Source organism: Parasteatoda tepidariorum, chromosome 10, assembly GCF_982258835.1.
Source record: "Parasteatoda tepidariorum strain Cologne lab strain chromosome 10, Ptep-v5.0, whole genome shotgun sequence".
Classification (NCBI taxonomy): Eukaryota; Metazoa; Arthropoda; class Arachnida; order Araneae; family Theridiidae; genus Parasteatoda; species Parasteatoda tepidariorum.
In genome coordinates, this window is record NC_141764.1 from 12,517,203 (window position 1) to 12,589,291 (window position 72,089).

Consider the following 72,089-nt stretch of genomic DNA (forward strand, 5'->3'; position numbering starts at 1 on the left):
AGGTACATATGCACTAGTGCTAGACTATGATTCGTTTAAAATGGGCCAATAGAATGAAGGTTTCTATTAGAATATTTAAAACATTGTTCAGAATAGTTCAAGAAATTTTTTATTTTATTTTCTTGCAAGAGATTTTTTTAATAAAAAATGTAATAAAAATAATAATTTTTACACGAAATTTTAAAATTATATTTCCAAGTCTAAAGATAATAAAAAAATTCCCGCATATATTATCCAAGAAAATTCATAAAACTAGACAGTTTAAAAAATGAAATTTGGCACAACTAAAAATATTGCTAAATGAATTTTTAAAAATATTTATAATTCCAAATTTTGAAATATGGATCTTATATGAAATAATTTATTATAGAATTATATATTCAATAATATTGAAATTTCTGAATTATCCTAACAAGTAATTAAGTAAAATTGTTTTAGTTATGAAAAAAACAGCTTTCTAATATTTCTAAATTTATTTTTCTAAAATTTCCTGAAATGTCATATAATCTGGTTCTAATATTTTTACAATATATGAATCATTAAAAAAGATACTCTCATAAAAAAAGAAAATTAATAACATTATTGTCTATAAACAAAAGTATGTGTAGCTTAATGCAGTGAGCAGAAATCTAGCCACAATAATGCCTCCTAACTAAAACCTTAGTTTTAAGGATAATACTTCCTGTTTTTTCAATGATATTCAACTATCTGGGACAATGATTACTATTCATATATCAATATCGCTCTAATTTTTCGTATCGCAGTATTTTATAGGTGATAAAAATTTTGAATTATTCTACTTATTTAAATAACTTAGTTTCAATTCGAAAAATAAAATTTCGTCTATTGTTTCGAAATTCAACTTTCTCAAATTCTCATTAATGGCCTTTGTAGACGCATATGTTTTGGTACAAAGATCTCTCTAATTTATAAAACATTAAAGAAAATACACGCAGGAAAAGGTACTTTTCACTCATAACAGTAAATATGGAAGAGGAAAGTCCAAAAAAAATACTGACCTCTGCCAACTTTTTCGTGTTACTATTTTTTTAAACACTGGACAAAATGCATGTTCATAAAAAATAAGTATTAAAAAATGACGCTATGATTCTGTTACTTGTAACTGCCTAATAGTGTAATATTAACACTGTTATTAATGCACTTAACTTATTAACAGTTTAAGTAAAATAAAATTTAAAAAATATCAGTTGAATTCCCATGCGCCGTGTAGTAACCGAAAAGTACCATGAAAAATTCATGAAATAATATAATTAAACAAAAATATGCAACTCTACAACATCTAAAATATTAAAAAATGGATTAGTTGAAAATCATTTTATGTTGATAAAGGAATATAAATTCGTTTTCAGTTTTTTTTTTTATGAAAAGAACTGGATTAATTTAATTTCGGCGGCAACATTAAACCTAGGTTTTTGCCTGAACCAAATGTTTTTTCTTTTTTTTTCTTTTTAGTTAATTGATTGAAAAAAATGGAATAAGTGCTGTAACTCATACTAAAATATTAATTTAAGAACGCGTTTTAAATTTGGCTTTAATATTTCTCCTTAGTAGTAAATTACATAATTTGTTGTAAAGAATAATTTACAAGGATAAATAAAGTTTTTATCTTTATGGGCTGCATCTGCGTGCACCAACCACATAGAGGCCCGCTTAGCGAATTATTTATTTCTAAATTAAACCTGTTTATCTTATAATAATCCTGATGTGTTTGTAAATTTTAAATTAACATTCCGAAAAACAGTACTAAGTACAGTAACTAAGATCAATTTAAGAGTGGAAAAAGATTTCCTAAAAATTCGTCTGTCAATAAAATACATAAATCTGTATTGTGTTCGGCCCTCCTGTTTATCACAATATAAATAGCATTTTTTAAGCCTGTAGACTTAATCCGTATAAAAATTAAAAACTAAATCCAATTTTTTGTAATTTTTTAAATTTTTTTATCAACCTTGTTCAACTTATAACCACGCGTGATTTTATATTCGAAAGTGTTATAACCTAGCAAAGTAGAACTCATTCAATCAAATAGGCAATATATCCGCTGTCCTGACAGCAAAATTATCGCGACAATATTATTAAACACATCTTGTTTTATTACTTGAATAAAAATATGAGCCGTTTGAAAATATAAACTTGAATAAAAATATGAGCCATTTTATGAGCCGTCTACACATACATTAAGATGAAGGTTATTTAATATTAAGGTTATACAGAAAATAAGGTTAAGATAAATATAAAATTCTTACAGAATTATGAATGAAACCGATTTATGATTGCACGCAATTTTAAAATAAATCACCTCTGCTATTTTTTAAATTTTTCGTGGCTCTAAAAAATTGAACCTGATCTGAAATTTCTAATAAGTCAATTAATTTAGTTTTGTTATGGTTGAGATTGATGTTGCACAGTAAAATATGAATATCAAACAAATGCGAACAACTGAATAAATTTAAAGGAAATTCAAGAGAAACGTTCAAGTGTATTCAATGGAAACGATCGCCATTTTTAGGTTTGTTTTTAACTAGTAAAAATGTTTTGAAAGCAATTTAACGAAACTACAGTGTAAACTGTAAAATTATGATCAATCTAAAATCATTCAATGATTAATCTAAAATTAATTAACTTTATGAAAAATGTAAGCTATTGGAACTCTTGCTTCAAAATTCGGGAAAAAGCAATAAGTGATAAATAACAGAAAAATGCACTGCCATGCAAAATTTGGCAATCGCCTGTGTGAGGCAACTATCAACTAAAGGAAATTTAGTTTTTAAGATATATACTAATTTCCTGCATTAAAAACACCTACGCAATATTATATAAAGTCAAAAATTTATTCGTTAATTATTGTTTCGTTAGCATTGTGCTATTGCCAGATTTTTAGTACCAGTCTCTTTCATTACATATCGTCCCATCCTTTTCTATTTCCTCATCTTCACTAAATCTAATTTTTTAGAACCGTTGGAAAAGTTTATTTCATGAAGTTAAAACCAAAGTATGAACTTTGGAAATAACCATAAATGATAATGATAGGGATTGATATTGGTTGTTTACTCTCACAATAGCGATCGATGTCTATTTAATGTGCAGTTTTTATAAATAGAATGAAATAAAAGTTTGAGCCGACCGCAGTTATTTTTGTATTTATGAGGAATCTGCGTGAAACAGCTATTTAAATAAAATCAAATTCAAAAGTTACTTTAGGCAGAATTTGATAAAAAGTACTCGCTAATGGCAATTTTATAGATTTTTCAATTAATTGCATGAACATTTTCATAGATAAATAATAAATAACAAGCGGAACCATACTTCATAAATATCAGTAAAATTCTTTAGATATCTCTTTATATCATATAAATAAGCATCGTAAACTTAAATTAAATCATAATAGGGACCTGTATATTACATAATAATGACTGACCTCTTAAATTTTATATAAGTAATTTCTTATGTGTAATGTTTTTGAAATAAATAAAGCTTAACTTCTAATTTAGATAGATAATCGACATTTAAGTTACCCTTCAAGTACAAAGGTTTAAACTTTTCACTCATAATTTAATAAGTTCAATTTTTAAAAGAATTATTATTTTGATCTAGAATGATCTTAACTAAATTTTATTTTAAAATTACTTACATTTTCTTGATTGCTTTAAACATCGTTGAGTTTGGAATTGAATATTACTCAGAGCAAATACACACGAAATATTTCAAATAGAAATAATTTAATGCACTGTGGTAAAGTGTGATGTTTTTTTTTTTGGTACATATGCACTAGTGCTAGTCTATGAATCGTTTAAAATGGACCAATAGATGAAGGGTTCTATTTTAATATTCAATACCATTGTTCAAAACAAAAATTTGTAAAATTTGGGGAAAGAAAATTTGTGAAGGAACATTTTATTACCTGAACTTTTATATTACAAAAAAATAAGTAATTAAAGTAGAAGAAATTATAATTTCAAATTTACATTTCCCAATTATAAAAAGCACAACTGAAAATCATTAAGAAGGTGGAATTTAATAAAAATTTTAATATAGCTAAATTTATAAATTTAAAAATACGGGAATTTCATGGAAAACTCATAGAGGAATTTTAAATTCAAAAATAATATAAAAATTTTGAATTCTAACAACGTGTATTTTTATATTTGAAAATGTTATAACCTAGAAAAATAGAGCTCATTCCGTCAAATGTAGGCATTAAAAGTTATATTGCAGCCCTTGCGTAATCGAAAAAGCAGTATCCTCAGCCCCGGCAACAAAATGATTGCTGCAATGTCATTTTATAACTACTTTTTTTAACTCGCATCTGATTATATAACTGGAAAAAAAATCTGACCGATTAATTATAAATTTAATCAGAATTAAAATCTCAAAAAACTAATAAAATATAGATTAACCAATTGTCCTAAGTTTGTAAAATACAGTTTTAAAGTTAATACAGTTAATAGTTTATTTAAATACCAAATTATTTATAAACGTAATTAAAAATTTATTTTTTAAAATAAACTTTTACTAACAGAAAACACTTTTTATGAGCCGTCGACACTCAAATTAAGGTTACATTTTACATTAAGGTTAAGGTTATTTAACTATTTAGAAAAATACAAAAATCATAAGGAATTGGGAATAAAAACGTTTTATAATTGCATGCAATTTTAAAATAAATCACCTGTGCTATTTTTAAGATTTCTCGTGAATCTAAAATTTCAAAATTTTGATCTGAAAATTCTAAAATGTGAATTAATGTTTTGTTATGGGTGCGATTGACGTTGCACGGTAATAATATGAATATCAAGCAAATATTAACAACTGAATAAGCTTAAAGTTTGGTCAATGGATGAATTACCATTTTTAGCTACTGTGTAAATTATAAAATTATGACCAATCTAAAATTATTTAAAGATCAATCTTCATAATCAATCTAAAATGAATTAAGCTGTTAGAATTCTTGCTTCAATTGATAGCAAATAAGTGATAAATAACAGAAAAATGTAACGCCATGCACAATTTCGCTATCGCTAGTGTAAAGTAACATGGAAGTAATTTAAAAGAAATTTTATTTTTCAGATATATACTAATTATCTACATTAAAAACACCAATGTAATATTATATAAAGTCAAAAATTTATTAAATGATGCTTTTATTTAGTATTGAGCAATCGCCAAATTTTTAGTACCAGCTAATACCATTACGTAAAGTTCAATCCTTTTTTATTTCCTCATCTTCACTAAATCTAATTTTTTAGAACCGTTAGAAAAGCTTGTTTTATGAATTTAAAATCAAAATTTGAAGTTTGAAAACAATACGAAATTATAATGATAGGGATTGATATAGGTTGTTTACTCTCAAAATTGCGATCGATGTCAATTAAATATGCAATTTTAATAAATGAAATGAAAGTTTAAGCCAACCACAGTTATTTTTGTATTTATGATTAATCCACGAGAAATAAGAATTTAAATAAAATCAAATTCAAGCGTTACTTTAAGCAAAATTTAATATAAAGTAGTTTCAAACGACAATTTTAAAGATTTTTTAAGCAATTGCATGAATATTTTCGTAGATAAATAATAAATAACAAGCTAAAAATCATTCTTAATATTAGTTTAATTCTTGGAATACCTCTTTATATTATAGAAATAAGCAAAGTAAACTTACATTAAAACATAATAGATCTATCAATTACATAATAATGATGTCTTGCATTTTGAATAAATATTTTCTCATGTGTAATGTTTTTGAAATAAATCCAGACTTACCAAATTCATTTAGAGTGGTAATTTTCTTTTAACTTATTTTGGGAATGTAAAGGACTAAACTTTTCATTCGTAAGTAAATTAGTTTGATTTGGAAAACATATGTTTGATTATAATTTAGATTTTAATTTATCTGAACTAAATTTTATTTTAAAATTACTTACATTTTCCGTATCGCCTTGAACATCTATGATATAGAATTGTATATTACTCAAAGGAAATACACACTAAATATTTCACATAGAAATTATTTAATGCTCTGTGGTAAAGTATGATATGTTTTCCTTTTCGGTACATATGCACTAATGCTGGACTATGATTCGTTTAAAATGGACCAATAGAAGATAGGTTTCTATTATAGTATTTAATAGCATCGTTTAGAATAGTTGAAAGAATCGTTTTTTTTATATATATATTTTTTTAATAAAAAATATAGTACAAATAATAATTTTTATAAAAAAATTTTAAATTATATTTCCAAGTAAAGATGATAAAAAATTTTCAGTGTGTATTTATCCAAGAAAATTCATAAAACTGGACAGTTTAAAAAATAAAGTTTGGCACAACAAAAGAACTTGTTAAATAAATTTTTAAAAAATATTTAAATTTCCGAATTTCGAAACATGGAATTTATATGAAATATTTTATTATACATTTAATAACATTGAAATTATTGAATTATTTCTAAATTATTTTTCTGAAATTCCCTGAAATGTCATATATTCTGGTTCTAATATCTTTACACTATATGAAACATTAAAAAAGATACTCTCATAAAAAGAGGAAATTAATAAAGCAATAATCACCTCTGCCTACTTTTTTGTGTTACTATTTTTTTTTAAACGTGACAACATAGATATTCATAAAAAAAACTAAATAAGTATTAAAGAAATGGTGCTATAACAGTGTTACTTGTAACTTCCAGACAGTGTAATAATAACACTGCTAGTGCACATAACTTATTAACAGTTAAAGTAAAATAAAACGAAAAAGAGAAATCAGTTGAATTTCCATGCGCTTAGCTAACCGAAAAGTACCGTAACAAATTCATGAATTAATATAATTAAGTAAACATATGCAACTCTACAACATCCAAAATACTCTAAAATGGATTAGTTAGAACTCATTTTATGTTGATAAAGAAACATAAATTCTTTTATTTTTGTTTTTTAAGAAAAAAACTGGAATAATTTCTTTTTAGTATCAACATTAAACTTAATTTTCTTCCAGAATGAATTTTCTTTATATTTTTTTATTCAGTTATTGATTGAAAAAAAACTAGAATAAACACTGCAACTCATTTTAAAATATAAATTTATGCGCGCTTACTAAAATTCGATTTAATATTTCTCCTTTGCGTTGAATTCGTAGTAAATATAAAGAGTAATTTACAAGGATAAAGTAATTATCGTTATAGACTGCATCTTAGTTCACCAGCCGCATAAAAGCCCGCTCAGTCAGGGAATAATTTATTTATAAATTAAACATGTTTCTCATATATTTCACCTAATGTGTTTGTAAATTTTAAATTAACATTCCGAAAAATAACAAATTAAAATGCTTTAAAAAAGAGAGAAAATTGCATCTTCCACGTTTTCAAAAACAAACAGTGGTCCTCTACAGTTATAAAGATCAGTTTATGAGTGGAAAAAGTTTCCCTAAATCTTCGTCAGTCATTAAAATACATAAATCTATATTGTACCTTCTGTTTCTCACAATATAAATATTATTTTTCAAGCTTGTAGACTTAACCCGTATGAAAATTAAAAACTAAATCCTATTTTTTTTCTTGTTTTATTATTATCCAAATTATTAGACGCACTATAAGATTCTATGTAAAATTTTTATTCTGGTGATACTATACAGTTTTAGTGTTTTTATGCGACCGAAACCGGTTTGCACTTGTTTACGTTTGTGTATAAATTTGTGAAATTAGGCGATATATAATATAAATTCGTCCATTGGATACATTAGACGATATATTATATAAATGTAGAATATTTATTATATCAGATATTATGTTAGTATATTATAAAAATTAGACCAAATCATTAGACCCACTGTAGTGTTTTAATATGTGCATGTTTTGCACGAGTGCAATTTAATATTCAATAGGGGAGAGTGGGGTCAATTGTAACAGGGTACGATTGCAACAGAGCAAATATTTCGAGTGTCGGGTTCTAGATTTGGTTCTTAGGTGGCGCTCAAGGTGTATTTAATAAATCTACATATACCCCCCTGCTGGCAACCATTTTTACGTACTTCTGAAAGAGTTACATCCAGGATTCGCCAAGTGAGCCCACTTTGAAAAAACCCGCCCGGGTTTTATTGGTTGGGCCCACCTTGAAAAAACCCACTTGGAACAATAAGTGGGTTTTTTCAACAATTTTTTTTTCTTTTTTATTAAAGCTTATTGATGAACATTTAATTTTATATAATTTGTTGTAAGTATAAATTTGTCAAATAGAGTTGCTTGATTTATATGATTACGTTTTTAATATTTGTAAAGTAAAAAAACTCTAATCTATGATTTCATAATACTATTGAAAACTTTAAGTGGGTTTTTTCAAAAAGTAATATTTTAATGAAATTACATGAGATAGAAATTCAAATAATATAGTCTGTAAAGATAAATTTTTCAAATGTAGTTGCATGCTTTATATGATTAATAAACAGGTTTATAATAAAGGAAGATGGAGACATTATTTTCCACCCATTATAGCACTAAACAGGTTTTTTCAAATAATATTTTTAATAAAAAAATATTATAACACATTAAATAATTTAAGATGCAGACATAAATTTTTAAAATACAGTTCAATGTTATGCATGATATACAAATTTAAACAGAAAACAAGTTTTTATAGATATAAAGAGACACTGAATTCGTATGATTTTTTAGTATAATTGCTCTTTTTTCTTGCTTAAACTTAAACTTTAATCAGACTAAGATAGGAACTTAAAATTAACTTCATTAAACATGAATAGTTTTTTTCCCCAATTGCTACCAATGGATATCATTTTTAATTCATAAAAGCATTTTTAGTAAAAATATTTTTTAAGCATAAAAATATCCTTTATGTAAGAAACAAAATTAAGTAAAGAAAGGGGGTTCCCCCTTGCTTTACTTAAATCAAATTTGGTCATGTCTAGGCAGTTAAAGTATAGTTTTGGTTTTGATGCTGACATTGTGGTCTGCTTACAGTCCAAATCTAAATATCTGATATTAGTGAGTCTTCTTTCATAGTGAATTTGAATATAGTTTAGGATTGATTTTAAAGCTTTTTATTTTCAAAAAATGCGATTTTCGATAAATCCAACCAATCTGAAATTGCTTTAATACAAGATTCCTTAACAAGTAGTGAAATTTCTTCAATAACTAGCTCTGTACCAAGCACTTCTTCTTGTAATACCTACCAAAGTGATATTTCTGATTTTCTTTGCTAAACAACAGCTGTGCAAAAGAAAGAACTGGACAAAGCTGTATCAACTTTTTTTATGCAGGAAATATACCTTTCTATGTTGCTGAACTTGATTATTTTAAGCAAATGATTGAAAAATTAAAGCCAGGCTATAAACCACCATCTGCTAAAGATATTGAAGGAAATCTTTTAAATGAGGCTGCAATGGAAGTCGATCAACAACTTATAGAAGTGGTCCAAAACTGTAGTTTAACACTAACATTTGACGGTTGGTCCAGTGCGATCCTATTCAAGCAGTTACCATTCATACAGGAACCAGCAGCCAGCTTTTGAAAGTATATGATGCAGGCTCGGTAAGGAAGACAATACACATCAGTTGTGGAAGCTGCTATTAAAGAATGTCAAGAGAAATTAAACAGCACGCTATAGTAACCGATAATGAAAATAAAATGGGGAAGATGTGGGAAATTTTAAAAGAAACACATCCAAAACAACCTATGGATGCTCTGCCCATCTTTTGAATTTGGTTGAAAAAGAAGTATCTCCTAATACTGTTATTGGACACATCGTGGAAGTTAACAAATATTTTAGAAATGGGCATCAAGCACATGGATGGGCAAATGAAAAAAACTGCTTAATGCCCCAATTACCAAATGATACTAGGTGGAGTTCATATTGTGACTGCGTGAAAACTTTTGTCAATAATTACCATAAATATCGTGAGATTGCTCTTGAACATCAGAATGAATTCAATAAAAATGTATCAAACATATTAAATAAAGTTGGACTTTACCAAGAAGCTATTAATTTAGAAAAGCAGTTGTTAATTGTTTCTGAAGCTTTAAATAAGCATCAATCAGAAAATACCTCAATTTCAGAAGCTGTTGAAATATGGATAAACTTAATATCGTGTGAAGAATTAGAACCTCATAAACAACATTTTGCAAAAAGATTTCCTCAGGCTGTTCAGCCACCTCATTTATTAGCTTATATTATGGATCCCAAAACGAGAGGACAACTTCTAAATCATGATCAAGGACAATTAGCAGAAGACTGCCTTTCTACGCATCACCCAGAATTTCTGCCAGGTGTTATGGCATCCAAAATTTCTGTTCCTGAGTATTTTCCAAATTCAATGATGCATGACACTGTTATTCAATAGTTTTCACCTCAAAAATGGTGGAAAAGTATGTCAAAAAAAGTGAAAAAAATCCCAAGCTTCCACAAAATTTCTGCAAATTCTTTTTTTCTTTACACTCAGAACCAGCATCCTCTCCCTCCATCGAAAGGCACTTTTCAACCTTCGGTTCGGTGTGGAGTAAACTACGAAACAGATTAGGAATAGATAAAGCTACAAAACTAGTAGAAAGGGAGAAATGTGGACACTTTGAATCTGGTGTATAATAATAATAAATAAATAAAATTGGATCTTTTTTTAAAATTAACTCTTTACTTTTGCTGACAATTTTTAACTGTTTGGAGAAAGTTTCTAATCATCAAAACAAAATAAGTCGTTACCCTTTTTAAATATTATTTTTACGATTTCACTTGAATATAATTTATTCTGTTCCTTTTAACCATATCTTTAAAAAAAATTGTAAAGAAACAAAAAAGAAATTATTTTACTAAGTGATACATTAACTAATTTAAAGAGTTTTATATTCTGCTTTAAAAAAAATAAACTGAAACTTTTTATACATTCTTTTTTTATAATTTTTCATATTAATATGTTTTTTGAAATTAAAAGTATAAAGTTAAAATTATTTATCTAAAAATGAAGCCTTTTTTCTAAGGTTAAATATTTGGGAAAAAAATGGGACTACTAATACTCTTTATAATTATACGTCATTTTAATGTCACTTTCTATTAATCTTATTATAAATATATGGAAGACCATCAAATATTTATATCTGTTTTATTAAAGTTTTATTTTATTTTAGTTTTTACTGATTATAAATATTTACTGATAATAAATTTATAATAGGTAATATTTTTATATGCTTATTAAATATAGTAAATAAACGTGTGTGGAAACGAAAAAATTAATAAACTTGTTCCTTTTATATTACTGTTGCGTTTATATTTTATAATGCTTGAGTTAAAATTTGTGAAATGTTATGTAAAAGAAGATTCAAATATGTATTAGTGACAATGCGTTCCTTAAACTTATTTTAATTTTGTTATATGTATTTTATATTAACTTTTTGGATTTATTTCTATTTTTAAGCTTATACAATACTATTTAATAATTAAAAATATTTACGTAGTAAAACTTTTCAGGATCATGTTTACTAAATGAAAAAACCCAATTTCCCCCGGGTTTTTTCGCATAAAACCCAATTTTCACCGGGTTTTTTCAATAAAACCCATGCGGGTTGGGTTTTTTCAAACCCTGGTTACATCACAAAAGATATTTTCATGCTACGTAAGTACTTTTTTGGTATTAGAATATTATATTGTAACAAAGTAATTTTGTTTAAACAAATAAAAATTATTAACCGAATATGTAAGTGGACACCTTAATTAACATTTCCAAAAAAAAGATTAGTTTTGTTAATTAACTAGCATTGTTTTTAACAAATGAAGCTGAAATGGCGTCTTGGGGACGATTGTAACAATAAGTAATGGGATGATTGTAACAGCTGAAAATAAATAATCTTATGTTTACAAACCATTACTTAACTCTTTAAGAACAACCAATAGTTTCCTATATCTTTATATTATGTTGCATGTGCATTATTTTATTTGTCACCTTTCACAGCACAAATTAAAATTTTTAACCCTTTAAAGTTAAAAGTTTAAAACTTTAGGCCTCTGCTCATTATTATTTTTACTCCTAAAATATCACTACTATTTTGATCAATTAGAAAATATATCACAACTATGATAATATGTATAATTAACTATGTTTCAGTTTAATTTATGAACTGTTACAATTGACCCCGTAAGTGGGGACAATTGTAACAAGTGCACGACTGTCAAAAATTGTTAATAACTAATATAATAACATTTAAAATAAGGTATTTATTTTTTTCTAGTAGAGGATAGTCTACTTTACTCGTCTGTCAATTAATACTAATAATATATTGGAATTTTTGTTAGTTAAAAATAGTTAAGTAAAAAATGTTACAATTGACCCCACTCTCCCCTACTCTAATATTTAAACATAAATATAGAGGGTTTTTTATATATGTCATATTTGAATATATTTTTAGCGTATTTCATTACAATATTAACCAATACACGAACATAAACAAGTGCAAACCGGTTTCAGTCGCGCAAAAACATTAGGGCTGTGTAGTATCACCTCATAATTAAGACTTTACGTAGAATCTTACAGTGCGTCGAATAATTTGACCTGGGACTGTAAAACCTTAAAAAGTAGAGCTTATTCTGTCAGTATAAGCATTAAAACTTTTTTTTAGCCCTTGTATATTCAAATAGGCAGTATCCTCAGTCCCGGGAACAAAATAATTGCTGCAAATTTACTAAACCCTTCCGGTCTTATAGCTCGAATAAAAATATGACTACTCGGATTAAAATTTCAAGAAACTAATAAAAAGGTTTATTAACCAGTTCTCCTAAATATTGAAGATATAGTTGATTTAAAAACCAAATTATTTATAAATTGAACTAAAATTTAATTTTTTAAATAATCTTTTGATAATAGAAAGCCACTTTTTATGAACCGTATAGACAAACATTAAGGTTAAGGTTGTTTGAATACATGTAGGTTTTACATAAGAAAAATGTAAAAATCTTACGGAATTATGAAGGAAAACGTTTTGTAATTGCATGCAATTTTAAAATTAATCACCTATGCTATTTTTCATATTTTTCGTGCTTTAATATTGAAAGTGATCTAAAATTTCTTAAGAGTCAATTAATTTAGTTTTGTTATGAGTGCGGTTGACGTTGCCCATTAATAATATAAATATCAAACAAATGCAAACAACTGAATAAACGAAATATAAATTCAAGTGAAACGTTTAAGTTTTGTCTATGGAAATGATCACAATTTTTAGCTATATTTTTTCTCTATTAAAATTTTTAGTTTTTTTAAATTTCTTTCAGAAATTTAACAAAACTGTTAAACTATGATGAATCTAATATCATTCAATTAACAATCTAAACTAAATTAAATTTATAAGAAATGTAAGCTATTAGAATTGTTGCTTCAAAAATCGGGAGAAAGCAATAAGTGAACAGAAATAACAGAAAAATTTAACGTCATTCAAAATTTCGCAATCGCTTGTGTGAGGCAACGATAAACTAATTTAAAGGATATTTCATTTTTGAGATATATACGAATGACCTACATTAAAAACACCAATGTAATGTTATATCAAGTCAAAAATGTATTAAATAATGTTTTCCTCTAGTATTCAGAAGTCGCCAAATTTTTAGTACCAGTCACTTCCATTACATATTGTCCAATCCTGTTTTATTTCCTCATCTTCACTCAATCTGATTTCTTTAAAACCGTTGGAAAAGTTATTTTTATGAAGTCAAAATCAAAATATGAACTTTATATTCAACAAGAAATTATAATAATGGGGATTGATATTGGTTGTTTACTCTCACATTAATGACTGATGCCAATTTAATATGCAGTTTCAATAAATGGGATGAAAATGAAATGAAAGTTTAAGTCAACCACAGTTATTTATGTATTTATGAGGAATCCACGAGAAATAAGAATTAAAATAAAATTCAAGTATTATTATAAGCAGAATTTAATATAAAGTAGTTTCAAATGGCAATTTATAAAATTTTTCAAGCAATTGCATGAACATTTTCTTAGGTAAATAATAAATGTTATCATACTTTATAAATATCAGCAAAATTCTTTAAATATCTCCTTATATTATGTAAATAAACACCTTTTAACTTAAATTAAATCATAATAGGGACCTATATATTACATAATAATGACTAACCTCTTAAATTTTATATAAGTAATTTCTTATGTGCAATGTTTTTGAAATAAATGAAGCTTAACTTTTAATTTAGAAAGCTGAAGGGCTTAATTTTCACTTCTAATTAAATAAGTTCAATTTTAAAAGCATTGTAATTCAGATTTTAATTTACCTTAATTAAGTTTTATTTGAAAATTACTTACACTTTCTTGATTGCTTTAAACATCGTTGATTTTAGAATCGAATATTACTCAGAGCAAATGCACACGAAATATTTCAAATAGAAATGATTTAATGCACTGTGGTAAAGTATGATGTTTTCCTTTTCGGTACATATGCACTAAGGCTAGGGTATGATTCGCTTAAAATGGACCAATAGAAGATAGGTTTCTATTATAAAATTTATTGCATTATTTAGAATAATTGAAGGAACTGTGTTTTTGTACGAGATTTTTTTTAATAAAAAGTATGGTTGAAATAATAATTTTTACTCGAAATTTTAAATTCAAAATTAAATTCTACGTATAAAGATAATAAAAATTTTCCAGCATGTATTTATCCAAGAAAATTCATAAAACTAGACAGCTTAAAAAATAAGTTTGGCTCCACTAAGAAACTTGTTAAATGAATTTTTAAAAATATTTACATTTCCAAAATTAAAAACATGGAATTTATATGAAATAATTTTCCATAGAATTATATATTTTATAATATTAAAATGTCTAATTATTTCAGTAACTTTAAATAAAATGGTTTTAGTGATGAAAAAACAGCTTCCTACTATTTCTAAATTTATTTTCTGAAACGTTATTCAATAGATATATATTTTTGATGACACTTTGATGTTTTAATAACTACTCCTATTACCAATGTCAGTCATGAATTTCATTGAATGCTTTACTTCAATGGATTGAAATTAATGGAATGAAATTTCAGAAATTCGACTGAAGTACATTATTTAAATTAACCCATATTATTTTTATAAGATTTATGCAATGTTTTTGTTATACAATTTTTCTTTACCTTTGATAGTTCAGTTGTTTTTATACCATTTAATTTTACTATCATTACGAATCACATTGCCTTTTTTAAGCTTTTTTTTCTTTCATTGAGTAAGTTTAAATTGTTTATAGTAAGTGAATAAAACCGATCGTGAAATTTAACACACAAATTTCTAGCAATTTGTTAAATTTGGTAATATTGCAATTTCAATTGGAACGTTACCTTTTAAAATGATTGAAATAAAATATTGTAATTCAATGGGATTACTTAGAATATTGTTACTCAAAATGATTTATTTAAAAAAAAGTGAAATTAAATCTGCGTCACCCATCACTGCGGACGCGATGGGGGTTGATAAGGTCATTTTAAATTAAAACGTTTGTAGCCAATAGTTATAGTTAAAAACTAGCCTTTACTTTTTACCAAAATTTTATTTGAAATTTTTTGCACTGTGCATTTAGAAATGGACGGATTTGATATAAAATGTCAGAATACTATGTTAAATAAGAGTACCATTAACCTTGTGACGTAACAAAAAATAATAATACGATGCAGTGAAAATTTAATTTTTCTTTTTATAGCAATGATGTATTTCGATGATAATAGTAAACCTATTTTATTATTTTCTAGAACAGTGAAATATGAATAAAATGGTATTCAGCCACTCGGTATTAATGGTACTTTCTTCTTATTACGAAAGCATTTTCATTTTTAATTATTTCTACACTTTTTATTTCACAAAAGTAATATTTCGCTTATGACTATTATTTTTTCAGCGTTGAAATGAAAAATCGTTGCTCATATACTGTACGTAAAAATAAACCCATATCTCCTCTTAAATATTGACCTATAACTCTCAAACTCGACCAGATATTATATTATGATATACTATACTACAGTAACAAGGGAAATAATTATACAGAAATTAAGGAGTCCACAATGAGTTAAAATATGGTGCCAAAAAAAGAGCTTGTTATAAGTCAGGCAGCCAGGTATGGTGTAGCTGTTTAAACTAAATGATTGGAAGCGAAAAAATTGCTAGTCCTGAGAATTCAGGATTCAAATCCCAGTCATGGTCAATATTGAAAAAATATTTTTAATAACAATAAATATTTTTTTTTATTTATTTCACAATATTGTAAAGTAAATAAAATAATTCTTATCTTATAATTATTATTTCTCTTCTTTCTGAGTGCGAATAATAGCGTAGTAATGGGGAAATCGTTGATCGTATACTGTGCATAAAAATTGCCTCGTACCTCTCTTAAATATCAATCTATAATTTTCAAACTCGATCCGATATTTTAATGTAATATATTTTACTTCCTTATTAAAGGAAACAATTATAAACTAATTAAAGGTCTCAATGTGGAACAATACAGCCATAGAAGAAGCGCTGGAAATTACTTAATGCTTGTTTAAGTAGACAGTCAGATTTGATGTGGACGTTAAGTCTAAATTATTAAAATCAAGAAATTGTTTTTCTTGGGGATCCGGGGTTCGAAACCCGATCATGCTCGATGCTTGAAAATTAAATTGAATAAAAATAAAAGTTTATTTATTTTAAGTAATGTAACATAAATAAAATATTCTTTTTCTTGAATCCTTTGTTTTTCTTTCTATAAGTGCGATTAATAACGCTGAAATTGGGAAATTGTTGGTCACATATAAATGTGCGTAGTAAATTTACATGTAAATGCCCCAAATCTTTTCTTAATTTTAATCTATAATTTTCACTCTCTACCAGATATTATATAGATATTTGAAACGTTTTAAAACAAAAAAACTTATACTCGCATCCCCAGCTTATTCAATTATTTATTTATAACACTTTATTGTTTTATAGCTTTATTTTATCCTATGGATTCCTTAAACATTTATAAATTCTTTCTTTTACCTTATAAAACAAAAACAACGATAATGTAGAGAGGAAAAAAAAAGTTCAAATTGATTCCAGAAATCCTGGGTATGTGATGCAATATGAATGATCGACTGAAAAAATGGTTCTATGAATTCCTATTCAGAGGAGGGGAGGAAACCTGTCTAATTGGTTTTTATGATTTTTACATTTAGAAAAAACCGCAAATAACTACGATATAGCAAATAAATTGAACATTTTGAATTAGTTGTGTTGCCTCCAGTTAAAATTTGAGCATATAGACTAGTCAAGAAGTGGCGGAAGTTTTAATTTCAAGAATTTTCTTTTCTTTTTTTGTAGAGTAATAGTTCTTACGCTTAAATTCGAGGTTAGATTTTCTGTTAACTATCATGTGTCTAATATAAATACTGGAAATAAAAAGGAATTAATTCTTTATTTTTATTATTATTATTATTTTTAAAAAACACTATGCATAGAAAAAAAAATACTTTTTTAAAGAACAAGCGCTAACACTCTTGCAAAGTTTTAATGATTTTATGCCAGTGTTTCCCAATTAATAAGTATTGTAGGAAATGTGAAATATTGTAGGTATTTGTTAAACATTGTAGGTAGTTCTTAAATATTATAGGTAGTTGCTAAATATTGTTGGAATCTGCCACTTTCGCCCCAGTAATTACCTAAACATCGCATGTGCATTCATTTAGTTCCTTGAAAACTCTTGGTAACAAAACTATTCGAAAACTAACATATAAAAATGTAACACAGTTTTTCCTCGTCGCCAAAACAGAAAAATTTGAATTGATAAAATGTCAGAAATATTCTATTTGTCATCTCTAACCCCATGTAAACACTCCTTAACATGTTTCAAATCTACATTTTTGTTAAATTTACTCGCAAAATACCACGCGAATCATTTTACTTATGCTTAGATAATTATTTAAGATCTATAAATATTTTTTATTGCTGTGTTTCGATGCTTTGATTATTACATTCATTGTTATTTTAATTGCAAATTATTATTTAATTAGACATAAGAGCTTGGCTTTTCGTAATCTAATTGGCACTCGAAATTCTTCATGTGTTGAAGGGCAAGGAGGAAATATATATAAACTCGAGTTTAATAGACAGTGGAAAAGACTTTGATATACTTATATTTGCGGTTAATGAAGCACAACTTAAATAAAGCAATTTCGAGATCGATGTTGTCGAAAGACAATTAATATTTAATGACTGTAGTAGCAAGTCAATAAATATTAATTTATACAATAAATATTAATCTCATCATTTTATATAAAGATCTAAGCTATTTGGAAATTTAGTACAAGAATGGAGAGAATGTTGTATGACATAAATTACCGAGAATTGTTTCACAATTCTAAATTTCGCGATTGCTTGTGTTAGGTAATGGCGTATGAATTTAATAAAACTTAGAGGTTTAATTTCTAGTAAGGTTTAATTTCTAGTATTGATTAAATAAGGTTTAATTTCTAGTATTGAGCTGTCGCCAAATTTCAGTCCCGTTACTTATCGCATATTTCTTTCTTTTATCAGCAATTATATAAAATCTTATTAACATTACAAACTTCCAAGAACATTAATGATAAAAATGGATGCGTTTTGTTTATTCCACAATGTTAATGTATATAAATTAAATATGCAGCTTTAATAGATTAAACAAAAGTTAAATGCAGGTTTAAGCCAACCTAATTTTTTCAAAGCTATCACACTCCGCGCGAAATATTAATTTAAATAAAATCTAAATAGGGCATTCATTTAAGCATAGTCAAATTTATCAAAGTATTTTTAAACATGGACTCAAATTATTTTTTTTGTTTACAAGCACATCATAAATTCAAGATAAATATATTTCATTTTAAATGAGGGTTATATTTTAAATTACGGTACTAAAGTAAACTCAAATCAACGAATTCGGCTTATGAAATTGTTCTAGTTCACTTTATCATCTGCATTTGGAATGAAATACATTATTGTATCTATTTAAATTTTAAACTTTTAAATAAATTTTTAACTTATGTATAATGTGTTTTGAATAGATTTTAACTATTTTTAATTTAGAATAATGATTTTTTACACTCTCTGTGTGTGAAAGTTCAAACTTATTACTCAAAATTAACAAAAGTTAAAAAGTTTGATTTGTTTAATTGAAAATGGTATTAAATACATTTTATTAAAAAATTGCTTACATTTTCTTGATCGCTTTAAACATCGTTGATTTAGAATTGAATGTTACTCAGAGCAGATACACACAAAATATTTCTAATAGAAATGATTTAATGCACTCTTTAAACTGGTGTAATTTCTTTTTAAGTACATACGCACTAGTGCTAGACTATGATTCGTTTAAAATGGACCAATGGAAGAAGGGTTCCATTTCAATATTCAGTACCATTGTTAGAATAAAATAGGGGGAAAGAAATGTTTGAGAGAACATAGTTTAATGAAAAAAATTTATATTGTAAAAAAATAAATGAATAAACCAGGCAAATTTTTAATTTTGAATTTACATTTCCCAATTATAAAAAGCGCAACTGAAAATCATTAAAAAGGAGGAAGTTTAGAAAAACATTAATGTAGTTAAATTTGCATATTTAAAAATACGGGATTTTCATGGAAAATTCACTGCGGATTTTTAAATCAAATTATATAAAAATTTTGATTTATTTTACTTCTAGTTTAAATAGCAAGGTTTTAATTTGGAACAAAAAACGCTGCCTAGTGTTTCGAAATTGAATTTTCTCAAATTCTCATTAATGTCCTTTGATGACGCAGATGTTTCTGTACTAAGATCTCTTAAATTTATAAAATATTATCGAAAATACAGTCAGCATGACTGAAAAACTTAATGTTCACTTATAACAGTAAGGGTGCAAGGGGAAAGTCGAAAAAAATATAGACCTCTGCAAACTTTTTTGTGTTACTAATTTTTTTATTTAATTAATTTTTTAAACACTGGACAAAATAGATGTTCATCAGAAAATAAATAAGTATTGAAAAATGAAGCTATAGCAGTATAGTACTAACGCTGTTAGTGCACATAACTTATAAGCAGTTTAAGAAAATAAAATTTTAAAAAAATCAGTTGAATTTCAATGCGCCTAGCTAATCGAAATATACCGTAAAAAAATCATGAAGTAATATAATCAAGCAAACATATGCAACTCAACAATATCCGAAATACTCTGAAATGGAAGAATTAAAACTCGTTTACTGTTGACTAAAAAACATAAATTCTTTTTTAGGTTTTTAAGAAAATAACTGAAATAATTCGAGTTCAGTGGCAACATTAAACTTAATTTTCTTCCAGAACGAAATTTTTTTACAATTTTTTCTTATTAGTTATTGATTTAAAAAAAATTGAAATAAACACTTCAACTCATACTAAAATATAAATTTATGAATTCTTTTTTTAAATTTGTTTTAATATTTCTTCCTAAAATTAAAAATTAAATCTAATTTTATTTCGTTTTTTAAATTTTTTTATTAGTCAAATTTAACTTCTAACAACGTGTGTTTTTATATTCGATGACCTAGAAAAGTAGAGCTTATACCGGCAGTGTAGGCATTAAAAGTTATATTTAAGTTCTTATGTAATGAAATAGGCAGTATCCTCATCACCAGCAACAAAATGATTACTGTAATTTTACTAAACACATATGGTTTTATAACTCGAATAAAAATATGACCAATCAAATTAAAATTTCAAAAAACGAATAAAATATAGATTAACCAAATTTCAAAAATTTATAAAATATAGTTTTAAAGGGATAGTTGATTTAAAATAAACAAATTATTTATGAATTAAAAATTAATTTTTTTAACTAACAGAAACCACTTTATTTGAGCCGTCTACACACATTAAAGTTTCATTAAGGTTAAGGTTATATAACTACATTAAGGTTATACATAAGAAAGATGCAGAAAATCTTACGGAATTAGGAATTAAAACGTTCTTTAATTTCATGCTATTTTTTTAATTTTTCGTGGTTCTGAAATGTTGTTATCCGAATTTTCTAAAACTTCAATTAATTTAATTTTTTTTTATTTTTGCGCTTGACGTTGCACAGTAAAATAAGTATAAGAAACAAATATTAACAACTGAATTAGCTTAAAGTAAATTCAAGCGAATCGTTTAAGTTTGGTCAATGGATGGATCACCATTTTTAGCTACAGTGTAAACTATAAAATTATGACCAATCTCAAATTATTAAATGATTGATCTTTATAATCAATCTAAAACGAATTAAGCTGTTAGAATTCTTGCTTCAATAGTAATAAATTTGTACTCTAAAGAAACTTGGATACCCAAATAAACATGACTCAGGAGAAACGAACACAACGTTTATTTCATATGGACAGCACAAGAGGGAATAAAAATATAACAAATATGAGAAAGTAAATAATTGGCACAGCGCCATCTATTGATATTAATTTTAAACATAAATTTTAGATATAATTTAACACTCCCCACCATGCATCCATTTATTGGATGCATCAAATATTTATTGCACTTCCAGATTATACAGTCTTTCAATAGGTCTTTTAACAACATTGTTTTCCAATTGAATCTCACATGATCTAATTTTTCCATCTCTACCTGTAAACAAACTTTTTATCCTTCCTAACTTCCAATTATGACGCTTAACATTATCTTCTCTCACGAGAACAACATCATCAACTTTATAAGTATTCACATTTTTTGATTGTTTAGAAAACATAACAGATCTTAACTCTAATAAATATTCCTTAAAAAATCTTTTCCAAAAATGATCCAACAATAGTAATCTATATTTCCACTTTTTAGTTAATTCCACTTTATTTGACATTAAATTCAGATTATTTGGAGAAGGTAAAGTAGTTAAACGTGACCCAACAGTAAAATGTGAAGGAGTTAAGGGGTCAGGCTCATGTAAATCATTATAAACATAAGTTAATGGTCTGGAGTTAATAACCGATTCTACCTCAGTTAATACAGTAATTAATTCTTCATAACAAAGAGAAGTTTTACCCAAAACTTTAAGCAATTTTTAACAGATCGCACAAGCCTTTCCCAAAAGCCTCCCCACCATGCATGGGGCACCTTCTACAATGAATTTCCATTCTAATTGATGTTTCTCTAAGAAGTTACACACTAAGAAGTTACACACATCATTTTTACACATTTTATACAAATATTTAAGTTCTTTATCGGCAGACTTAAAAGTTTTAGCATTATCAGAGTATATAACTTTACTAATACCCCTACGAGCAAAAAATCGTCTTAATGATAGCAAAAAACATTCAGTGCTTAAATTAGATATTAATTCTAAATGAATATTACGAGTAACAGCACATGTAAATAAACTTATATACACTTTAGTATTATCTTTTAAATACAATGGCCCTGCAAAATCAATACCTGTAATCTCAAATGGTTGAGATTTCTCTACTCTATCAATAGGTAAAGGTGAAATAATTTCTTTACCCCCTTTAGCTGTAAATTTTTTACAAATTCTACAATTATACAAAATAGATTTAACAAATTGCCTCCCTTTTAAAATCCAAAACTTACTTCTTACCTGAATTAAAGTTTCATTAACACCATTATGTAATACTTTTTCATGACAATCATAAACAATTAATTTTGCAAAATAATCCTTAGAAAGAACAATTGGACATTTTTCATACACATCTAAAGATGAATTAATTAATCTAGTTTTAACTCTTAGAATACCTTTATCATCCAGAATAAGATTAACATTAGCTAATTTACAATTTTTATCTACACTTTTATTTTGTTTAAGATTTTGGATTTCTGAATAAAAACTCTGTGCTTGGGACATTTTAATCCAGTATTCCCAAGATTTTTCAGTTTCCAGTACAGAAATCGGACCTGTGCACTTTTGCTTTGTCTTCAGAATATTAATAAATTTGAAAACGTAGGATGTCACACGCACTAATTTTCGAATTTTACTGAACTTTGAAATGCACAAAATAGGTTGAATTTCACAATTTTTAACAACAGGTGGTGTCATATCACATCTTTCTTCATCACAAGAAGAAAGTAATGCGATTTCAGAAGAATTTTTATCAGGCCAGTTTTCTTCTGATTCGGATAACCAAGAAGGACCATAGGCCCACACACTGTCACACACTAAATCTTTGATTTTTACACCACGGGTTATCTTGTCAGCCGGATTATCACTACCTGGACAGTGATACCACATTTCTGGAGATGTACTTTCTTTTATTTCACTGACACGATTTTTCACAAAAGTTTTCCAACGATATGCTGATCCTCTAATCCAGTTTAGCACAATTGAGCTGTCAGTCCATAGACGAGCTTTTGCATCAGGAAATTGCTCCTGCACAACTTTCAACAAACACACTCCAATAACTGCAGCCATGAGCTCCAACCGAGGCAAAGTCATTTTCTTTAAAGGAGCTACCTTTCCTTTGGCTATAACAAACGCTGTTCGAATTTCACTAGAAACTGTGAATCTCAAATAGATAACAGTTCCATATGCAGTTTGCGAAGAATCACAAAATACATGTATTTCTAAACTCTGTGGAGTCTCTCTCGATCGAAAATACCAACGTGGTATATTGACTTCACATAATCCTTGTAGTTGGTTGTACCAGCAGTTCCAATTGGCTTTTATTTCTTCTGGCACCGGTTGATCCCAATCAATGCCATCTAGCTAGAGTCTTTGAAACATAATTTTTGCTTGAATGGAAAATGGCGACAGGTAGCCCAAGGGGTCGAACAGTCTCGATGAAATCTGAAGAATAGTTCTTTTGGTCAGTTTCTTTTCTGAAGGAGTATCCACAACATCATCTGGTGAGAATGTAAAACAATCATCTGTTGAAGAGTATTTCAGTCCAAGCACCTTTGATGTAGCTTCAGGCATATTTAATTTTAAAGTTTTACTTTCTGGGAAAAATTCTTTCTTTAATTCTTCCGAATTAGTGTTCCATTTGGTTAAATTCATTGATGCTTCCTTCATAATTGTTTTAGCTTCATAATAGACTTGGCGAGCCTCGTCTTCTGAGTCTACTCCAGTGATGAAATCATCGACATATAAGGAATTGTCTAGTAGTTGAACTGTCTTAGGATAAATATCTTGAAATTTCTTCAGATGATGCTTAATACATGCAGCAAGCAAAAATGGACTTGGCTTGGCTCCAAAAATTAGTCTACAAAATCGGTACACTGCAATTTTAGGATTTTGTAAATCCGACTCATCATCAAGCCAAAGAAAACGCATGGCATCTCTGTCCTCTGGAGAAATAGAAATTTGATGAAAAGCCTTTTCTATATCCGATGTCATAACTATTCGATATTTTCTGAAGTTCAGGAGAATTTTTAGTAAATCCGGTAACAAGTTCGGTCCATCTAAAAGGCAGTCATTGAGAGAAAGTTCTTTTTCTTTTGATGAAGCATCATACACAATCCTTAATTTTGTAGTTACGTGTTCAGGTCTTATCACTGCATGATGAGGAATATAGTATATTACGTCACTGGATTTTGAATCATCACCAATTTTTTCAATTATTTTTTCCTTTAATTGTCTTTGAATAACTTCTTTATATTCTTCAAATAATTCTAAGTTCTTTCTAAATGTTTGCAACAATTTGAAAAAACGAAATTTTGCATTTTTATAATTATCTTTAAGTTTTATTTTTTCTTCCTTCCACAGTAATTTAATTTCATATCTCTTCTCCTTCTGAGTGATTGATGAAGAAAATAATTCCAAAGCTTTTTCTGTTTCTTTTTCTTCGCAGATATTTTTTATTCCAAATGATTCGGTTTCCCAAAACATTTTCAAGGACTCGCTTATACTCATATTTTCTTCCAGGGTCAGATTAGTCATAACATTCGTCAATTCATTACAGTCTGAGGAGGGAAATTTCCCTTGCACACACCATCCAAATATAGTTTCAAGTGCAACCGCAGAATAATTTATTCTTTTGATTCGTTCATTACTAATAGACCACAATATGTCGGCGCCAAACAAAATCGAAACATTTTCACCCATAAATCTAGAATCACTCCACTTAGGCTCTAATAACGTTATTCCAAGGCTCTTCAGTTTATTTTTTATTTGATTACTTGGCATTTTTATGTTCGCTGATGTAATCACTGAAACTTCGATGAAATCAAAAGTGATACTTTTCTCAGGGTCATTAATATTTCTTGAAGTTAATTCTACAATTTTGTTTTTATATTTTTTCGGGTGATTTTCATCAAAGGTATGAATTTGCATTTCTTTTTCTCCTTTAACTTTTAAATTTAATTTTCTGGATAATTCTTTAGTAATAACCGAAATTTGAGAACCTCCGTCAATTAAACATCTTACAAAACAATGATTTTGAGGTCCTTCTGCTATAGTATTTACAGTTTGTAAAACTATTGTGCCGAATTAATTTGCACAAGGCGCTTTGGCGCACATTCCAATGTAAAAGGAGCGAAGTAAGCAGCTACCGGCTGCCTCCCCTAAGTTTGTTGTAATACAGTAGTTGTAGTCGTGATTGTCATGTAAAAGGATTGCTTGCGGTCTTCCGCAGCTTGTGTGAACTTACCTCTGTTATGTAAATAAATGTTATTATTATTATAGTTCATCGTAGTTCAATTCGTCGTAATCGTGCACAAATTTGGTGCACATGGCCGGGAAATGGCCTAAGAAACCACCGATTTATCATATTAGTTTTCGTCGTCGTTTTCGTTCGTCGTTTCGCTGCATGATTGGGGTAAGTTCGTTGCGTTTTCTTTTGGAATAGTTAGAAATGTTAAATTTCTTCATTGAATAATTTAGTCGTATATTTGAAGGTATTCGTTGAATAAGGTAATTTTGAATTATGGTGTAGTTTGAGAATTTTGAAATGCAATTCGTATAGTTAGTATGTGTTTAAATTTTCGTTAAGAATAGGAATTTGTTATATTATTGGAGATATTTGAATTATTGTATATATTGCTTTCGATTTGTTTTAGATAAATAATTTAGTTGGATATTTTGAATGAATAGTGCTTGAATAAGGTTATTTCGAAATAAGGCATGGTTAGAGTATTTGGAATGTAATTCGTATTGGTTTTGATTTTCGATTTCATTTCAGAAAAGAAATTTGTTAGAATGTAATATTATAGAAGTGTTATTTAATGGTTGTTGGTTACACTTTCGATTTAGGATTATGAATTTCAGTGTTTATTATTTGTATTTTTGTTTTGAATGCGTTTTATTGCATTTATTGTTGTTCTTAGAGTGAATTGAGGTTGTGACTGTTATTTGAGTATTTGTTTTGTAATTGAAATAATAAGTTTAAAATGGATGCGGCAAAAAAGGCTTTGTTAGAAAGAACAATTAAAGCTAGGTCTGTTTCAAGATCGTTAGTAACGAAGCAAATTAAAAAACTTGAAGCAGAAATAGATAATAGTTCCGATAAAATAATTGTTAACGAAACATTTTTACAATTAGTTGCTAAATTTGAAGAGATGTGTAAACTTGATAAGGAAGTTCAGGATTTAATTGATATTGATAAGTTAGAAGAAGAAATTGAGAGTCGCGAAGATTATCGTGATAAATTTGTGTTGTGGAAATCTCGCGCTGAGCGTTATTTAGCTGCAAACCAGAATACAGCTCCTCAAAATCTGGCGGAAACTCAACCATTAACTACAATTCCTCAAACTAGCCCGGTTTTAATAAACCAACCCCGTTTGCCCAAGCTTACTTTGGAATCATTTTCGGGTAAGAATATTAGTAGTTTTCCTAGTTTTTGGGCTAGATTTAAATCTGCAGTGCATGAGAATTCGAGTTTAAATGATATAGATAAATTTTCATATTTAAAATCGGTTGTTACAGATGATGCGGAATTAGCAATACAAGGTTTAACATTAACTTCAGAAAATTATGTAAAAGCGGTTGAAATTTTGGAAAAAAGATTCGGACGCAAAGAACTTATAATTGATTATCACATGAATTGTTTATTAAATCTGACCCCTGTCCGGAACTCGTTTGATGTTATTTCATTGCGTAAATTGTATGATCAGTTAGAAGTCAACATTCGAGGATTAGAATCCCTTGGAATCTCACCCGATTCTTATAGTTGTCTTTTGTTTCCGATAATTATGAAGGTTATCCCTTCTAGTTTAGCTTTAGAGTATAATCGAAAATTTGAAAAGGGGGATTCTAAGATCACTAATTTAACTCAATATCTCAGACAGGAAATAGAAAGTAGAGAAAGAACTACCGCATTGTTAAAGAATCGAAATGAGTCACAAATAAAAAGTTCGCCTTCATTTTCTAATAAATATTTCAATACGGCGCCACGCAGATACGCGAATATGAAACCTAAGTATCATTCGGAATTTCATCCCCCCTCTAATCATAACAGGCAGGCTGGGAGAGTATCGGCGCCTGAATTAATGACATCTGCGGTTTTTAATTGTTTATTTTGTTCGGAAAAGAACCACTCTTCTGATTGTTGCGAGAATTTAAATGTTCAACAAAAAAGAGACAAATTAATTAAGGAAAGGAGATGTTTTTTATGCTGTAATATTTCTTGCAATGTAAAAATGTGTAAGAAAAATAATTGTTCGTTTTGTCAAGGGCGTCATGCACGTGCGATTTGTTTTAAATTAGAGAATTCTAAAAAACAAAATTTATGTTTAGATTCGAAAGAAAAGGGAGTTGATGTTAAAACTACCTGTTCAAATTCTGTGGTAAATAATAATAAAGGTGGGGTTTTGCTGCAATGCGTGAAGGCAGAGATTATTGGTAGCTCTTCGTCAGATAAAATATTTTGTTTATTTGATAATGGAAGTGAAAAAACATTTATTAAGAAAAACTTGTCTCGTAGATTGGGATTAAGGGTGTTAGGCTCAGAAAGGTTAAAAATATATTCATTCGGATCTAAAGTGCCTAAAAAACAAACTTGTAGTAAGGTAGAAATTAGGTTGAGGAATTTATTGAATGGAGATGAGGCGATGATTGAGGCAGTGGAAATCGAAGAAATTTCTAGAGCTAATATTACCCTTCCAAATCCGGATACATGGAAGGAAATGGAGTCAATGGGAATTAGATTGACATTTAGTAATGATGAATTGTTTGAAAATTGTGAAGTTTCATTGTTAATTGGTCAGGATTTTTATTGGTCTTTAACAAAACAAATTAAAAGATTGGATTCCTCACTGGTTGCTATTGATACCAGTCTTGGTTGGTCTCTTCAGGGTAAATGTGATGAGCAGAGTGTTTGTACGTCTGTAAATTTGGTTATTAATGAAAATGAATTAATTTCGGCTGAATTAAGGAAATTTTGGGAGTTAGAAAATTTAGGAATATTTGACAAGGATTCGGTGAATTTAGGTAACAGAGATGAAGAGGTGCTTTGTGAGTTTGATAATTCAGTTAGTTTTGTAGATGGTAGATACCGTGTAAGCTTGCCTTGGAGACCAGGAATGAGAGAAGTGTTGAAAAATAATGAAAATATTGCTCGTAAGCGTTTTGAAAGGTTATGTTGTAGGTTTGGGATGGATCCAGAGTTGCATTGTGAATATAGGGATGTAATCGATGGTTACATTAAGGAAGGTATAGTTGAGCATACTTCATGTGATTCTTTGAGGGATAGTACGGGATTTTTTCTGCCCCATCATGCAGTGATACGCAATGACAAATCTACCAGTAGACTGCGTATTGTATTCGATGGATCTAGCCATGAAGATGGGTATGCCTCGTTAAATCAAAGCTTATTTACTGGTCCAAACTTACATCCTGATATTCTGGAACTTCTTCTACGTTTTCGGAAAAATCCTATAGCGTTTACAGCAGATGTAAAATCTGCATTTCTTCAAATTGAACTTGATATTCCTGATAGAAACTTTACTCGCTTTTACTGGGCAGATAGCTTGAATGGTAATCCCTACATTTTGAATTTTACCAGAGTTCTATTTGGCCTTAGACCTAGTCCATACCTTCTTGCAGCGACTTTGAAACACCATTTTAGAAAATACAAGGAACAGTTTCCAGAGACATTTGAGTTATTAAATAGCTCGATTTACGTCGATGATCTAATTTTGGGACAAAATAATATTGAAGACGCTTTAAGTACTTCCAAGGAGTGCTTGCAAATATTTAGTGATGCGGGTATGTTGTTACACAAATGGACCACTAATTCGAAAAATCTTGCTTTGTTATGGAAACAGGAAAGTATTGAAACACAGCACTCTAAAAACACGCTGGCTGATTCCAAACCTTCAATTAAAGTTTTGGGACTATCGTGGGATGCCGAAAATGATCTAATATATTTTGATCCGAAGGACCTTTTAAAATTTCTGTCTCGTAAAATAGAATCAAAAAGATCAATTTTGCGTGTAGTCGGACGAATCTTCGATCCTCTCGGTATACTAGGTCCATTCGTCATTAGATTAAAATGCCTTCTGCAGGAACTTTGGTCTGCAGGACTTGATTGGGACTCGGATCTTCCCCCTGAGCTACACCGCAAGTGGCAGAAGTGGAGTAGTGAGGCGGATGATTTGACTTATATTAAGATACCACGTTATTATTTGGGTGAACCGAATAAAAAATTAATGAATTTGGAAATGCATTGCTTTTCCGATGCAAGCAAAATAGCTTATGGAACAGTTCTTTATTTGCGCTTTGTTTCTTCAGGTAATAGCATAGAAACTAGTTTTATTTGTTCGAAAAGTCGTGTAGCACCATTGAAATCACTAACACTGCCACGATTAGAGTTGACAGCAGCCCTATTATCAGCCAGGTTAGCCAAACAAGTATCGTCTTGTCTTAAATTTGAAAGCAATATATATTTTTGGACTGACTCACATATTTCGTATTATTGGATACGTGGTGATTCTTCAACCTTTAAACCATATGTCAAAAATCGCGTTGAAGAAATTCAGACACTTTCTAATCCAAATCAATGGGGGCATTGTCCAGGAAGGGACAACCCAGCTGATATTATTTCACGAGGTACATCCGCTACCAAACTATTGCATAGTGAATTGTGGTGGAATGGGCCAGCATGGCTCAAACAACCACCAGATCAATGGCCCAACCTCCAACCCAATTTTGATTTGGACTTAAGTTCAAAAGAACTGGAACATCGCTCCAATGTCCATGTGGCTGTTACCAAGCAGAGAGAACCATTTGTCGACATAAATCGATTCAGCAGTTTAAAAAGACTCTTAAGGGTAACTGCTTGGGTGTTACGATTTGTGAACAATGCTCGAAATATTAATAAATCTACAAACTCGTGTCTCACGGCGGATGAGATACAAAATGCAGAAAAATTTTGGATAAAAAGTATTCAAAACGAATTTTATCCAGAGGAGATATCGACTTTAAAAGACAATAAGCAACTTCGAAATAATTCTGAAATAAAAACTTTAGTGCCATACTTAGATGAGGACAATATATTGCGAATTACCAGTCGATTAAATGAAGCAGATTTGTACTTGGGTGAAAAGCATCCAATAATTCTTCCTCGGCGTAGTAAATTTGCCGAGTTGCTTGTGATTAGGGAACATGAACGTATTGCTCATTGTGGTGTATCGGCAACTTTGACTCAAATTCGAAAAAATTATTGGATACCTAAATGTCGTCAGCTAGCAAAATCAATCATTCGGCTTTGTCTCATTTGTAAAAAATATAATGCCAAACCAGCTGACCAATTAAGTGGACAGCTGCCTCAGGACAGAATTTCTCAATCTCCCCCTTTCCAAATTGTGGGAATCGACTTTACAGGAGCAATACTTGTAAAGGACAGACAAGACTTTCATAAGTCTTACGTCGCACTGTTTACGTGTGCAGTCACGCGTGCTGTTCACTTAGAACTTGTATCAGATATGTCAACTAAGTGTTTTCTCCTTGCGTTCCGGAGATTCCTCTCCCGTAGAGGAAACTGCAAGATTATATATTCGGATAATGCGCGTACGTTTAAGGCTGCTCAGAAGGAGTTAGCGTATTTCACCAATATTTTGAAGGACAGTGAATTTCGACACTTCATCGCAGACAAGGGTATCCACTGGAAATTCATTGTTGAACGTGCCCCTTGGTGGGGTGGATTCTATGAACGACTAGTTAAAACCATAAAAGAACCCTTGAGAAAAATACTAGGCAAGGCTCTACTAACATTCGAAGAACTTTCGACCGTACTCGCAGAGATCGAATTAATTGTTAATAATCGACCTCTTACATATGTCGAAAATAGTCCAGGAGAGCCTGAACCTCTCACTCCGGCTCATTTCCTCGAATTAGGATATGGACAATCAAAATATCCCCTCCATTTCATAGAACTATTAGATCCTACTACTGCAAGGGATTCCTACAGCAAAAGAAAAACTTACCAATCTCTCCTTGTTAAACAATTATGGAAACGATGGAAAGAACAATATTTACTTCAATTAAAAACTAATAACCAATTTAAAACTTCATCTATTCATAAAAATTTGAAGGTTAATGATATTGTTCTTATTGAAGGAAATGTTAAGTCAAAATTGTTGTGGGAATTGGGGATCATTCAGGAAGTATTTTTAGGTAGAGACAATTATGTCAGATCTTGCTTAGTTAAAACTTCTAAAGGCAGTTTTAAAAAACCTATACAGCTTCTTTATCCTTTAGAAATTGATTGATAAATTTTACTAATTTTGTTTCTATTTTGCAGATAAGAGTAACTTAAATAATTCACTTCTTTTTTTAACCAGTTTGAAAGCCTTAAGTATGTATACACGTTTAAAAATATTTTGCTCTTTGTAATTTAGTAGAATTTTTCTTATATATTCATTTTGCATCGTAATGTATGTTTATTGTATCTGTAATAATTTTGTAATTGTTTGTGAATAGTCTCATTATGATAACAGTTTTAGTCATATCTTTGTTTTGATAAATGGTAAATGTTTAAATGGTATTAATTAGGTGAACATTCTGTTCACCGGTGGGGTGTGTGCCGAATTAATTTGCACAAGGCGCTTTGGCGCACATTCCAATGTAAAAGGAGCGAAGTAAGCAGCTACCGGCTGCCTCCCCTAAGTTTGTTGTAATACAGTAGTTGTAGTCGTGATTGTCATGTAAAAGGATTGCTTGCGGTCTTCCGCAGCTTGTGTGAACTTACCTCTGTTATGTAAATAAATGTTATTATTATTATAGTTCATCGTAGTTCAATTCGTCGTAATCGTGCACATTTGATTAGATCCAAATTTAGATGAAGAATTTTGACTTACTTCTAATGGTTTTGGTTCCTTATCTTCTTCTTTGTCATTCAAGTCCGATTTTAAACAAATTGATTCATGATGTTTTCCTCTGCATTTCTTACACTAAAATTTATTTCTGCATTGAGTGGACATATGATTTCTTCCGAAACATAAAAAACACCTTCCTTTTCTTCTTAGGAATTCTAGCTTCTTTTCAATATCAAAAACATTACAGTTATACTTTGAATGATTTTCACAGTCACAAAAAATGCATCGATAATTTATTGTTGACAAGGCTGATGCAGTTCCAGGTTTATTCTGATAAAAGTTAGATTTTCCCTTCTGCTCAAATCTGGATAAATCTTGGCTATAATTATTTTTCGTGTGACTAACTAAGCTTGCCGCTTCACGACAGTTAATTTCTTTTTTCAAAAAACTTAAAAGTTCTTGTATATCAAATTCTTTTTCTGATTTTCGACATCGATTGAATTCAAAATTTAATTCTTCTGGAAGTTTCTGCTGAATAATTGGGCATAGTAAATTTCCATAACTTCCTGCAGTTACATTCAATGATGACAGGCTTCTTATTTGTATTTCACATTCATCATATAGTCTTCTTAGAGCTTTTAAGTTAGAAACATTTCGAATAGGTTCAATAGCTAGAAGTTTCGTCATATGAGAGCTTATCACAATGTCCGTTCTTCCAAAACGCTCTTTTAGAATCTCGATAGAGGAATCATAATTCTGATCACTAATGGCAAATCCAGATATCGATGCGAGAGCGCTTCCTCCAAGCAAGGATTTCAGATATGCAAATTTTTCAGTCTTTCGTAATTCGTTATTGTTATGAATAGCTGTTTCAAATTGATTATAAAAATCCAACCACTTGGTAGAATCTCCGTAAAATGTTCCTATTTGCAGACGAGGTAGATTCATTATTTTCGATTCAGTTTTAACAACAACAGTTTCGTTTCTATCGCTTTCGATATTAATTTTAGAAATAGAAGAACATCGATTTAAAAATCTCTGAATCCTACCTTTCCATGTCACTATTTTTTCTTGATATTCTTGGCAGGTGGTTATTTCGTTTTCGAACTCCTGTTCAGCAACAGTGTATTCCAGTTTTTCATCCAATTGTTTTAATTCCATCATTTTTGCATTTAGTTGCTCACTTAAATCCAATAAAAGTTCTGCTTTTTCAGCATCCTGTGATTCATCTGCAAAACTCGCTTCAATTTTCGATATCAATTTAGTAGTTAGCTGTCTTACCACAGTTCGTTTCATTTTTTGATTCCCTATCACTTCTTTCGTAGCCATCGTTCTAAATTAATTTATCCAAGTATTCTTCCAAAAATTTTCAATTCCATAAAAAGTCCCCTATTCCAGGGATTTCGGCACCATAATAAATTTGTACTCTAAAGAAACTTGGATACCCAAATAAACATGACTCAGGAGAAACGAACACAACGTTTATTTCATATGGACAGCACAAGAGGGAATAAAAATATAACAAATATGAGAAAGTAAATAATTGGCACAGCGCCATCTATTGATATTAATTTTAAACATAAATTTTAGATATAATTTAACAAATAGATAGCAATATGTGATAAATAACAGAAAAATTTAACCGCATGCAAAATTTCGCTATCGCTAGTGTAAAGTAACGTGGAAATAATTTAAAAGAAATTTTATTTCTCAGATCTATACAAGTTATCTACCTTAAAAAAACCAATGTAATATTATATAAAGTCAAAAATTTATTAAATAATTTTTTATTTAGTATTGAGCAATCGCCAAATTTTTAGTACCAGCCAGTTCCATAACGCAAAGTTCATTCCTTCTTTATTTCCTCATCTTTACTAAATCTAATTTTTGTAGAACCGTCAGAAAAGTTTATTTTATGAATTTGAAATCAAAATTTGAAGTTATAATGACAACACGAAATTATAATGATAGGGATTGATATAGGTTGTTTACTCTCAAAATTGTGATCGATGTCAATTTAATATGCAATTTTAATAAATGACATGAAAGTTTAAGCTAACCACAGTTATTTTTGCACTTATGATTAATCCGCGTAAAACAATTATTTAAATAAAATTAAATTCTAACCTTACTTTAAGCAGAATTTAATATAAAGTAGTTTGAAACGACAGTTTTAAAGATTTTTCAAGTAATTGCATAAACATTTTCGTAGATAAAAAATAAATAACAAGCGAAATCATTCATAATATTAGTATAATTCTTGAAATAGCTCTTTATATTATAGAAATAAGCAAAGTAAACTTAAATTGAAATATAATAGACCTATCAATTACATAAAAATGATGTCTTACATTTTTAATAAATAATTTTTTATGTGTAATGTTTTTGAAATAAATGGAGACTTAACATTTAATTTAGAGTGATAATCTTCTTTTAAGTTACCTTGTAAACATAAGGGACTAAACTCTTCATTCGTAAGTAAATAAGTTTGATTTGTAAAAGCATTATAATTTTGATTTTATTTTATCTTAACTAAATTTTATTTGAAAATTACTTACATTTTCTTGATCACTTTAAACATCGTTGATTTTGAATAGAATATTACTCAGTGCAAATACACACAAAATATTTCTAATAGAAATGAATTAATGCACTGTTGTAAAGTATGATATGTTTTCCTTTTAGGAACATATGCACTAATGCTAGGCTATGATTCGCTTAAAATGGACCAATAGAATGAAGGTTTCTATTATAATATTTAAATGCATTATTTAAAATTGTTCAAGAATTTTTTTTTTGCGTGAGATTTTTTTAATAAAAAATATAACTAAAATACTAATTTTTACACGAAATTTCAAAATTGTATTTCCAAGTATAAAGATGATAAAAATTTTCTCGCATGTATTATCCAAGAAAATTCATAAAACTAGACAATTTAAGGAATAAAATTTGGCGCAACTAAAAATATTGCTAAATGAATTTTTAAAAAAATTTATAATTCCAAATTTTGAAATATGGAATTTATATGAAATAATTTATCATCGAATTATATATTCAATAATATTGAAATTTCTGCATTATCCTAACAAGTGATTCAGTAAAATGGTTTTAGTTATGAAAAAAAAACAGCTTTCTGATATTTCGTATTTTTCTGAAATTTCCTGAAATATCATATATTCTGGTTGTAATATATTTATAATATATATATAATATATATTTATAATATGTTGCAATATATTCTAATATTTTTACAATATATGAAACATTAAATAAGATACACTCTTAAAAAGAGAAAATTAATAAAATAATTATCTATAATCAAAAGTATGTGTAGTTTAAAAAAATCTGAATGAAAAATCTCAAAATGTTTTATTCCCTCGATTATTTCTTTACGTTAAGGCTCAATTTTCAGTCGCCAATCAAAGCACTCATCTTTTTAGTGCTCAAAGGCTAGCCACAATAATGCTTTCTATCTAAAACCTTAGTTTTAAGTATAATACTCAATTTTTTTTCAATGATATTCAACTATCTGGGACAATGAGTACTATTCATATATCAATATTGCTCTAATTTTTCGTATCGCAGTATTTTATTGGTGATAAAAATTTTGAATTATTCTACTTATTTAAAAAACATAGTTTCAATTCCAAAAATAAAACTTCACTGAGTGTTTCGAAACTCTATTTTCTCAAATTCTCATTAATGTCCTTTGATGGCTCGTATGATTTGGTACTAAGATCTCTTTAATTTATAAAATATTAAAGGAAATACACTCAGGAAAAGGTACTTTTCCCTTATAATAGTGAATTGGAAGAGGAAAATCGAAAAAAAAAATACTGAACTTTGCCAACTTTTTCGTGTCACTATTTTTTTTAATTTTTTAAACACTGGACGAAATGCATACTCATAAAAAATAAGTATTAAAAAAATGACGCTATGATTCTGATACTTGTAACTTCCTAACAGTGTATTATTAACACTGTTATTTAATGCACATAAATTATTAACAGTTTAAGTAAAATAAAATTTTAAAAAAATCAGTTGAATTCCCATGCTCCAAACTAACCGAAAAGTACCGTAAAAATTTAATGAAATAATATAATTAAACAAAACTATGCAACTCTACAACATCTAAAATACTCAAGAATGGATTAGTTAAAACTCATTTGATGTTGATAAAGGAATATAAGTTCGTTTTTTGTTTTTTTTTTATGAAAAGAACTGGATTAATTTCATTTCAGTGACAACATTAAACCTAGGTTTTTGCCTGAATGAAATTTTTTTTTAACATTTCTTTTCTTTTTAGTTATTGATTTTGAAAAAAGTAGAATAAGTGCTGTAACTCATAAAAAAATATTAATTTAAGAACGCTTTTTAAATTTGGCTTTAATATTTCTCCTTAGTAATAAATTACATAATCGTTGTAAAGAGTAATTTACATGGATAAATAAAGTTTTTATCTTTATAGACTGCATCTGCGTGCACCGGTCACATAGACGCCCGCTTAGCGAATTATTTATTTCTAAATTAAACATGTTTCTCTTATAATGAACCTGATGTGCTTGTAAACTTTAAATTAACATTCCTAAAACAGTACTAAGTACGATAACGTACAGTAACTAAGATCAATTTATAAGTGGAAAAAGATTCCCTTAACATTCGTCAGTCAGTGAAATACAAAAATCTGTATTGTGTTCGGCCCTCCTGTTTATCACAATATAAATAGCATTTTTGAAGCCTGTAGACTTAATCCGTATAAAAATAATCCGTATAAAACAAAATAAAAAATTTTTTTAAAGTTTTTTATCAACTTTATTCAACTTATAACCACGCGTGTTTTTATATTCGAAAGTGTAATAACCTAGCAAAATAGAACTCATTCCGGCAGTATAGGCATAAAAACTTATATTCTAGCCGTTGTGTAATCAAACAAGCAATATATCCGCTGTCCCGGCAGCAAAACTATTGCGACAATATTCTTTTTCTTTCATTGAGTGTTTTTAAATTATTGATAGCAAGTGAATAAAACCGAAAGTGTTACTTCACACATATTTTTCTAGCGAATAGCAAAACGTTGCAATAGTACATTTTAAAATGGTTGAATTGGAATAGCGCCTTCAAAATGATTGAAAAATAATATCGTAATTCATTGGGATTGCTTAAAATATTGTAATTCAAAATGATTTTATTTATGAAAAGTGAAATGAAAACTACGTCGCCCATGAACTGCAAACTCGATGGGGGTTAAGGCAGATAAGGCTAAACGATGAATTTTATGATGATATTTACAGGGTAGCCACCCACCTGGAAAACCTTGAAAACCTGGAATTATCAGGGAATTTTTTTTATACTGGAAAAAACCTTGAAAAATCAGGAAAATATTGATAAAAACCTGGAAAACCTGGAAATTTTAAAGAAAAGCTGGAAATTTTTTCTTATATATTTTTTTAATTTCACTACTTCAAATTATTTGCTAATTTTCTTAATTTAAATTGTTTCATCCATTATACACACATTTTTTTAGACGGAAATGTATCTCCAAACAGTTAAAATATCATCAACCTACTTTGCTTTCATCAAAATTTGCTCCATTATAACCCTGTTAAACTAGAATACAACATAAAATTCTCCCATGGTTGCTAAGCAAATGTCTTTGATCTCTATGCAGACTATGGGACTGTGCAATTTAGGAAAGGCAAAGATTCTGGTGGATGTGGAAGACGGGGTTAGGATTCGGTTTTTAAATTCTGTCCGTGTTCACACAATGATTCAAGTTTGTTCACAATTGAGAGTGATAATTTTTTTCTATTTTGACAAAATGTTTTTGTATTTTTAACCTTATTAAATTCTCTAAAAATTAGTTGTTTATAATTTAATAATAATAGATTTTATATTGCACTCTTTTTCTGAAAGCTTTTGAACTCCCATTCAAAGAAATCTGTAAATTATTTTTTCTCAGCAAGCCAACCAATCACGCATTTCCCCCCATCACTAACAACAATGTTTGTCGACAAATTGTTACAATTCTTGCATTAATGCTAATTTTTTCTATTTAATTTTAACCTTTTATAGTATATTTTTATTTTGAAAAAAGTTTTTTTTATAACTAACTATATATTAATATCACATTTTACGGTTTTGTTGGTAAATATTAGTTTTTTGATTCAAAATTCGAATTGTATAGTTATCACAATATCAAAAGTTCGTAAATGTTGTTTGCATTCCAGAGATGATATTTCAAAACTATTCCTCTTTTTACTTAATAATGCTGACAATGACTAAGGAATATATAGGAAACATATTAAATGATGTATATACATAAAATATAATTTTTTTTTATTCATATGTGTTTAGTCAGGAGAAGGAAAACGAAACTTAGTGTTTAAATTCTGCAGTGTACAAGATTCCAGTTGTGCAAACAAAAACAATTAACTATGCTAATCTAAAAATCTGTGTGTTTAGATTGGAATTCTTTAAATGTTTTAATTTCAAATAAGAAAAAAATCAAGAAAGTATAAATTTTAAGGAATTTTATCTATTTTTTTTCTTTTATTGAGTATAGAACTAAAAATCGGACAATTTTAAATTCTGACATTTATTTTTTTATACTGAATCTCTTAAAATAAAAATGCTATTTCAAAATGACATTATTTAAAAATTTGACTTGAGGTATTGGTTTAAGGAAAATATGATCAGTGAATTTTATAAAAAGCACTGGTAAGATGAAATACAGTATACAGTACAGCTTTATATTGAAATGTAATTACAGTGATTTACAAAAGTGCTGATACACTTATGACTTTCAATGAAATAAGACTATCCATTAAATAAAATAAATGTTTCAGAATGTATATTTAATTATAAAAAATGTGTTCTAATCTTAACAAAACTGAAATATTTTAAATGACAATATGAAATATTTTAAAAACAAAGGAAAAGTTTATTTTTAAGGAATCTATCATCAAAAAGTGACATAAACTTTTTCCCACAAAAGTCATCATACACTTTTAAAGAAAAAGTTCTTCTAAGAAAAAGTTCTATTAGTAAATCTAATTTTTCATTAAATTAACATTTAGTGGAGTTTCCTTTAGCATCTAAAATAGCTTTTAAAGGTTGAAAATACGTGTAACTAGTCTTTTTTTTTGTCAGGTGAAATTCGTGCAGAATATTTTTTTAAAATTTTTACAGAAACTATTACAACACTCAGTTGCAATTTTATGAATTTTTCCACCAAATTTATAATTTTAATCTCTGATATGAAGTCCTTCTTTCAAGCATTTTATCACATATTGCACAGTTCAATTGAATATAGTAAACTAATTTAACATATTCATTACTGATTTACCTCTTGTGAAGACAAATAATCAAATTTGGTCTATTTTATTACGACCACAAGTCGTTTTTAAGTGACAAAATAAAATATTACGGAGTTAGCGAGCAAAAATAAAAATATAATTTTACTATTGTAGGTTTGATACTAAATTGCTAATAAAGAAATAAAAAATTAAATGAAAAATAATTAAATAAAAAAGCAATTGAAGATAATTTTAATTCTGAGATCCAAAACATTTAAATGTACGATGACTTTTGCGGGGTAACATTTTTGTTACTATTTAATTAAAAAATTAACTTTTGCTTTGTTTTTGAAATATTCCGTGCAGTTTTGCTAAGATTAGATTATACATCTTATTATCAAGTACCCATTGTGAAATATTCATTTTAATTATTGAATTTTTATTTCTTATTTCAATATAAGTTATAAGTGAGTGAGCACTTTTGGGAGCCACTGTAATTATTAAAAATTATTGATATATAATCACCTGAAACGGTTTTCTTTTCCTTAATGAAAATATATTAAACAATACTTATCCAAGGCTTTATTGGTTATTCTGATTTTGTCATTTTGTAGGTACACTTTGAGCAAATACTACTTAAAGTAACACACTAAATTCAATAAAAACAATTAAAATTATTCAATAAAAACAATATATTCTGCAAGCTAAACATATTATTTTCTCCACGTTTTAATTTTTCTAAAAATTAATGTTGTACCAGAACATTAAAAAATAATAAAAAAATATCTTGTAAAAGAGTTTTTTTTTCAAGATATGTTTAAAAAAATGACATTTTGAATAAGATATTTTATGATACAGAGACTTTTCTTGTACACATCCTACACTTTCTAAGAAAAAAGGAAAAAAGCACAAACCTGGAAATTTTAAGATTTTTATCTGGAAAACATGGAAAAATCAGGGAAATTTGAAATCTGTTTTGAGTGGCCACCCTGATTTAAGATCTATGATTATTTTGATTGTTGTGGTAGCTGCACTTAAGTCTTAAATAAAAAATTGTAAAAAATTTTTGCAGCGAAGAATTGAGTTTTCCCCTCACGAAATAGACTTTACATTTTCATTCAATTATGATGCTAATCCGTAATAATGCTCTCACTTTAAAAAAGAAACATATTATCAGAGAAAAAAATGCTTGAAAACTACAATTAGAACATACAAAAGTTTAGTTTTTTTTAGCTGAGTGTACAGCTAATCAAAAAGGCGATATCAATTTTTTATAGGAAAAAAGCGCTTTTTTTTATGACGATTGAAATTTTGATTTAGTATAAAAATTATATAATAATATTTTTCTAATTAATAATAAAAATATTTAGCATGAAAATACTCTAAATTATGACGAAAAGGAAAGTATACCTAAAAATAGTTTCAAATTTGCGAATGACCTTGCCAACGAAAAAATCATTTCGACAATATGACGAAGTCCATAAATGACTTTGTCAATAAAACGAACCTGTCGACGAAACGATATTATAGACGAAATGACCTAGTCAATGAAATGACTCTGTCGATACAATTTTCCTATCGATGAAATGACCCTGTCGATGAATTGAACCTGTCGATTAAATAGTCGGTCGATAAAGTGGTGTCGATGAAATTGGATGTCGATGAAGTGATTGTCGCTAAAATGAGCTTTCTACTATTTACTGCTGTAAAGCAGTGTTCCCAAACCCCCGGTCCGTGGATACAATGGTTCCGGGCATCCGATTTCATTGAAACTTAATTTAAATTTCTAGGTTTATACTCCAAATTAAAAATAATTTTGCTTCATTAATATTTTATTTTTCTAATGAAAAAGGAGCCCCCGAAGGTAGTGACGTAAATTTTTTTTAATGATTTAAAAAGTGAATAAAAAGAAAAGAGAAAAAAAAAACACAGCTACTATTTTCTTTTTCAATTGGTTTTGATGAAAAAAGAAAATCAATCAGCATAACTGTAAAATCAGCATAACTGTAAAAACTTTACATTAGAACTAATGAAGTCTTCTCTCTCGATCGTGACTCATTGATTTAACGTTCTAGCAAGTTAAAATGTTAAATCACTTTATATTTATTTTTTGGTGTAACTGTATTTTATTTTGGAGCCATGTTTAAATACAATTAAATTAAAATTAATAAATCAAAATAATTTAAAATATAAACAATGAAGGCCCCCCCCATAGGCCGCTGTAAACTTATCAAACGTTGACAGGTTCAAGGTGTTAAAAAGGTTGGGGAACACTGCTGTAAGACATGTATCTTATCTCATAAAAATACATAGATTGTGTATCATTGCTTCCTTTTGGTGTGATAATTTCTTGCATGTCATCCTTAAATTAGAGTGAAGCATTTTTGGAGTTGGAACTATGAGTTTCTTTTGTACCCATCACTGTTTATGCATTTTTTGCCTTATATACAATTAGTTGCTTAGTTGCTATTCCACTGCTAGATATAACCTCTTAGCCACTACAGTTGAAGAGATTTCAACAATTCTCTTTTTGCAACTGCAGCGTTGCCCAGGGAACGCCAATCGAGGAGGCGAGGTTATTTAACACATGACTTTTCAACATTAAAAATAAAAGACTTATGTTTATTATAAACAAAATAATTGAAACAGTAATATCTGCTCAAAAGTTTTAGCATAAAGTAATTTTTTTAATCTTATAATTTTATTCATCAATTGATTTCCTTTCAATGCTTGTTCGAATACATCTTCTTTTTTTACATTTGTCATTCAAAATGCAAAAATAGAAAATTGATTTAAGTTATATAATACGAAGGAAAATATTATATTCAATACAAGGAGGGAATAATTAAAGTAATTTAAATTTTTAAATGAGTTATCTTTACTGCATACAGCCATTAATTATTGAAAAGTCTGTGTAGTTCCCCGAAGGGGCTGCGATTATATTTTTCTTCCCGGTTTTTGACATTCTCAGCAGCCCCCCGAGGAGTAGAAAAAATCAGAAACCCAGCGTATCTCAAGAAAACATTTTACATTGAATTAAGAATCAAACATTTTGTAAATAGAAAAGCTGAACAGGGTGACAACATTCATGCAACGACTTAAGACTTGATTTTGAAACACAACAAGCCGCGCATATTATAAACAGAATGGGTGAAAGTTTCTTTACTTTCTTTTTTTTTTATCTTAAATAATCAATTTAGAAAGGTCCAAATTCAAAATTGTAAAGACATAATCATAATATAAAGGGCAAAAAAGAGAATAATATAAATGAATCCTAACTAACTTAAACGGAATCTGTTGTTTAAATTTCGAAAAAAGCTCTCAAAATTGTAAGCAGCTTTTCTATTAAGGAAGAGTTTAAATTAATAACTTCTTTGAAAATGATTCCGTGAAAAAAGCAAGAGTTTCTGATCATTTTTTTCTACTCCCCGTACACTCATACCATTGGGTGGAAAAGCAAAGCCTTCTGACCTGTGTCTCACTATCTGCATGTTTTTTTCAAATAAAAACAAGCAGAATTAATTTTTTTGTGCTTGCACAATCTGCAATGTAAACACTTCACAGTCCTAACATTCCCGTTGTTTAAAAATTGAGTTCAACAGCATTTAAAAAAAGTAAATCTCGCTTAAACACGGTGCAACTCGTTTAAACAATCCCAAGCCTACCCTCTCAATAGCAATATTTTGGGTTTCTTTAAGGATCCCGAGCCTTCACTGTCCATAGGTATACTTTTTGGGTTTAATTAAGGATTCCGAGCCTTCACTGCCCATAGTTTTTTTTTGGGTTTCTTTAAGAATCCCGAGCCTTCACTGACAATAAGTTACTTTTTGGGTTTCTTTAAGGATCCCGAGCCTTCACTGACAATAAGTTACTTTTTGGGTTTCTTTAAGGATCCCCAGCCTTCACTGACCATAAGTTGCTTTTTGGGTTTCTTTAAGGATCCCAAGCTTTCACTGGCCATAGTTTTTTTGGGTTTCTTTAAGGATCCCGAGCCGTCACTGACCATATTTTTTTGGGTTTCTTTAAGGATCCCGAGCCTTCACTGACCATATTTTTTTGGGTTTCTTTAAGGATCCCGAGCCTTCACTGACCATATTTTTTTGGGTTTCTTTAAGGATCCCGAGCCTTCACTGACCATAAGTGACTTTTTGGGTTTCTTTAAGGATCCCGATCCTTCACTGACCATAAGTGACTTTTTGGGTTTCTTTAAGGATCCCGATCCTTCACTGACCATAAGTTAATTTTTGGGTTTCTTTAAGGATCCCGAGCCTTTACTGACCAAGGGTTACTTTTTGGATTTCTTTAAGGATCCCGAGCCTTCACTGACCATAAGTTACTTTTTGGGTTTGTTTAAGGATCCCGAGCCTTCACTGACAATAAGTTACTTTTTGGGTTTCTTTAAGGATCCCGAGCCTTCACTGACAATAAGTTACTTTTTGGGTTTCTTTAAGCATCCCCAGCCTTCACTGACCATAAGTTACTTTTTGGGTTTCTTTAAGGATCCCGAGCCTTCACTGACAATAAGTTACTTTTTGGGTTTCTTTAAGGATCCCGAGCCTTCACTGACCATAAGTTACTTTTTGGATTTCTTTAAGGAACCCGAGCCTTCACTGACCATAAGTTACTTTTTGGGTTTCTTTAAGGATCCCAAGCCTTCACTGACCATAAGTTACTTTTTGGGTTTCTTTAAGGAACCCGAGCCTTCACTGACCATAGTTTTTTTTGGGTTTCTTTAAGGATCCCGAGCCTTCACTGCCCATAGTTTTTTTTGGGTTTCTTTAAGGATCCCGAGCCTTCACTGACCATAAGTTACTTTTTGGGTTTCTTTAAGGATCCCGAGCCTTCACTGACCATAAGTTACTTTTTGGGTATCTTTAAGGAACCCGAGCCTTCACTGACCATAGTTTTTTTTTGGGGTTTCTTTAAGGATCCCGAGCCTTCACTGACCATAAGTTACTTTTTGGGTTTCTTTAAGGATCCCGAGCCTTCACTGACCATAAGTTACTTTTTGGGTTTCTTTAAGGATCCCGAGCCTTCACTGACCATAAGTTACTTTTTGGGTTTCTTTAAGGATCCCGAGCCTTTACTGACCATAAGCTACTTTTTGGGTTTCTTTATGGATTCCGAGCCTTCACTGACCATAAGCTACTTCATGGTTCCTCGAGTTAGGAATTTTTTTTGCGACCTCACAATTATAACTTAGAAACCAGTATTTATATTTACATCGAATTAATATTTATATAAAATTTATAATGTAATTTTTCTTTAATAAATTGTTTATATTTATGAAACAAACTAAAATAACTTTGTTACATATTGCTTTGGTCATCCTTATCAAGTTTCTAATCATATCTTTTAAGCTATCGTTTCAATTAAAACCATAATTCGGCTAATTAGTTATATCTTCAGTTTATGTTTAATGCAAATACACTTAAAACTAATTCAAAACTAATCCAGATACAGCCCTGGAAGTGTGAGTTAAATTGCGGGATTTATTATGCCTAATTTTAGAATAATAAAGAAAAAACGAGAAAAAATTTCTTCAATTTAATTATTTATTTTATTTTTTATTTATTTATTTCAAAAGCTGATGTAAACAGCCTACCCAATCATTTCTCTTATTGTATTTTGTAACCGACGCTGAGCAGCAGACCCAATTCTGAGTTAACGACTACCAATGTTCGACTCCGCAGCCTTGTAATTTCAAACTCAGCCCAGAAGACAAGGGATATGTATACGTATCCCTTGTATTCCTTGTCTTCTGGGCTGAGTTTGAAATTACAAGGCTGCGGAGTCGAACATTGGTAGTCCTTAACTCAGAACGACTACCAATGATGAACGACTAGACAAGGGACTTTTTAATTTGCATTTTCTTTACTTGGAGTTGAAAACCATGAAACCCATCCACTACTAGCTTGACGGCAAGGGGACTCTAACCCATGATAAGTCTACCTTTGAGATTATTTTACGTCAGCACTGTGGCACGTCGTATGAACCATACATTGCTAAATTATAACCCGGGTAACCTCAGGGGAGCACTCTTTCTCTTAACCCACCCTGGCTCTATTCTTCTTTTTAACTATTTCGAAATTAAATTTATCTCCTATTGTTTAAAACTTTCACAATTGTTTTTTTATATATATATATTTTTTAAGATAGGTTTTCTGGCAAAAAAAGGCTAATCAGTAAGGGTTCCGTAGCCGAAAAAAATTGAAAACCGCTGTTTTAGATCCTTTCTGATTGTTAAGTTTTCCTATTTTTTCTATGTCTTTTAGATTCAATCCTATTGCTATTTTTTTACTATTTAGATCCTCTTATAGTGCTATTTTACTTTTTAGACCAATTCTAACTGCCTGCAGTTTTGCTATTTAGATCATCTCCTACTGCTATTTAGTATTTTATGTCTCTTCCTATAACTATTTTGCTAATTAGATTCTTAATTCTAACTTAAATCCTAACTAGTAACTTAGATTCTAACTTAAATCCTAACTTATAACTTAAATCCTAACTAGTAACTTAAATCCTATTTTGTAATTTAAATCCTAACTTATAACTTAGATACTCTTACACTTCTGCCTTTCAGTAATTTGTAGAAATCCAATCTTCGTCCCACAAATCTTCTACTGTTACTCTCAATCCGACTTCATCATCAGGCTCTGCCCACTCGAAGTCATCATAAAAATGCCATTCTTTCTCAAAACCATGCATGTCGTAATGAGCAGCTGCAAACTTTTGCCTTGATGTCTTTTCCAACCAGTCCCCCATCCTGTCGTTTTTCATCACCTTCTGCCCTCTAACCGACAGTCGTGGTTTTGGGTCTTTTCTTTCCTCTTCAGCGAAACAGTAATCATTCTCCCCTTCATCCTCGTAGGGGTACCAACCCAGATCTTTCGGTTCAATCCATTGCCAGATTTCATGGAACTTCTTGCTGTTGTACGTCGATTCTTCGAACCATCCAAAATCATCCGTGTAAGTGTTCGGATACCAAATAGCAGGCGGCTTCACTGTTAGGTAGCTGTTGCCTACTCGGTCGGACTCTTCAACGAATCGAGCCTCCACACGACCTTCTGTGCAATATGGTTTTTGCACAAACTCTTCTTCTTTCTTTTCCTGGACCTTCACTTCTTCATTCTCAACCAGTACTTCCTTTTCTTCTTTACTCCCTTTCTTTCCTCCCCGACGGAACCTACACACACACAAAGAGAAAAAAAAAAGAAAATAATATTTAATTTAAATTTGCATTACATTTTTAGGTTATAAACTTGAATTTCAGCCAATGGCAAAATTACTAGACGAACTTTAAGACTCCATGTAAAATCTTAATTATCAGGTGACCCTGTATGTATAGCTTTATTGTTTTTTTTACGAGACCGTTTTGCACTTGTTTGCGTTCGTATATCAATTGGTTAAATAAGACGATAGATAATATAAATTCGATGGTTGGACAAATTCGACGATATATATAAATATGGAATGTTTATTATACCGGAAATTCTTTATATACTTCCTATTTGTATTTATTTTTATCGTATTGCTTTACAATGTTAACCAATTGATAAACGATATTAAACAAGTGTGAACCGGTTTCAGCCGCGTGAAAACAATAAAGCTGTATATTATTACCCAATAATTAAGATTTTACAAAGAATCTTACAATGTGTCTAGTAATTTAGCTAGGGACTGTAACAGCACAATGTGATCACTGTATTTAATGCATTAATTAAATGAATTCCTTTTAAAAATTAAAAAAAAATTAAAAATTTTTTGATCATCTAGTTTCAAAATGTTCTAAAATTTGAAGGTGTTTTACATTTAAAATTTACCACCATATTTGCATTGGGTGAAAATTCAAACTCAAAGGGATAAAAACAAGAGTGTGTATCTTTTTTTGCATTCGAAAAGTGTAGCTAATAAATTTATAATTCGCGAAAAGTATATAAAATAACTATAAAACTTTCGTAATAATTTAGTTTAAATTCTGAGTTCATAGTGGCTAGTGGAATGTAGTTTCTTTGTAGAATTTATTTATAATGTTTGTAGAATTTATGTATTATTCATCATAATATAAGCCCTCTATTGGTCCCATAAGACCAATATTGAAAAATCTAGACATCCCGATACTGGTCATTCGGTGCATCTTCATATTAAGCCCATATTGCACCAATTTCGAGCCCAACTGGGATCAAGGTAAAATGTTTGCTAAGGAAATGATGCTTCTTAGTTTATTGTAGTTGATTGTGACGGAACTATATGAAATGTAGAGAATTAGGCGTTATTTTTCTGCTTCAATGATGGAGTTCGAAAAAATACTGCAATGGGTGATAGGCGAATTTCTCTCAAATGTGCTATTAATGTGGTATTATGATATAGATGGGCAGTACAATACTGAGTCCTTAAGGATTTTTTGACCAATGGGCAAGCTTTCAAATGCAAACACAAGTTTCAACGAATTGCAAAAGATTTTCAGAAGTTAGAAATATAACATTTCTGATCTCAGTACAGATCAGAAATATTTAATGACTATAAGCAAAACAGTTTCTTCTTCCAAATATCCACCACACTTGGTGTCATTAAGACGAGGGAAGCTTTCAAACTACGCTAAGTAAAGTTCATTGATTTGGCATAAGAAAATCAGATCCATCGACACACTTAAAAGAATTAACTTCCTTTGATATGAAAGTATATACTGCAATGTGATGTTTTTTTTTCTTCAAAATATAAATTAGCCATCAATGTTACGTTTCTAAATCTATGCTCTTTAGTTTTTCTCTCACTTGTTTACTTTTTGTTGCAATTTTATAAGCCTCATAATAATATTATAATTATGAATAATTCTAAGTAAAAGAGGAAAAAAACTTCCAGTGCCCGTTACTGATCAAAGAAGAAAATGAACCAGAAAAAAATCAAAACATTTAATGAGTAATATTTCAATAAGTACCTAACGTTTGCGAAGTGTTTTATTTTTTTTCTGGCAATTTTTTGAACATTTCGTCTTCTTTAAAAATTTTGCACATTTTGTAAAATTTTGTATTTTTTACAGTGTTGCAAAGTCTGAAAATATAGCTTAAAATTTTTTAAAAATTTCACAAGAAATTTTTCCTTCAATGCACAACTTTGATTGGTAATTTGTATTCATCAGACAATTTTTAATAATTTGAAAAATCTACAAAAAATTGCTGTTTTTTAAGACATTTGAAATTTTAATGGTTTTGCGGGGAATGAAGATGATGCATAAAATATCTATAAAAATTCTCGTGTGATATACTAGGTAATATACAACTTTTGGGAGATAGTTCCTTTTAAATATCGAAAACTTTTTTTCACCAGTCAGTATTCTTCTCAACATTAAGAAACTTTACTTTTGAGTAGTTCTTGAAAATAATAAATGGCAGCAATAGAAATAAAAACCTTTATACTTGCCTCCATCAATGAAATTTTTTAAGAATCGAATATTAAAGTATGTAAAACAATGTTGACATTATGATGCATTTCTTAACTAGAAGAAAAATGTGTTTAATAACAAAATAATGATAACATAAAATGAGAAATTTGTGTAAGAATGGTAGCTAAATTAATTTGCTGGAAATAATATGCTGGTGGCAAGATTTTAACTTTAAATTGAAATACAGGTAAAACGTTTAAACTTGGTCAAAGAAAAAGTTATCCTTTTTTTCTCTAACTATTATACCATGTATGTCATACAATAAACACTTAAAACTGTGCTTTAGAAATTAAAATCCTCCTAAATATTCACTGAACATTAACAATTGAAATTTTTATTACTGTTTCTGTTTTATAATATTTTGAAAAACAGTTTCAATGTTTGAAATATAATACTTTACAAGAAGAAATCTCTCTTATGAAATATCATGATTTTTTTACAAAGAAAAGCAAATATGTATGAAACTGTGAGAATCAATTATTTAAAAATTGTGTAAAAATAAATGATTGATGGTAAAATACATTTTTTTAAAAGTATATAGTATTTAATTGGGTTTGAAATAGAGCTCGTAGTACTATTCAGAATATTATTCAGAGCAAATGTTACAAAAAATGCTTCTATAAGTATAAAGAAAATATGCAAGAGATGTTAAAAGTTTTTTTTCCTTCAACTTTCTAAACACGACAAGGACTTAATTATGAAAATGTCTTTCTTTCCGAACGTTAATATATTTTCGAAGTTAATAGTCTTAAAATCACCAAATTCAAAAGCTTTTACTAACAAAGAATTTTAATAGATATCGTAAAAAAGTTTGATACATATATATTTGCGTTAAATGAAGCCCAACAACTGAAACGAGCATTAATTAATGACATTTAATTATTTCTGCGTTTAATAAAGCACTTAAATAAAAGCAATTTCCATATCGTTGTTAAAGAAAGACAATTAAGATTTATTGACGGTAACAGGTATGAATTTAAGATCACTCTAAAATTTATGTTATAATTTTTAAAAAATGTAAGTTATTTGGAAATTTTGCAGCGAGAGAAAGCAGCATGAGATAAATTACAGAAAAATTTTCCCCAATTCTAAATTTGGCGATTGCTTGTGTTTGGTAACAACGTATGAATCTAATGAAATTCCGATTATACAAATGTTTTCCCATTAATTATTGCACTCAAAACATCAGTAGAAAAATATATACTATGAACATCTTTGAAATAAGAGTTAATCTTTATTGCTGAGCAGTCGCCAAATTTCATTTCTTTTCTATCTCAACAACTTTATGAAATCTGTTTAACATTAAGCACATCAGGGAATATTAATAATAAAAATGGATATAATTTGTTTATTCCACAATGTCAATGTATATAAATTGAATATGTAGTTTTAATACATTCAACAAATTGAAATGCAGGTTTAGGACAACCTCATTTTTTAAGGTTATCAAAATCCGCGTGAAATATTAATTTAAATAAAATTTAAATTGAGTGTTCAATTAAGCATAGTAAAATTTATCGAAATATTTTTAAACAGCAATTCAAAATATTTATTTTGTTTACCAGTGCATCATTTATTCAAGACAAATATATTTCATTTTTTAAAAGAAATTATATGGCTATATTTTAAATTATGGTACTACCATCTGCATTTGGAGTGAATTACATTATTGTATCTATTTAAATTTTAAACTTTTAAATAAATTTTAACTTAGGTATAATGTGTTTTGAATAGATTTTGACAAATATTCTTAATTTAGAGTCGTGATTTCTTACTCTCTCTGTGTGAGAAATTTCAAACTTATTACCCAAAATTAAAGAAACTTTAAAAGCTTGATTTGTTTAATTGAAAATGGCATTGACTATATTATATTTTAAAATTGCTTACATTTTCTTGATCGCTTTAAACATTGTTGATTTAGAATTGAATGTTACTCAGAGCACATACACTCAAAATCTTTCAAGTAGAAACGATTTATTGCACTCTTTAAAACGGTGTAATTTCTATTTGAGTGCATACGCACTAATGCTAGACAATGATTCGTTTAAAAAGGATCAATAGGAGAAGGGTTCTATTTCACTATTCAATACCATTGTTAAAGAAATGGGATAAACGAAACTTGTGAGAGAATATAATCTTATAAAAACCTTAATATTGTAAAAAAAAAGCGGGCGAAATTTTAATTTAAAATTTACATTTCCCAATTATAAAAAGCACAACTGAAAAGCATTAAGATGAAAGATGTTAATAAAAATTTTCGTAATCAGGTTAAATTTATAAATTTGAAAATGCAGGATTTTCATGAAAAATTCATTGTAGAATTTAAATTCAATAATATAAAAAATTTGAATTATTTTACTTCTAGTTTAAATACCAAGGTTTTCAATTAGGAAAGAAAAACGCTGCCTAGTGTTTCGAAATTGAATTTTCTGAAATTCTCATTAATGTCCTTTGATGACACAGATGTTTCGGTGCTAAGATCTCTTAAATTTATAAAATGTTAAAGTAATTACACTCAGGGTGAGTAAAAAAGTACTTTTCCCTCATAACAGTAAGGGTGCAAACGGAATGTTGAAATAAAATATAGACCTCTGCGAACTCTTAAGTGTTACTATTTTTTTAATTTTATTTTATTTTTTTAAGCACTAGACAAATAGACGTTCATGACGCTATAATAGTGTTGCTTGTAACTTCCTAACAATCTTAACACTGTTAGTGCACATAACTTAGTAAGAGTTTAAGTTAAATAAAACGCTAAAAAAATCAGTTGAACTTCCATGCGCCCTGCTAACCGAAAAGTACCGTTAAAAATTCATGAAGTAATGTAATTAAGGAAACATATGCAACTCTGCAACCTCCAAAATACTTTAAAATGGATTAGTTGAAACTCATATTACGTTGATAAAAAAACATAAATTGGATTTTAGTTTATTACGAAAAAAAACTTTAATAATTTCATTTCAGTGACAATATTGAACTTAATGTTATTCCTAAACGAATTTGTTTTTTACAATTTCTTTTTTTGTTAGTTTTTGATTGAAAAAAAATTAGAATAAACTCTACAACTCATACTAAAATATAAATTTGTGAGTGCTTTTTAAAATTTGCTGTAATATTTCTCCTTTGAAGTGAATTACATAATTCATTGTAAATATAAAGAGTAATCTACAACGATTAAGTTATCATCGTTTTGAACTGTATCTTAGTGCATCAGCCACATAGAGTCCCGATTAGCGAATAAATTATTTATAAATTAAACATGATTCTCTTATGTTTCACCTGATGTGTTTGAAAATTTTAATTTAACATTCCAAAAAGTAGGGTGACCCGGGGTAATTCACGATCACTCTGTTTCTGGGGTTAATAATGATCACGTAAGTTTCATTTTAAAAAAATTATTTTTTTTTAAATTTAAGACATGGAAAAGAATGCTTGTACACTTTACTAAAGTATAACTACATTTACTTAAGAATAATTTTTTGTTTAATCTTACAAAATAAGTATCTTTTAAACTGCTTTCTGTATTTTCCATTTTAAAGATGGGTTTCAAAATGTACACATTTCTACAAAGATCTCCCTCCTTCTCTTAATAATAAATATTTTGAGTCACTTTCTTTTTCTTTGATATAAAAGTAGCGTAAGATTTTGTTTAATTGTTTCACATCTACTGTAAACATTATAATTGATTATAGGAAACTATATCAAATGTTGCCCCCTACAGATGGGGTAATTATTGATCAATGGGGTAATTCCTGATCATTGTCATTTCTTCTTATAAATAGTATATAAAATAGCTTATAAATACCTAATTGTCTTTTCTTAAATAACAGTTCATATTCATTAAGTGGAACAACTATAAAATATATTTTAACTGTCATCACAAAATTTGTTTTTAACTGTATACAAGACTGTATTCTGATTTGCACCATTTCTGGCTTATCTTACCTTGCTTCTATCTTAATTTTATGTTTGTACATCGTTAGAATAATTTTTAAGTTTATAAATTAGCCTAGTATAAATATGGTGAGAAATTATAAGCTTAAAAAGGATACTAAGTTTCTAGAAAACAAAATTAATGAATTTCTTTTAATGATTGAAAATGAAAATTTCAGTGTGAGAGCTGCTGCCAGAGCTGTTGACATACCTTACTTAACTTTACACTTTCCTTTAATGAAGTTAAAAAATCCAGCAAAAGTGACCCATGGAAAAACTCTCTTATATTTCAGAAGAACATGAGAATGAGTTGGCTGATTGCCTAAAATGTATGGCACGATGCAAAGATTTTTGAAAATTTAAAATGTTAATCGTTCTTCTTGCTTTTAAATAAATCATTTTATTAGCTGCTTAAACATATCTTTTTGGTTTATTTGTTTGATCTTGATGTCTTATTTGTTAATTACCATTATATAATTATTTTTAAACAGCCCCTTTACAATAAAAACTGGTGATCAGTAATTACCCCTGAAGTGATCAAGACCAGGGGTAATTCCTGATCACTAAAAATTTAAAATCTTTTAAATTCTAATTAGATTTTCAAACAAAAGAAGGTGGCATTGGACTCATCTCATATAGCCTCAAACTTCCAGCAAATATTAAAATTCTATTTTGAATAGTTTTTTCACAAAATAAATGTTTGCGTTTTTTGATCAGGAATTACCCCAGGTCACCCTAACATTAAAATATTTTAAAAAATAGAAACTTAAAAAAAGGAAATTTTTGTCTTTAACGTTAGGAAAAACAAACAGTGGTCACTTACACTAAATAAGATTAGTTTATGAGTGAAAAATTATTCCCTAAATCTTCGTCAGTCAATAAAATACATAAATCTGTATTGTGTGTGGCCTGTTTGTCACAATATAAATAGCATTTCTTTAGCTTGTCGACATAAATAGTATAAAACTTAAAAACTAAACCCAATTTTTTTTCGTCTTTCAAATTTTTTTATTAACTAAATTTAGCCTTTAACAACGCGTGTTTTTATATTTGATAAAGTAATAACCTAGAAAATTAGCGCTTATTCCGGTAGTGTTAGCATTAAAACTTATATTTAAGTTCTCATGTAATCAATTGTTATCCTCAGTATCCTCAGTCCCGGGAACAAAATGATTGCTGCAATTTTATTAAACACATCTGGTCTTATAACTCAAATAAAAATACGTCCAATCGAATTAAATTTTTAAAAGAAATAAAAACAAAAATATTAACTAGTACTCTTAAATTTTAAAGACATAGTTCATTTCAAAAACCAAACTATGTATAAACTGAATTAAAAATAAATTTTTTAATATATCTTTTACTAACAGAAAACCGCTTTTTATGAACTGTCTATACATACATTAAGGTTACATTTTACATTAAGGTTTAGGTTATTCAAGTACATTAAGGTTGAACATAAGAAAAATATAAAAATCTTTCGGAATTATGAATGAAAACGCTTTATAATTGCATGCAATTTTAATTGTAGTTGTTGTAGTTATAGTTAATTTACGTCGCACTAGAGCTGCATAATGGGCTATTGGCGACGATCTGGGAAACACCCCTGAGGATGATCCGAAGACATGCCATCACAATTTTGATCCTCTGCAGAGATGATGACACCCCTGCTTCGGTAGCCCGCCACCTGCACGTGAAGTCGAACACTTTAGGTAGAACAGTTTAACGAGGACCAATACCGCACACCCTCGGTCCTTAAGCAGACTGAACCAAGTGCTCACTCACCCGCACACTGACCGCAGCCAGTGATGCTTGACTTCGGTGATCTGCTGAAAACCGTGTCTAAACGATCAGTCCACTGCTGGGCTAATGCAATTTTAAAATCAATCACCTCTGCTATTTTTTAAAATTTTTCGTGGTTCTAAAATGTTGATAAGTTTTTCTTTTAGATACATATGCACTAATGCTAGACTACGATTCGTTTAAAATGGTCCAATAGAAGAAGGGTTCTATTTTAATATTCAATACCATTGTTCAAAACAAAAATTTTTAAAATTTGGGGAAAGGAAATTTGTGAAAGAACATTATATTATCTAAACTTTTATATTACAAAAAAATGAGTAATTAAAGCAGATGAAATTATAATTTCAAATTTACATTTCCTTATTATAAAAAGCACAACTGAAAATCATTAAGAAGGAGGAATTTAATAAAAATTTTAATATAGTTAAATTTATAAATTTAAAAATACGGGATTTTCATGGAAAACTCATAGAGGAATTTTAAATTCAAAAATAATATAAAAATTTTGAATTATTTACTTCTAATTTAAATAGCATGGCTTTAATTCGAGAAGAAAAACTTTGCCTAGTGTTTAAAAATTCAATTTTCTCGAATTCTCATAAATGTCCTTTCTTGAGGTAAATCCTTTGTAGGTACTTTTCCCTCATAGCAGCAAAAGTGCAAGTGAAAAATCGAAAAAATTATACAGACCTCTGCCAATTTTTTTATGTTACTATTTTTTTAAAAATTTTATTTAATATTTTAAACACTGGACAATAAAGATGTTCTTAAAAAAAGGAAAAAAATATTGAAAAAATGACGTTATTACTCTGTTACTTGTAGCTGTGTAATATTTACACTGTTTGTGCATATAAGTTATTAATAGTTTAAGTAAAATATAATTAAAAAAATCAGTTGAATTTCCATGCGTCTAGCTAACCGAAAAGTAAAAAATTCTTGAAGTTGTATAATCAAGCAAACATATGCAACTCTACAACATCCAAAATACTCTAAAATGAATGAGTTTAAACTTATTTTATTTTGATAAAGAAACATATATTTTTTTTTTGTTTTTTTGAGAAAAGAAATTGAATAATTTCTTTTCAGTTGCAACATTAAGCTTAATTTTCTTCCTGAGATAAATATTGTTAAAATTTCATTTTTAATTTCAGTTATTGATTGAAAAAAAATAGAATAAACGCTGCAACTCATACTAAAATATAAATTTATGAACTCTTTTTTAAATTTGCTTTAACATTTCTACGAAAAACTAAACACAAAATCTAATTTTATTTCGTTTTTTTTTAAATTTTTTTATTAGTCAAATTTAATTTCTAACAACGTGTATTTTTATATTTGAAAATGTAATAACTTAGAAAAATAGAGCTCATTCCGTCAAATGTAGGCATTAAAAGTTATATTGAAGCCCTTGTGTAATCGAATAAGCAGTATCCTCAGCCCCGGCAACAAAATGATTGCTGCAATCTCGTTTTATAACTACTTTTTTTTAACTCGCATTTATAACTGGAAAAAAAATCTGACCGATCGAATTAAAATCTCAAAAAACTAATAAAATATAGATTAACCAATTCTCCTAAGTTTATAAAATACAGTTTTAAAGTTATAGTTGATTTAAATACCAAATTATTTATAAACGTAATTAAAAATTAATTTTTTAAAATAAACTTTTACTAACAGAAAACACTTTTTATGAGCCGTCGACACACACATTGAGATTACATTTTACATTAAGGTTAAGGTTATTTAACTGTTTAGAAAAATACAAAAATCATAAGGAATTAGGAATGAAAACGTTTTATAATTGCATGCAATTTTAAAATAAATCACCTATGCTATTTTTAAAATTTCTCGTGGTTCTAAAATTTCAAAATTTTGATCTGAAATTTCTGAAATGTGAATTAATGTTTTGTTATGGGTGCGATTGACATTGCACAGTAATAATATGAATATTAACAACTGAATTAGCTTAAAGTTTGGTCAATGGATGAATTATCATTTTTAGCTACTGTGTAAATTATAAAATTATGACTAATCTAAAATGAATTAAGCTGTTAGAATTCTTGCTTCAATTGATTGCAATAAGTGATAAATAACAGAAAAATGTAACGCCATGCAAAATTTCGCTATCGCTAGTGTAAAGTAACATGGAAGTAATTTAAAAGAAATTTTATTTTTTCCTATATATACTAATTATCTACATTAAAAACACCATTGTAATATTATATAAAGTCAAAAATTTATTAAATAATGTTTTAATTTAGTATTGAGCAATCGCCAAATTTTTAGTACCAGCAAATTCCATTCGTAAAGTTCAATCCTTTTTTATTTCCTCATCTTCACTAAATTTAATTTTTTAGAACCGTTAGAAAAGCTTATTTTATGAATTTAAAATCAAAATTTGAAGTTTGGAAACAACACGAAATTATAATGATAGGGATTGATATAGGTTGTTTACTCTCAAAATTGCGATCGATGTCAATTAAATATGCAATTTTAATAAATGAAATGAAAGTTTAAGCCAACCGCAGTTATTTTTGTATTTATGATTAATCCACGAGAAATAAGAATTAAAATAAAATAAAATTCAAGCGTTACTTTAAGCAGAATTTAATATAAAATAGTTTCAAACGAAAATTTTAAAGATTTTTTAAGCAATTGCTTGAATATTTTCGTAGATAAATAATAAATAACAAGCTAAAAATCATTCTTAATATTAGTATAATTCTTGGAATACCTCTTTATATTATAGAAATAAGCAAAGTAAACTTAAATTAAAACATAATAGATCTATCAATTACATAATAGTGATGTCTTGCATTTTGAATAAATATTTTCTTATGTGTAATGTTTTTGAAATAAATCCAGACTTAACAAATTCATTTAGAGTGGTAATTTTCTTTTTACTTATTTTGGGAATGTAAAGGACTAAACTTTTCATTCGTAAATGAATAAGTTTGATTTGGAAAAGTTTATGCTTGATTATAATTTAGATTTTAATTTATCCGAACTAAATTTTATTTTAAAATTACTTACATTTTCCTTATCGCCTTGAACATCTTTGATATAGAATTGTATATTACTCAAAGGAAATACACACAAAATATTTCACATAGAAATGATTTAATGCTCTGTGGTAAAGTATGATATGTTTTCCTTTTCGGTACATACGCACTAATGCTGGACTATGATTCGTTTAAAATGGACCAATAGAAGATAGGTTTCTATTATAATATTTAATAGCATCGTTTAGAATAGTTGAAGGAATCGTTTTTTTTATATGATATTTTTTTAATAAAAAATATAGTACAAATAATAATTTTTTTAAAAATTTTAAAATTATATTTCCAAGTGTAAAGATGATAAAAATTTTCCAGTGTGTATTTATCCAAGAAAATTCATAAAACTGGACAGTTTAAAAAATAAAGTTTGGCACAACAAAAGAACTTGTTAAATAAATTTTTAAAAAAAATTTAAATTTCCGAATTTCGAAACATAGAATTTATTTGAAATACCCTATTATACATTTAATAACATTGAAATTATTGAATTATTTCTAAATTATTTTTCTGAAATTCCCTGAAATGTCATATATTCTAGTTCTAATATCTTTACACTATATGAAACTTTAAAAAAGATACTCTCATAAAAAGAGGAAATTAATAAAGCAATAATCACCTCTGCCTACTTTTTTGTGTTACTATTTTTTTTAAAGCGTGACATTATAGATATTTATAAAAAAAAAACTAAATAAGTATTAAAGAAATGACGCTATAGCAGTGTTACTTGTAACTTCCAGACAGTGTAATAATAACACTGCTAGTGCATATAACTTATTAACAGTTAAAGTAAAATAAAACGATAAAGAAAAATCAGTTGAATTTCCATGCGCTTAGCTAACCGAAAAGTACCGTAACAAATTCATGAATTAATATAATTAAGTAAACATATGCAACTCTACAACATCCAAAATACTCTAAAATGGATTAGTTAGAACTCATTTTATGTTGATAAAGAAAAATAAATCCTTTTTTTTTTGTTTTTTAAGAAAAAAACTGGAATAATTTCTTTTTAGTGTCAACACTAAACTTAATTTTCTTCCAGAATGAATTTTCTTTATATTTTTTTTTAGTAATTGATTGAAAAAAAACTAGAATAAACACTGCAACTCATTTTAAAATATAAATTTATGCACACTTACTGAAATTCGATTTAATATTTCTCCTTTGCGGTGAATTCGTAGTAAATATAAAGAGTAATTTACAAGGATAAAGTAATTATCGTTATAGACTGCATCTCAGTTCACCAGCCGCATTAAAGTCCGCTCAGTCAGGGAATAATTTATTTATAAATTAAACATGTTTCTCATATATTTCACCTAATGTGTTTGTAAATTTTAAATTAACATTCCGAAAAATAACAAATTAAAATGCTTTAAAAAAGAGAGAAAATTGCATCTTCCACGTTTTCAAAAACAAACAGTGGTCCTCTACAGTTATAAAGATCAGTTTATGAGTGGAAAAAGTTTCCCTAAATCTTCGTCAGTCATTAAAATACATAAATCTATATTGTACCTTCTGTTTGTCACAATATAAATATTATTTTTCAAGCTTGTAGACTTAACCCGTATGAAAATTAAAAACTAAATCCTATTTTTTTTCTTGTTTTATTATTATCCAAATTATTAGACGCACTATAAGATTCTATGTAAAATTTTTATTCTGGTGATACTATACAGTTTTAGTGTTTTTATGCGACCGAAACCGGTTTGCACTTGTTTACGTTTGTGTATAAATTTGTGAAATTAGGCGATATATAATATAAATTCGTCCATTGGATACATTAGACGATATATTATATAAATGTAGAATATTTATTATATCAGATATTATGTTAGTATATTATAAAAATTAGACCAAATCATTAGACCCACTGTAGTGTTTTAATATGTGCATGTTTTGCACGAGTGCAATTTAATATTCAATAGGGGAGAGTGGGGTCAATTGTAACAGGGTACGATTGCAACAGAGCAAATATTTCGAGTGTCGGGTTCTAGATTTGGTTCTTAGGTGGCGCTCAAGGTGTATTTAATAAATCTACATATACCCCCCTGCTGGCAACCATTTTTACGTACTTCTGAAAGAGTTACATCCAGGATTCGCCAAGTGAGCCCACTTTGAAAAAACCCGCCCGGGTTTTATTGGTTGGGCCCACCTTGAAAAAACCCACTTGGAACAATAAGTGGGTTTTTTCAACAATTTTTTTTTCTTTTTTATTAAAGCTTATTGATGAACATTTAATTTTATATAATTTGTTGTAAGTATAAATTTGTCAAATAGAGTTGCTTGATTTATATGATTACGTTTTTAATATTTGTAAAGTAAAAAAACTCTAATCTATGATTTCATAATACTATTGAAAACTTTAAGTGGGTTTTTTCAAAAAGTAATATTTTAATGAAATTACATGAGATAGAAATTCAAATAATATAGTCTGTAAAGATAAATTTTTCAAATGTAGTTGCATGCTTTATATGATTAATAAACAGGTTTATAATAAAGGAAGATGGAGACATTATTTTCCACCCATTATAGCACTAAACAGGTTTTTTCAAATAATATTTTTAATAAAAAAATATTATAACACATTAAATAATTTAAGATGCAGACATAAATTTTTAAAATACAGTTCAATGTTATGCATGATATACAAATTTAAACAGAAAACAAGTTTTTATAGATATAAAGAGACACTGAATTCGTATGATTTTTTAGTATAATTGCTCTTTTTTCTTGCTTAAACTTAAACTTTAATCAGACTAAGATAGGAACTTAAAATTAACTTCATTAAACATGAATAGTTTTTTTCCCCAATTGCTACCAATGGATATCATTTTTAATTCATAAAAGCATTTTTAGTAAAAATATTTTTTAAGCATAAAAATATCCTTTATGTAAGAAACAAAATTAAGTAAAGAAAGGGGGTTCCCCCTTGCTTTACTTAAATCAAATTTGGTCATGTCTAGGCAGTTAAAGTATAGTTTTGGTTTTGATGCTGACATTGTGGTCTGCTTACAGTCCAAATCTAAATATCTGATATTAGTGAGTCTTCTTTCATAGTGAATTTGAATATAGTTTAGGATTGATTTTAAAGCTTTTTATTTTCAAAAGATGCGATTTTCGATAAATCCAACCAATCTGAAATTGCTTTAATACAAGATTCCTTAACAAGTAGTGAAATTTCTTCAATAACTAGCTCTGTACCAAGCACTTCTTCTTGTAATACCTACCAAAGTGATATTTCTGATTTTCTTTGCTAAACAACAGCTGTGCAAAAGAAAGAACTGGACAAAGCTGTATCAACTTTTTTTATGCAGGAAATATACCTTTCAATGTTGCTGAACTTGATTATTTTAAGCAAATGATTGAAAAATTAAAGCCAGGATATAAACCACCATCTGCTAAAGATATTGAAGGAAATCTTTTAAATGAGGCTGCAATGGAAGTCGATCAACAACTTATAGAAGTGGTCCAAAACTGTAGTTTAACACTAACATTTGACGGTTGGTCCAGTGCGATCCTATTCAAGCAGTTACCATTCATACAGGAACCAGCAGCCAGCTTTTGAAAGTATATGATGCAGGCTCGGTAAGGAAGACAATACACATCAGTTGTGGAAGCTGCTATTAAAGAATGTCAAGAGAAATTAAACAGCACACTATAGTAACCGATAATGAAAATAAAATGGGGAAGATGTGGGAAATTTTAAAAGAAACACATCCAAAACAACCTATGGATGCTCTGCCCATCTTTTGAATTTGGTTGAAAAAGAAGTATCTCCTAATACTGTTATTGGACACATCGTGGAAGTTAACAAATATTTTAGAAATGGGCATCAAGCACATGGATGGGCAAATGAAAAAAACTGCTTAATGCCCCAATTACCAAATGATACTAGGTGGAGTTCATATTGTGACTGCGTGAAAACTTTTGTCAATAATTACCATAAATATCGTGAGATTGCTCTTGAACATCAGAATGAATTCAATAAAAATGTATCAAACATATTAAATAAAGTTGGACTTTACCAAGAAGCTATTAATTTAGAAAAGCAGTTGTTAATTGTTTCTGAAGCTTTAAATAAGCATCAATCAGAAAATACCTCAATTTCAGAAGCTGTTGAAATATGGATAAACTTAATATCGTGTGAAGAATTAGAACCTCATAAACAACATTTTGCAAAAAGATTTCCTCAGGCTGTTCAGCCACCTCATTTATTAGCTTATATTATGGATCCCAAAACGAGAGGACAACTTCTAAATCATGATCAAGGACAATTAGCAGAAGACTGCCTTTCTACGCATCACCCAGAATTTCTGCCAGGTGTTATGGCATCCAAAATTTCTGATCCTGAGTATTTTCCAAATTCAATGATGCATGACACTGTTATTCAACAGTTTTCACCTTAAAAAATGGTGAAAAATTATGACAAAAAAAAGTGAAAAAAATCCCAAGCTTCCACAAAATTTCTGCAAATTCTTTTTTTCTTTACACTCAGAACCAGCATCCTCTCCCTCCATCGAAAGGCACTTTTCAACCTTCGGTTCGGTGTGGAGTAAACTACGAAACAGATTAGGAATAGATAAAGCTACAAAACTAGTAGAAAGGGAGAAATGCGGACACTTTGAATCTGGTGTATAATAATAATAAATAAATAAAATTGGATCTTTTTTTAAAATTAACTCTTAACTTCAGCTGACAATTTTTAACTATTTGGAGAAAGTTTCTCATCATCAAAAAAAAAAAAAAATAAGTCGTTACCCTTTTTAAATATTATTTTTACGATTTCACTTGAATATAATTTATTCTGTTCCTTTTAATCATATCTTTAAAAAAATTGTAAAGAAACAAAAAAGAAATTATTTTACTAAGTGATACATTAACTCATTTAAATAGTTTTATATTCTGCTTTAAAAAAAATAAACTGAAACTTTTCATATATTCTTTTTTTTATAATTTTTCATATTAATATGTTTTTTGAAATTAAAAGTTAAAGTTAAAATTATTTATCTAAAAATGAAGCCTTTTTTCTAAAGTTAAATATTTGGGAAAAAAATGGGACTACTAATACTCTTTATAATTATACGTCATTTTAATGTCACTTTCTATTAATCTTATTATAAATATATGGAAGACCATCAAATATTTATATCTGTTTTATTAAAGTTTTATTTTATTTTGGTTTTTACTGATTATAAATATTTACTGATAATAAATTTATAATAGGTAATATTTTTATATGCTTATTAAATATAGTAAATAAACGTGTGTGGAAACGAAAAAATTAATAAACTTGTTCCTTTTATATTACTGTTGCGTTTATATTTTATAATGCTTGAGTTAAAATTTGTGAAATGTTATGTCTTTAACAATAAAGAAGATTCAAATAAGTATTAATGACAATGCGTTCTTTAAACTTATTTTAATTTTGTTATATGTATTTTATATTAACTTTTTGGATTTATTTCTATTTTTAAGCTTATACAATACTATTTAATAATTAAAAATATTTATGTAGTAAAACTTTTCAGGATCATGTTTACTAAATGAAAAATCCCAATTTCCCCCGGGTTTTTTCGTATAACACCCAATTTTCACCGGGTTTTTTCAATAAAACCCATGCGGGTTGGGTTTTTTCAAACCCTGGTTACATCACAAAAGATATTTTCACGCTACGTAAGTACTTTTTTTGGAATTAGAATATTATATTGTAACAAAGTAATTTTGTTTATACAAATAAAAATTATTAACCGAATATGTAAGTGGACACCTTAATTAACATTTAAAAAAAAGCACTAGTTTCGTTAATTAACTAGCATTGTTTTTAACAAATGAAGCTGAAATTTCAATTTTTGAAATTGTAACAATAAGTAAAGGGACAACTGTAACAGCTGAAAACAAATAATCTTATGTTTACAAACCATTACTTAACTCTTTAAGAACCACCAATAGTTTCCTATATCATTTATATTATGTTGCATGTGCATTATTTTATTTGTCACCTTTCACAGCATCAATTAAAATGTTTAACCCTTTAAAGTTAAAAGTTTAAAACTTTAGGCCTCTGCTCATTATTATTTTTACTCCTAAAATATCACTACTATTTTGATCAATAAAAAAATATATCACAACTATGATAATATGTATAATTAACTATGTTTCAGTTGAATTTATGAACTGTTACAATTGACCCCGTAAGTGGGGACAATTGTAACAAGTGCACGACTGTCAAAAATTGTTAATAACTAATATAATAACATTTAAAACAAGGTATTTATTTTTTTTAGTAGAGGATAGTCTACTTTACTCGTCTGTCAATTAATACTAATAATATATTGGAATTTTTGTTAGTTAAAAATAGTTAAGTAAAAAATGTTACAATTGACCCCACTCTCCCCTACTCTAATATTTAAACATAAATATAGAGGGTTTTTTATATATGTCATATTTGAATATATTTTTAGCGTATTTCATTACAATATTAACCAATACACGCACATAAACAAGTGCAAACCGGTTTCAGTCGCGCAAAAACATTAGGGCTGTGTAGTATCACCTCATAATTAAGACTTTACGTAGAATCTTACAGTGCGTCGAATAATTTGACCTGGGACTGTAAAACCTTAAAAAGTAGAGCTTATTCTGTCAGTATAAGCATTAAAACTTTTTTTTAGCCCTTGTATATTCAAATAGGCAGTATCCTCAGTCCCGGGAACAAAATAATTGCTGCAAATTTACTAAATCCTTCTGGTTTTATAACTCGAATAAAAATATGACTAATCGGTTTAAAATTTCAAGAAACTAATGAAAAGGTTTATTAACCAGTTCTCCTAAATATTGAAGATATAGTTGATTTGAAAACCGAATTATTAATAAATTGAACTAAAATTTAATTTTTTAAATAATCTTTTGGTAATAGAAAGCCACTTTTTATGAACCGTATAGACAAGCATTAAGGCTACATTTTGCATTAAGGTTAAGGTTGTTTAAATACATGTAGGTTTTACATAAGAAAAATGTAAAAATCTTACGGAATTATGAAGGAAAACGTTTTATAATTGCATGCAATTTTAAAATTAATCACCTATTAATTTAGTTTTGTTATGCGTGCGGTTGACGTTGCCCATTAATAATATAAATATCAAACAAATGCAAACAACTGAATAAACGAAATATAAAGTCAAGAGAAACGTTTAAGTTTTGTCTATGGAAATGATCACAATTTTTAGTTATATTTTTCTTTATTAAAATTTTTAGTTTTTTTAAATTTCTTTCAGAAATTTAACAAAACTATAAAACTATGATGAATCTAATATCATTCAGTTAACAATCTAAACTAAATTAAATTTATAAGAAATGTAAGTTATTAGAATTCTTGCTTCAAAAATCGGGAGAAAGCAATAAGTTAACAAAACTAACAGAAAAAGTTTTCTTCATTCAAAATTCCACAATCGCTTGTGTGAGGCAACTATGAACTAATTTAAAGGATATTTCATTTTTGAGATATATACGAATGACATACATTAAAAACTCCAATATAATGTTATATCAAGTCAAAAATGTATTAAATAATGTTTTTCTCTAGTATTCAGAAGTCGCCAAATTTTAGTACCAGTCACTTCCATTACATATTGTCCAATCCTGTTTTATTTCCTCAACTTCACTAAATCTGATTTCTTTAAAATCGTTGGAAAAGTTGTTTTTATGAAGTCAAAATCAAAATATGAACTTTATATTCAACAGGAAATTATAATAATGGGGATTGATATTGGTTGTTTACTCTCACAGTAACGACTGATGTCAATTTAATATGCAGTTTTAATAAATGGGATGAAAATGAAATGAAAGTTTAAGTCAACCACAGTTATTTATGTATTTATGAGGAATAAACGAGAAATAAGAATTAAAATAAAATAAAATAAAATCCAAGTATTATTATAAGCAGAATTTAATATAAAGTTGTTTCAAATGGCAATTTAGAAAATTTTTCAAGCAATTGCATGAACATTTTCTTAGGTAAATAATAAATGTTATCATACTTCATAAATATCAGCAAAATTCTTTAAATATCTCTTTATATTATGTAAATAAACACCTTTATCTTAAATTAAATCATAATAGGGACCTATATATTACATAATAATGACTAACCTCTTAAATTTTATATAAGTAATTTCTTATGTGTAATGTTTTTGAAATAAATGAAGCTTAACTTTTAATTCAGAAAGGTAATCGACATTTAAGTTACCCTTTATATGAAATGGGCTAAATTTTTAAATCCTAATTAAATCAGTTCAATTTTAAAAGCATTGTAATTCAGATTTTAATTGATCTTAATTAAGTTTTATTTGAAAATTACTTACACTTTCTTGATTGCTTTAAACATCGTTGATTTTAGAATTGAATATTACTCAGAGCAAATGCACACAAAATATTTCAAATAGAAATGATTTAATGCACTGTGATAAAGTATGATATGTTTTCCTTTTCGGTACATATGCACTAATGCTAGGCTATGATTCGCTTAAAATGGACCAATAGAAGATAGGTTTCTATTATAATATTTAATTGCATTTTTTAGAACAAATGAAGGAACTGTGTTTTTGTATGAGATTTTTTTCATAAAAAATATAGTTAAAATAATAATTTTTAGTCGAAATTTTAAATTAAAAATTAAATTTCCACGTATAAAGGTAATAAAAATTTTCCAGCATGTATTTATCCAAGAAAATTCATAAAACTAGACAGCTTAAAAAATAAGTTTGACTCTACCAAGAGACTTATTGAATGAATTTTTAAAAATATTTATATTTCCAAAATTAAAAATATGGAATTTATATGAAATAATTTTCCATATATTTTATAATATTGAAATGTCTAATTTATTTCAGTAACTTTAAATAAAATGGTTTTAGTGATGAAAAAACAGCTTCCTACTATTTCTAAATTTATTCTCTAAACGTTATTCAATAGATATATATTTTTGATGACACTTTGATGTTTTGATAAGTACTCCGATTAGCAATGTCAGTCATGAATTTATTGAATGCTTTACATCAATGGAAATTAATGGAAGGAAATTTCAGAAATGAGACTGAAGTACATTATTTAAATTAACCCATATTATTTTTATAAGATTTATGCAATGTTTTTGTTATACAATTTTTCTTTACCTTTGATAGTTCAGTTGTTTTTATACCATTTAATTTTACTATCATTACGAATCACATTGCCTTTTTTAAGCTTTTTTTTCTTTCATTGAGTAAGTTTAAATTGTTTATAGTAAGTGAATAAAACCGATCGTGAAATTTAACACACAAATTTCTAGCAATTTGTTAAATTTGGTAATATTGCAATTTCAATTGGAACGCTACCTTTTAAAATGATTGAAATAAAATATTGTAATTCAATGGGATTTCTTAGAATATTGTTATTCAAAATGATTTATTTAAAAAAAATGAAATTAAATCTACGTCATCCATTAACTGCGGATGCGATGGGGGTTGATAAGGTCATTTTAAATTAAAATGTTTGTAACCAATAGCTGTAGTTAAAAGATAGCCTTTACTTTTTACCACAATTTTATTTGAAATTTTTTGCACTGTGCATTTCGAAAAAGACGGATTCGATATAAAATTTCAGAATACTTTATTAAATAAGAGTACCATTAACCTTGTGACGTAAGAAAAAAATAATAATACGAAGTAGTGAAAATTTAATTTTTCCTTTTGTAACAATGATGTATTTCGATGGTAATAGCAAACCTAATTTATTATTTTCTAGAACAGTGAAATATGAATAAAATGGTATTCAGCCTCTCGGTATTAATGGTACTATCTTTTTATTACGAAAGCAATTTCATTCTTCATTATTTCTGCACTTTTTATTTCACAAAAGTAATATTTCGCTTATGACTTATTTTTTCAGCGTTGAGATAAAAAATCATTGCTCATATACTGTACGTAAAAATGGCCCCATATATCTTCTTAAATATTGACCTGTAACTCTCAAACTCGACCACATGTTGTATTATGATATACTATACTACAGTAACAAGGGAAATAATTATGCAGAAATTAAGGAGTCCACAATGAGTTACAATATGGTGCCATAAAAAAGCTTGTTATAATTCTGGCAGCCAGGTATGGTGTAGCTGTTTAAACTGAGTGATTGGATAGCAAGAAATTGCTAGTCCTGAGAATTCAGGGTTAAAATCCCGGTCATGGTCAATATTTAAAAATTATCTTTAAGAACAATAAATGTTTTTTTATTTATTTCACAATATTGTAAAGTAAATAAAATAATCCTTATCTTATAATTATTATTTCTCTTTTTTCTGAGTGCTAATAATAGCGTAGTAATGGGGAAATCGTTGATCGTATACCGTCCGTTAAAATTGCCTCGTACCTCTCTTAAATATTAATCTATAATTTTCAAACTCGATCCGATATTTTAATATAATATATTTTACTTCCTTATTAAAGGAAACAATTATAAACTAATTAAAGGTCTCAATGTGGAACAATACAGCCATAGAAGAAGCGCTGGAAATTACTTAATGCTTGTTTAATGTAGACAGTCAGATTTGATGTGGACGTTAAGTCTAAATTATTAAAATCAAGAAATTGTTTTTCTTGGGGATCCGGGGTTCGAAACCCGGTCATGCTCGATGCTTGAAAATTAAATTGAATAAAAATAAAAGTTTATTTATTTTAAGTAATGTAACATAAATAAAATATTCTTTTTCTTGAATCCTTTGTTTTTCTTTCTATAAGTGCGATTAATAACGCTGAAATTGGGAAATTGTTGGTCACATATAAATGTGCGTAGTAAATTTACATGTAAATGCCCCAAATCTTTTCTTAATTTTAATCTATAATTTTCACTCTCTACCAGATATTATATAGATATTTGAAACGTTTTAAAACAAAAAAACTTGTTCTCGCATCCCCAGCTTATTTAATTATTTATTTATAACACTTTATTGTTTTATAGCTTTATTTTATCCTATGGATTCCTTAAACATTTATAAATTCATTCTTTTACCTTATAAAATAAAAACAACGATAATGTAGAGAGGAAGAAAAAAAAGTTCAAAATGATTCCACAAATCCTGGGTATGTGATGCAATAGAAATGATCGACTGAAAAAATGGTTCTATGAATTCCTATTCAGAGGAATAGAGGAAACCTGTCTAATTGGTTTTTATGATATTAACATTTAGAAAAAACCGCAAATTACTACGATATAGCAAATAAATTGAACATTTTGAATTAGTTGTGTTGCCTCCAGTTAAAATTTGAGCATATAGACTAGTGAAGAAGTGGTGGAAGTTTTAATTACAAGAATTTTCTTTTCTTTTTTTGTAGAGTAATAGTTCTTACGCTTAAATTCGAGATTAGATTTTCTGTTAAATAACGTGTGTCCAATATAAATACTGGAAATAAAAAGGAATTAATTCTTTGTTTTTATTATTATTTTTATTTTTAAAAAACACTATGCATAGAAAAAAAATATTTTTCTGAAGAACAAACGCAAACACTCTTGCAACGTTATAATGATTTTATGCCAGTGTTTCCCAATAAATAAGTATTGAAGGGAATGTTAAATATTGTAGGTAGTTGTTAAACATTGTAGGTAGTTGTTTAATATTGTAGGTTGTTGCTAAATATTGCAGAGATCTGCAACTTTCGCCCCTGTAATTACCTAAACATCGTACTTGCATTCGTTTAGTTCCTTGAAAACTCTAATATTGGTAACAAAACTATTCGAAAACTAACATATAAAAAAGTAACACAGTTTTTCCTCGTCGCCAAAACAGAAACTTTTTGAATTGATAAAATATCAGAAATATTCTATTTGTCATCTCTAACCCCTTGTAAACACTCCATAACATGTTTCGAATCTACATTTTTGTTAAATTTACTCGCAAAATACCATGCTAATCATCTTACGTATGCTTAGATAATTATTTAAAGTCTATAAATATTTTTATTGCTGTGTTTCGATGCTATGATTATTACATTCATTGTTACTTTCATTGAGAATTATTATTTAACTAGACATAGGAGCTTGGCTTTTTGTAATCTAATGGACACTCGAAATTCTTCATGTGTTGAAGGGCATGGAGGAAATATATATAAACTCCAGTTTAATAAACAGTGGAAAAGACTTTGATATACTTATATTTGCGGTTAATGAAGCACAACTTAAATAAAGCAATTACTAGATCGATGTTGTCGAAGGACAATTAATATTTATTGACTGTAGTAGCATGTCAATAAATATTAATTTATACAATAAATATTAATCTCATAATTTTATATAAAGATCTAAGCTATTTGGAAATTTAGTGCAAGAATGGAGAGAAATCTGTATGACTTAAATTACCGAGAATTTTTTCACAATTCTAAATTTGGCGATCGCTTGTGTTAGATAATGACGTATGAATTTAATAAAACTTAGAATGTTGACGTGTTTTCCCATCACCTGCACTAAAAACGTCAATAGAAAAATATATACTACGACCATTTTAGAAATATGGGTTAATTTGTAGTGTTAAGCTATCGCCAAATTTCATTTCTGTTACTTATCGCATATTTCTTTCTTATCCCAAACAAATTTATAAAATCTAATTAGCATTCCAAACATCAAAGTATATTAATGGCAAAAATGGATATAGTTTGTTTATTCCACAATGTCAATGTTTATAAAATGAATATGCAGTTTTAACACATTTAGTAAATGCAGGTTTAAGCCAACCTCATTTTTTTAAAGCTATCAAAATCCGAGTGAAATATTAATTTGAATAAAATCTGAATTGGGCATTCTTTTAAGCATAGTCACATTTATCAAAGTATATTTAAACAGCAATTCAAAATATTTCTTTTGCTTATACCACTGCATCACAAGTTCAAGATAAATACACATTTTAAAAGGCCGCATAAACATTCTCGTGGATAAAAATAAATAACAAGCAATATCATTCATAATATTAGTATAATTCTTGGAATAGCTCTCAAAAATTATAGAAATAAGCAAAGTAAACTTAAATTGAAATATTATAGACCTATCAATTACATAGTAATGATGTCGTAAATTTAAAATAAATAATCTTTATGTGTAATGTTTTTGAAATAAATGGAGACTTAACATTTAATTTAGAGTGATAATCTTCTTTTAAGTTACCATGTAAACATAAAGGACTAAACTTTTCATTCGTAAGTAATTAAGTTTGATTTGTAAAAGCATTATAATTGTGATTTTATTTTATCTTAACTAAATTTTATTTGAAAATTACTTACATTTTCTTTATCGCTTTAAACATCGTTGATTTTGAATAGAATATTACTCTGAGCAAATACACACAATATTTCAAATTGAAATGATTTATTGCACTTTGGTAAAGAATGATGTTTTCTTTTTAAGTACATATGCACTAGTGCTAGACTGTGATTCGTTTAAAATGGGCCAATAGAATGAAGGTTTCTATTAGAATATTTAATAGCATTGTTCAGAATAGTTCAAGAAATTTTTTTTGCATGAGATTTTTTTAATAAAAAATATAGTAAAAATAATAATTTTTACACGAAATTTTAAAATTATATTTCCAAGTATAAAGATAATTAAAAAATTCTCGCATGTATTATCCAAGAAAATTCATAAAAATAGACAGTTTAAAAAATAAAATTTGGCACAACTAAAAATATTGCTAAATGAATTTTTAAAAATATTTATAATTCCAAATTTTGAAATATGGAATTTATATGAAATAATTTATTATAGGATTTCAATAATATTGAAATTTCTGAATTATCCTAACAAGTAATTAAGTAAAATGGTTTTAGTTATGAAAAAAAAGCTTTCTAATATTTCTAAATTTATTTTTCTGAAATTTCCTGAAATGTCATATACTCTGGTTCTAATATTTTTACAATATATGAAACATAAAAAAAAGATACACTTATAAAAAGTGAAAATTAATAAATTAATTATCAGTAAACAAAAATATGTGTAGCTTAAAAAATTTTGAATAAAAAAATCTCAAAATGTTATTTTTTCCCTCTATAATTTCTTTACTTCACGGTTCAATTTTCAGTCGCCAATCAAAGCACTCATCTTTTTAGTGAGCATAAAGCTAACCATAATAATGCCTCCTAACTAACACCTTAGTTTTAAGGATAATGCTGCCTTTTTTTCCAATGATATTCAACTATCTGGGACAATCAGTACTATTCATGTATCAATATCGCAGTATTTTATTGGTGATAAAGTATCAATATCATAGTATCAATTCGAAAAAATAAAACTTCACTGAGTATCTCGAAACTTTGTTTACTCTAATTCTCATTAATGTCCTTTGTTGGCACATATGAT

At 28.1% G+C, this 72,089-nt stretch overlaps 2 protein-coding genes across 2 annotated transcripts; one reads left to right on the forward strand and one right to left on the reverse strand.

The window, feature by feature from the left end:
* Window positions 1-21,520: 21,520 nt before the first annotated feature.
* On the reverse strand, window positions 21,521-25,620 carry LOC147802158 (uncharacterized). Its single transcript, XM_087153818.1, has 5 exons — window positions 25,581-25,620; window positions 24,029-24,591; window positions 22,570-23,698; window positions 22,417-22,491; window positions 21,521-22,002 (listed from the first exon to the last, which is right to left on the reverse strand). Exons 1-5 carry the CDS (start codon window positions 25,618-25,620, stop codon window positions 21,521-21,523), a joined length of 2,289 nt encoding a protein of 762 aa, XP_087009944.1.
* A 699-nt stretch (window positions 25,621-26,319) lies between these two features.
* Window positions 26,320-31,638, forward strand: LOC147802159 (uncharacterized). The gene is made up of 4 exons (XM_087153819.1): window positions 26,320-26,740; window positions 27,665-27,714; window positions 27,835-31,365; window positions 31,462-31,638. Exons 1-4 carry the CDS (start codon window positions 26,320-26,322, stop codon window positions 31,636-31,638), a joined length of 4,179 nt encoding a protein of 1,392 aa, XP_087009945.1.
* Window positions 31,639-72,089: the final 40,451 nt, after the last annotated feature.

Coding starts and splice junctions, on each gene's coding strand:
- LOC147802158 (XM_087153818.1), bottom strand. CDS start 25,620: ATGAACTATAATAATAATAACATTTATTTACATAACAGAG. Junction 22,492..22,569: donor AACTTTAATTCAGGTAAGAA/GTAAGTTTTGGA, acceptor AAAAATTTACAG/CTAAAGGGGGTAAAGAAATT. Junction 22,003..22,416: donor TCAACCATTTGAGATTACAG/GTATTGATTTTG, acceptor TTTGTTATGAAG/AATTAATTACTGTATTAACT.
- LOC147802159 (XM_087153819.1), top strand. CDS start 26,320: ATGGATGCGGCAAAAAAGGCTTTGTTAGAAAGAACAATTAAAGCTAGG. Junction 26,741..27,664: donor TACTTTGGAATCATTTTCGG/GTAAGAATATTA, acceptor ATTTATGTTTAG/ATTCGAAAGAAAAGGGAGTT. Junction 31,366..31,461: donor AAACTTACCAATCTCTCCTT/GTTAAACAATTA, acceptor AAAAATTTGAAG/GTTAATGATATTGTTCTTAT.